Below are 72,089 nucleotides of genomic sequence, written 5' to 3'. Positions count from 1 at the left end.
GAGAGAGAGAGAGAGAGACAGACAGACAGACAAACAGACAGACAGACAGACTGAGACAGAGAAAGACCGATAGAAATAAATAACTATCTGTTATGTAGTGACACGGTAAGACTAGGTCAGACCGCTATTCCTTCCTACAGGGATCAAATCCCTAGCTTTGTCTGCAAACGAAGTCCGTGTTTTCACGTCAATTTAGTGATATGTCTCCTGTTTGATTGTCACTCAATGTAGAGAGTTTCTATCCATGAAATGTGTCCAAAATCACAGAAACACTGAAAATACCACGCCCCACAATTTGTTTAACAAAAATATTTGTTCAAATGCAGGTGTTCATAAATTGTTTTCATGTTGTTAACTTATAGTGTATAACTTGTAAGCCAGGAAACATTGCTTAAAAGGAGAAGAATTTAGACATATTAGATACTGGATCTACTACACATTGTTCAATTGATGTCATCTTGGATATATATTAACATATAAACAGTAAGTAACACATTTGCACGATAAATAGTAACATTCATCATTAATGCTCTTTATTTTAATAACCTTGTTTTCACATAAACATGTTGCACTACCCGGTAACCCGATCTGACTAGTCTGTCGTACAGACCTTGTCTAGATGTATTCAGTTAAAGCCCCACCCTGACTTGAAATAGCCCGCAAGGTGGCGGTGTTTCAGTTTCGAACAATGACTGACAACGTAAACACAACCGAGTGTCGGGAGAAGCTTTTTGAAAAATATAAGGGAATAAGATCACAATTGACCTTCAAACTTCGAATCAACTTGAATGACAAACCATGGATACAACAAATCGCTCCATATCTAGATATAAGTCAATAACTTTTCTGTAGTTTTATCATAAAAAATCGAATCGATCGTGTTTGGCGTCTGCATTAATCACAGTGGGCGGAGCTTATTTACGGTTTAGCTATAAATAGCAAAGCATATGGTCATGTGTACATGTGACACATTCAATGTATTTGTGGTCAAAGTGCATTGTGCTTGTATATTGTTACCCCAGAATAGCAGCAGAACATCGGTTTCGGTTAATGTAACAGTAACGATACTTAAATACGAAATTGACGACACGATTCTTTCAGTTCAATCCGAAAATTACAGAAACTTTTTAGTTTTGGTCATTTGCATTCAACAGTTAGATCTAGATCTGTGCCACACAATAATCAGATTATATTTATAAAACTTAAATTATTGCACAGATTTTTCAACTAGTGTTTAGGAAGGGGCCTAATTTGAAGCGCCAGAAGTTACGCCAATATATCTCAGCTTGACTACAATAGATGAATATGTCACGTGTATCAACATAACAACGCACATAAGCAGCCGGTAATTAAGTAACGAAATAAACTTGATGTTTACACAAGGCGTATCCAGATAATATTGTACTTACGATAAACGAAAACTTCAATACACATATTCCAAGACAACTTTAATTATGAATTTTCTTTTCCTTCACATAATTTTCACACACAAAATTGAATTTGATCATTAGATCCACACATGTCACATGTATTTTTTGTTCGGGGTATTTGGATACACTTCGTGCACAAGTTTTAAAATACAATCTGGGATCCCTTTCCCGTTTTGTCCACACTAATCCTTCATCTGCTGCAACGTTTAATATCCGTTTCTTCAAGTCCAAGTATCTGCGATCTCTCCAAACACTTCGTTTATTTAGCTCAGCCCAGAAACAATGTGTTCGAATCGACGAATTTCTGCAACATGGTGGCCGCACCATTCCCTAACTCCGGTTGCCTGTGCCGTGTCACTCATGGTTGACAAAAGAAGTGTGAACATACATATTCGGCTTCATCTGGTTCCACAATGAAATCTCGCTGTGACACTGATTCACTACGCCCAAGAATCGGCACTGAATTTGTCAAAGTTGCTGTTGTCAATCGGAATGATGTCATCTTGAATTGGAACTTTCTCCACGATAAAGTCCCCAATGTTATTATGAAATGACCAAAGGCTTTGGTATTGAAACCAAAGACCTGCACGTTTGTTCAAAAGTCTTGGAATCGTTTGATAGATGTGTATTACCATTAAAACTTACGTTCTTGTTGTCAAACGGTCCACGTGGGTGGGTGTTTACATGACGTCACCCGTTTACGCATTAACCAATGAAATGTGTGTTATCATGACGTCATATTGACCTGTCAAATCACTCGTATAAGCTCCGCCCACTAGAGTGCGGTAGTTGCTATCGCAGATGCCCCTTTAAGTCATACAAACTCCTTGCTTCTATCATATTTCTTGTATTATTTTCATTTCAGAGACTACGTCCTGACGTTTGAGCTACTGTACCTTGAAAACCAGGAACATGTGGCTCACCTATAGGACGCCACCATCGGCGAGCGTAACATGAAACGATGACCGTTCCCTCCACTTTGCTAGTACCTGACAATCTGAACAACGTTAAACCCGGAAAGAGTTCATACGTTCGATTGTTTCTGTCTCGAAAGTATAAATAATATGAATGGCAAGAGACGGTGCTTTGCAGCCAGGATCGACAATTTTTTTGTGCTGTGTTTTTGATACTATGCCAGTAAATAATTATATAATGTTCAAGTCGATTTAATGACATTACATATAACTACTCATGAAACGAGATTTATATCTTAAATAAAAAACAAGAGAGCAAAGCAAAATGATACCGCGTTTTTGGGCAAACGAGTTAAGTCGAGTGAACCTATAGACAATTGCGGAAACGACGTTCGCGTACATACGGTTATATATTTTCAGAACGGTTCGCCAGAACGGAGACAGAAAAATAACGTTCACGAGTTCTGAAGATACATGATCACATCCTGTCTAGTCATTAACCTGACTGTGGTGTTTAGTACAACATATTGATATATGTCCCGAGTTCTGTCAGAAGCTGTTGCTAAGACTTGTTGCACATGTGCTCTATTTTAAATAGTGAGTTAGTGAGTGAGTTTGGTTTAACGAAGCTTTTAACAGTATTACAGTTACATCGCGGCGTGTCGGCTCAATGTGGGAGGAATGTATTTTAAATAGTGAGGAAAACGCTTCTCGACAGCCTCAATTTATTTTTGGGACATGTTAAACTTCAACCTGCGAGTTGTAACTGATTTTAACGAGTGAGTGAGTGAGTGAGTGAGTGAGTGAGTCAAAGGCCACTGTCTGGCTCGAAGACATTGAAATAAATACGTCAAACCCTTTCCATAATCATAAGAACTCTCTGAGAGTCGACTGTACAATTCCGCCTATATCATGAGCGTGTGTTAATGAATCACTAGCAGATAGTGATGATTTTCGAGCTGAAACCCGGATGCGTATAGGGTGCGTGACCAGAAAAGGAGACGATTCATTGACTGTTCATCGTAATAACAAACACTGCAACTAACGAAATATTTCATATTAAAACTAGAACTTCAGCATCAACAGACATTGAAACCTTCTCTAGCTGCACGTATAACAGATATTTAAGGATATTTGGATGAATATACAAATACCTTTTCTATATATACTGATCGTAGATGCTTGTGAACGAGGAATGTGTGCGAGTCATCTGGTTCATACCACGTTCTAGCTGCACGTATAACATATATTTAAGGACATTTGGATGAATATACAAATACCTTTTCTATATATACTGATCGTAGATGCTTGTGAACGAGGAATGTGAGCGAGTCATCTGGTTCATGCCACGTTCTAGCTGCACGTATAGCAGATAAATAAGGACATTTGGATGAATATACAAATACCTTTTCTATATATACTGATCGTAGATGCTTGTGAAGGTGTGCGAGTCATCTGGTTCATACAACGTTCTAGCTGCACGTATAACAGATATATAAGGACATTTGGATGAATATACAAATACCTTTTCTATATATACTGATCGCAGATGCTTGTGAAGGTGTGCGAGTCATCTGGTTCATACCAGTTCAGAAACATCCAGCCATATTACGATATTCGTTTTGACAAAACGGACCATGAAATCATGACTTGAATTTGGATCTGCCTCTCTGTTGTGATATGACCAGTTCCTTATATACCAAAGCCTTCCGTGGAAAAAGAGTCAGAAGCACGAATATAGATCAGGAGGAGACCCTCAACATTTGACCAACCTGTGTTTTCAGCTTTAACATGGACATATGAGTAGAAATGGTCGAATAATGAACCATATATAGTTATATTTGTTACAATAAAAACATCCCAACCTCTAGTTACGAAATGTGCTATTAAATGTGTTGTAAGGTTTGGTTGTTGTTTAACGCTACACTCATCAATATTCCAGCTATATGACGACTGTCTGTAAATAATCGAGTATAGACTAGACAAACCAGTGATTAATATCATGAACACCAATCCACGCAATGCATCAACCAAGTCAGCGAGCCTGATCACCCCATCCCGTTAGTCGCCTCTTGCCACAAACATAGTCGCCTTCTAAGGCAGGCATGGGTTGCTCAAGACCTATTCTACCCCGGATCTTCACGGGTCAGATATTAAAGGATCTCAGCTGACGGATACACATAACCTGTCCAACAGTGTTGAAAAATAAATTCGAGCAGATGTTGATATGTCTGTAGATGCTGACAAACATAGATTCTCTGAATTGAAATTATTCCTATAAAACGTTTAGTTGGCTTTTGATATTTGATCATAGAGAATAATATTTTGTGTGACGACATCTAGACTTGCTAAACAATTATAACTTGCATGGTCTGTTTTGGATGGCTTTGCTTCACAGCTAGTCTAATGCATTAAAACTATATTATTTTGATGGAAACAAGCAATTACATTTAAGTTGAATAGGAGCTCCAGTGAGATGGACATTTTAACCTGGACCTTTGGAAAATCTAGGCTTGCTTCATTTAGGTCTATAGTTTTACAGTAAGGGCCAGGGAGGAGTGGAAACTAATATGGTTCGGGGACTGGGAGACGGTCTGTGTGATAGACTAGCAGGCCGATGGATGCTTGTCGTCGTGAGGTTAGGTATAAGCGATCGAGCCATCTGAGACAACGACTCAACACCTGTTCGTACCCTGCAGATACCCTTGCCTGCTGTCATACTGGAGATTCTCCCTTCTATAGTCAGTTCCCTATGCGATACAGCCACCAGAACTACCCTGAATAAAGCTATTCATAGCTCGAATAAGAATATCTAATTGTCGGTCTGATATCTCAATACATCGATGGCAAAGATAGAATACCATAGATGTCGCCGATGCCGCGATACGCTAGCCCCTATTCATTATATTCCAAATGACTTGTATGTACACTAGTATAATGAACATGTAAATGATCATGCACTTTGTATCATCGCCGCTTTTAGCAAAATTCCAGGAATACCACGGAGGGGAACATCAGAAACGGGCTTCGCATAATGTACCCATGTCGGGAATCGACCCCGGGTTTTCGGCGTAGCTATGCTACGACCGCCCTACTGAATCATGCAGACTGAATGTATACATGTACATTTAAAAAAGTATCATTTTACTACTATCCAAAGAGAAGATGCATATTTGCTATCATTTACTTGCTGGCTTTATTCCGCTGTTTGTTGTGATTCTCGGAGAAACATTCAGGACGAACAGCACAAGAAAACGAAAACCGCGAGTCAGTGCATCACAGCTCATATAACACAATTCCCGACAAGGGTACAATGTGTGAAGCCCATTTCTGGTGTCCCCCGCCGTGATATTGCTGGAATATTGCTAAGAGTGGCGTAAAACCATACTCACTCACTCACTCACTATAACACAACGATAATAACAGGTCCAGTATGGCCGTTCGGCCAGAGCTACTGCTCGTTATCGCAGCTGACTGTTGGTAATATCATCTTACATGGCCAAAGGATCTCTTAACATAACAAGATCCTAATTAGTAAGGGTTGCTTTATCCCCCTTATTCGACTGCTTGTAGAAAAGTGATAACTCATATATGATGGTTCATATATGTTTTATGCTGAATATTCGAATGTAAGAGTGAGAGATTTGTATTCAAAACATATGCATATGGTCCCTGATTGAAATGGCTCCATGGTTCCAGTTTGAACAAGTGACTACCTTCAGGGAAAGGAATCCAATACGTGGAGACGGACATAAAATGCAACTTGTGTACTTGTAAAAAAGACAAAACTCGTATTCGTTGTCTGTTTGTTTCAGGTTTAACACACACAGCACACAGCAATATTCCAATTATATGACGGCGGCCTGTAAATACTCACGTCAAGACCAGACCTCATGAACATCGATTTTGGATTATACATGTAACACGTATTCTATATCAGTATGGTTTCATGCGCTAATTAATGTCACAGGTACCATACGCCAGGTAAAGTTACATGATGTACATTGCTTACTCTAGTAATGTGTCTGGTGAACACTACACTGCAGATACATGTTACATGATAATTGTATGTTTAACAGGTAGGGAAGCTTCACTCAAACCATTGACTACGCCGTTAACGCATAAACAATGTAATACAATGGATCAGTCGTTAAGCTTCATCGAACTGTCAACAAACCTTGCAGCTGTTGGCAATCTGAAATCTATGAAAACGTTGATGTATTTCATGTATAACGGTACAGCAATATACCATGATGTTGATCTGAGCCAGCATGTGTCACGTGGTCACTGCTGACATGGAACACCTGTGTGCCGGTTTTGTCCGATTTGAGTGAGTGATTTATTTTAATTTAGCAATGTCCCAGCAATATCACGGCGAGAGACACAAAAAATGGGCTTCATACATTGTACCCATGTCGGGACTCGAACCCGGGTCTTCGGCGTGACGAGCGAACGCTTTAACCACTAGGCTACCCGACCGCCCCTGTCCGATTTGAGGGGCTGTATTGCATACATGTGAAGTTTAAAGTGCGTCCTGCTTAAACAAACTTGTCATTACAAAAGTCCACACATAAAACTTTACGTACGTTTGCGTTTTAGTGCAACCACTAATTGATAGGAGAACGTCTCGCGAGAAAATCATCAGCGTTATAATCAAGGGATATAGTGGCCTTGGCAGAAACGTACACGTGGCGGGTAAAGGCAAATATACCTACATGAGACTAATATATCTACATGAGACTAATATACCTGCGTAGTAGACTCATATAACTGCAGAAACTGGCAGAAACGTACACCTGTCAGTTAAAGGCAAATATACCTACATGAGACTAATATACCTGCATGAGACTAATATACCTACTTGAGACTAATATGCCTGCGTAGTAGACTCATATAACTGCAGAAACTGGCAGAAACGTACACATGGCGGGTAAAGGCAAATATACCTACATGAGACTAATATACCTACATGAGACTAATATACCTACATGAGACTAATATACCTGCGTGAGACTAATATACCTACGTGAGACTAATATACCTACATGAGACTAATAAACCTGTGTGAGACTAATATACCTACATAAGACTAATATACCTACATGAGACTAATATACCTGCGTAGTAGACTCATATAACTGCAGAAACTTGCAGAAACGTACACCTGTCAGTTAAAGGCAAATATACCTACATAAGACTAATATACCTACATAAGACTAATATACCTGCGTAGTAGACTCATATAACTGCAGAAACTTGCAGAAACGTACACCTGTCAGTTAAAGGCAAATATACCTACATAAGACTAATATACCTGCGTAGTAGACTCATATAACTGCAGAAACTTGCAGAAACGTACACCTGTCAGTTAAAGGCAAATATACCTACATGAGACTAATATACCTGCGTAGTAGACTCATATATCTGCAGAAACGTACACATGGCAGTTAAAGGCAAATATACCTACATGTACATGAGACTAATATACCTGCGTAGTAGGCTCAGATAACTGCATGGGACTAGCGCCTCCACGCAAAATGTGTGTGTGTTGTTCAACGCCGCACTTATCAGTAATGCAGCTATGTGACGGCAGTCTATTAATTATTGAGTCCAGATCAAACTATTCAATGACTGATACTACGATCAACGTTCCACACCGTCATGGTACGTTGACACTCCATATCAATTCGACCCATTCAATTGCCTCGCACGACAAGCATAGCTTGCTAGGGACCAATACTTACCCGGATTCCACAGGGGTTCCCAAAGTAGTCACCTCTTAAAATGTACTGGGTTGGAAAATGAATTGGTCTGTGTTGTCAACACCTTGGTGGTTTGTTAAGCGTTCATGATTTAGCTCTGCAGTCGTGATTACTGTACACTGAATGCATCAAATATGATATGGAATTTAAATGCATGTAACTTATGTTGTAATCTGGTGTTTGTAGTATTGCATGTGATGTACTGTAGTATCGTAGGTTTCATTTTTTTATAATGATTAACTTCACATGAAAAGCGTCCGACAATTAACGCATCACAGTACAACCTTGAACGTCACTAAATCCAGAAATATGCCGCAATACATTATTGACAAACCGATAATGGACAATATCCCAATAATTTTTAAATATTTTTAATTGATAATTTGTTTATCAATATATTGAAAATGTCCATACTGACCAGTCATTATATTTCTGTATTCATTGTATCAAGCTGCAGTCACTCCACACTTGAACTGTGCATACTTTTCAATATACATGAACGCGAAAATGTCTCTTCAGTGTATTCGTTTGTTTTTGACACGGATTTATGCGGGCATGTCCACACAATGCTAACGTTCACGTAGAAATCTACACACCTAAACGTAGAATGGATAAACGTCGACGTGCACAGAGAACAGTGGAGTCAGGACAAGACGCGTTGGGTTATCCAGACAATACGGATTGTGAATAAATATAATTTTTTGATCGGCTAGGCGTCGACGAATAACTGATACAAAGTAACGAAATGAATACAGGACTAAATAGAAAATTGGTTTATCTGGTTATTTTGTGGAGAACACAGACCTGTTGCACACTGTTGCGATTATTTAATTACATGATGATATACTCAATCATCATGCAGTTCACGTCCACTCGACTATGACATATTGGCTAACTCTTGTTGGGGAACAATATATTGCAGTGCAGAGTTTTCAAAACTCCCAGCATGCATAACGTGATGATTGCGCCAATGTTTAAGGGGAAATAAGTTTAACATAGAGTGTAAATATTCTTGAAAAATAGGACTATCTGTCATCAATATCAATTATCAGTTCAGTTTATTTCTCAGAAAGACCCACCAATAAGGTATATGGTGAAACATTATAATATAAATATAAATATATATAAATATCATAATATAATAACAATATCAGTATCAAGATGACAGGAGAATTGTGTAAATACATATAGTGATCAAAGGTTACAATGAAATATGATAGAAATAAAGTAACAAGAATCTCATACACGTTTTCTAACAGCTTCAACATTTCAGAAGATGGTATTGATGCATAGGGACACGTTTTTCATGTATTTCACCTTAATGCTGGATAAACATTTTTTTTCAAACCATACATATTACGCCATTCAGAGAGATCTTTAGGTATGTACATTGACCGCCACTGGAGAAAAGCTTCACATCTAAACAGGTAATGAGACTCGTCACCAATCGCGGGAGAACTACATAGATTACACAAACGTCCCACTCTTGGGATGTCAGACCAGCGTTCAGGTTCAATTGGTAAGTTATGGTTTGTGGTTCTAAATTGTAATATCGGGTGATACACTTTTATAGGGGGATAAAGATATGTTTCAAAGGTGATATGTTCTGTAAAACATTTTATGGTACACACATGTTTCATGGAGACGTAGTTCGATTGGGGTGGGTGTTTTTGTACATCTATCAGTTTCAAGTTTTAGTTTGTGATTATTTACAACATATTTTGAGAAATGTGACCTATTAGCTTTGTTATCACAATATGTAAAATAATTCTGAATATGTATGGTTGACTTGACCAACCTGTATGTTCCTAACGTGAAGTTGGATAAATGGGAATCCCTTAATGAATGAGTGAACATATGTTTACATTTTGACTGAAGTTTATTTACAATGGATTCATTACATTTCTTTTTGTGTTTACTATTTCAAAAGTTTGGTTCATTTAACCCAGTCAACATTTTGACCTGAAAGATTGATAGCTGTTGCGTAAGCCTTTTTTAAGAATGACATTTGTTGTGATATCTATATAGGACTTGTAATCAATTATTTCATCTATTGTAGATATTAATAGTAGGTACATACCAAGTTCTGCCCGACAGGCCCAGTTATCAGTTTTCTAACCTTGCTTTTCCTTGTGCTGACACTCTTTCTTTTATTGTGCTTTCCAAAGACATCTACATCAATAACAACCAATTTGTACTTTGTACTTTGTAATTTGTATTTGTACATCAATCCTCACCCCCCATTGCTTACACTTACTTTGGATAACACTGTATGGCGGGGAACAATTGATGCTCCGCAGCAATCTCTACGTGTATATCCTAAACCCGACTTATTAGCAAATCTCGTTGCACAGCGTGGGACAGATCCGCGAGCAAGGCATGCCACTGCAGTCAGAAGTACGAAACATATGGCTTCCTAATAAAAGCCTAGGGCATATGGAACAACACATTTTTTTCGTGTTTGTAGGAATAATAACAGATAATATCCGAAAGCTCGAAAGCTTTGTGACAGTTATTAACAGCTAAATGCATCAATAGTATTGCAATATTTAAGTTTCTATTAGAAACAATCACACTTTCGCGTGAAAGGAGCCGTTCTGCAATAGACAAGCTATGTTATTTAATAAGAGAAAGTCGGCAATATCACCTCCTCTTGCTTATGAACGTCGATTCATGTAATCTGAGATAATCAATAATGTTGACTAGACATAGACATGTGCCGTGACTTTAGAGTCAGAGGCTCGATACAAGGAAACCGTCTTGACAACGCCTCAATGAGGGGAAATATTACCCTTTGTTAACATCTCGAAAAGTGTAGTTTATCACAATGTGAATAACAGTTTATACACAAAGCACAAGTCGCCATCTCATACGAATACTTTACGACTTAATGTTAGTGAGAGGAATTCTGCCGGTTAATGTTCGTGTATCTTTGATAGAGGTTATGGTTTTATAGTTCGCCTAGTGATCACCTAACATTAAGAGTCTAAATAACATATCGATATCAGTATTTGAAAATATACGAAGATTACTGTGCCGACTCATGAACCTCAAATCAACGAGCAATGAAAGTAATACCGTATGTTGTACCGAAAATTTGGCACAGACATGACTAGATAGTTGGACTTCTGTGACGCCACAGAGTGCAATAGTTGCTTGAAAGTGTCTGGACAGTGGCACTCTCGTGGCTGGATTATGGCGCGAAAGTGACGCGATATTGTAACAAAAATTCTCGAAAGTGTTGCAATAATATCGCGTTGTTGCCGCAGTAGTGGTGGGGAAATATAAGGAAACCAGGAGACGTCACCTATGAAATGTAGTGTATGCTTGATGACTTAATATGTTTTTCATAAACCTTATAATGATATACTCAACCGCAAAAGAAATGTCACCATGGATATATATATGAGAAACCTTATTTTTTCCAATCACTGTAAACATACTATATTATAAAGAGGCACTTGAGCCCACACTCTGAGAAAAGTCTGACGCAGTTCAGCTGTCATTCAGCCGTCTTTGAATCTCGTCCGACAGGTGCTCAATGGGATTTAAATCGGGACTGGGGGCAGGCCACTGCATGGTTTCGATGCCATTCTGCTGGAGGAAGTCTCTTGTTGCTCTCGCAGTGTGGGCACGGGCGTTATCATACTTTAACTCGTAGTTTATGGGGGTATGAGGTATGCCGTGTGGTCTCAAGACTTGATCAATGTACCGAGCTGCTGTGACACCATTGCCTCTCCCTGGACCGATGTTCTGGAAGACCACAGGGCTGACCCTTTGTTCAAGACCAATTCCACCCCAATCCATGGTTCTCGGACAACCCCACGAGTCTCTCCAAACAAAACACAAGCATCCGAATAACGTTCCCCACGGCGTCGCAAGACTCTCTCTCTCTGCCATCTCCTGTTGCGATACAGTAACGGCCATCGTCTGAGAAGAGGACTCTTCTCCACTGTTGGTGGCGCCAATGCTTGTGCTGTGTTGCTCACTGAAGACGGTCCCGGCGATGATATGGTGTCAGAATGAGTCCTCGGTGTGGCCTGTGAGAGTGGAGGTGTCTATCGTCAATCGTCGACGCACGGTGTCCGCACTAATGTGTCGCTGGTGTGTCCCCATGGTCTGTCGAGCAGTTTCCGCAGCAGTAACAAAGCGATCTTGAAGATGCTGTCACAAAATCTGACGATCCTGACGTCGGGTGGTGATCCTTGGTCTTCCACCACGTGGTCGGTCATCTGTAGTGTTGGTGGTCTGATACCGTTTCTGGAACCTGTATATGGTCCTTACGTGGACTTGAAATACATTGGCTACTTGCCGGGCGGTTTGTCCAGCTTCCAATCGTCAAGGGGCTTGGTGTCGCTGATGTTTTTGCTTTGGCAATCTTAGCATCTCAATAACGAATGAACGTTATCCATTCTGGGTGGATTTTTATAGGGCAAGAAATGGGGGGACGCATGTGCATTCCAGTTTGCACTGAACTCACGTGCATCGGGTTACCATGGCCGTTGCCGATATGCGTTTTGGCGATCTGCTTTATTGTCATCTAATTTGGTTTTTTTTATCATCAAATTTCATTTTTCCGGACAAGGTAATGTTAAATTTTAGAAACTTTGACAAAAATTACCCCGATATTTAAATGACAACTTTTCATGCAATATAACTTGGGGCGACGTTTCTTTTGCGGTTCAGTATAGTAGCCATATTCAACATGTGTTCAAACATGACGGTCAACTTATATGCACTGAAAGACGTCTTTTAAAAAATACTTGACTGGTATGCCCTGTATCAAACCCTACGTATTAAGGCCACATCAATACACCATCACTTGAATATGAAGCTATATTATCTTTGCTTACATGTAACATAACAAATACGTTGCGCTATATTCGCTGTGTTCAAACAATGTCCACACAGGGATAGGAAATACGGTTTTCAAGAATGAGGGAACATATAGGGATTTTGACAAGAAATACTAAATTATTGTGATCAATATAGTGCATGTGTGTTTGCGTACGTTCGTGCGTTCGTGATGTTTAAAATACAAATTGTAAAAAAATATGTTACCTAAGCAATAAATCTTTCTCTGTAAACCTATGCGTGGTGGGAAAATAGTTTTGGAGTTAAAGGAATGAGATCTGCAGAGAAAAGAAAAACAAAACATATCAACGATAAAACACACTATTGGGTTTACGGGAAGTCGAATGTTATTGCGTGAAGGGCGGACGAACAGACGACAGACAATGAGACAAGATGTAAGCCTGCTTGGACAAAAGAAGATATTGTTGATAAAATATGCTTATCAAAACACTGACTCGTGTGATGCTTGACATGAATGTTTCTGCTCCTTTAACTACAGGGGCGGTCGGGTAGCCTAGTGGTTAAAGCGTTCGCCCGTCACGCCGAAGACCCGGGTTCGATTCCCGACATGGGTACAATGTGTGAAGCCCATTTCTGTTGTCCCCCGCCGTGATATTGCTGACATATTGCTAAAAGGGGCGTAAAACCATACTCACCCACCCACCCTTTAACTACAGGCGGAATCATAAGAGAAAAGAAACCATTTGTCTAACACAAATCAGGCTCGGAACAATAAAAGTTTCAATAATCAACAAGACACAAATCGTACTCGGTAATTAATTGACAAAAGTGATTGTTTGTCGAACTTTTAGACATTAGAGGTAAATTGTCATACAACACATAAGATGTTACCTGTGTTGATGAAGTTCAGTTCAGAACAGCGGCGCTTCAGAAGCGAGATATGCGGCACACCAAGGTCTCCGTGCATCTGTGATACAATCGACAGTCCACCGCGCCTTGTCATACAAGCTGTCAATCGTCCAGACCTTGTTCAGCATGGCATGTTGTCTTATTGGCCGTAGCTCCTCCCATAAGAAAACGCCGTCTACGCCATAAGTTGGATTTTTAACGCTAAACGACCCAATAATGCTATTCTCTCTGTACACAACACAAATTTACATATAAAACCCATGTCTGTAACACTTGATTATAAACAGTTTGTGTTGACATCCACGCGGCTTATCTCTCACAATATATCTCACAAGATCAGACTTTATATACTCTTCAAAAAAGAAACGTGACATAGATGTAAAACCACTTTTTCCCAAATATCTAAAATAATTACATTAAATTAGAACCAAATAAGTCAAACAGAAAGATGATGTGTCTATAATTCGCGAAAACACATGCAAAGCACATAAACGTAGCGTTTGGGGATCAATTTTACAGCTTCATCCAAAGGCAACCGCCTGGAAAGAACGTGCAGCACAGGATCCTGCATTTAGGCATGCAGGCCCCCCTGCTGAATGGGTATAAAAATCCACATCAACGGTTGTTCATACAGTCCTTATAACGGCAGTAGAGGCGGTGACAGAATGCCAAGACTGAATGCAGCTCAACGGAACAACGCCATTTGGAGTTTACAAGCTGGAGCAACTCAGCAAGAAGTTGCCAGGCACTTTGGCGTATCCAGACAGACAATCCCCGCACTGTGGACTCGATACAACAACACCAACAGAGTTAACGACAGACCAGGGTCAGGAAGACCTAGGGTGACAACCCAAGCACAAGATCGATACATCCGTCTGCGACACCTCCGAGACCGCACTACCACAGCCACGTCTACAACCACACGGATCCCTGGGGTACGCAGAATATCAGATCAAACGGTACGCATCAGACTGAGGGAGGCTGGACTTTTTGCACGAAGACCTGTTCGACGTCATGTATTGACCCCACGTCATCTGGCGGACCTTCTGCTTTGGTGTCAACAGAGGGTTAGATGGGCACGTGCAAGGTGGAGAAATGTACTGTTTACTGACGAGTCCTGTTTCCTACTAACATGTGCTGATGGGCGCGCACGTGTCTACAGACGTCAGGGTGAACGTTATGCCCCCAACTGTGTGCAGCAGGTTGTCCCATTTGGCGGCAGGAGTGTCATGGTATGGGCCGGAATTCATCACGGTGGTAGGACGCCTCTCGTGCATGTGGCAGGTGCATTGACAGGTGTGCGTTACAGATACTTGATCCTACAGCCTTACGTTCTTCCTCACGTCAACGTTCATGGCGGACAGTTCCAACAGGACAACGTTCGATCGCATATTGCACGTGTTTGTTAGGCATCTTGCAGCACAACAAAATCCAGACATTACCTTGGCAAGCCCGGTCACCAGATTTGTCCCTGATTGAGCATCTGTGGGACGAGTTGGATCGACGCGTTCGCAGAAGGAATCCACCGCCCCAAACACTTCCGGCGCTTCTTGATGCACTTCAGCATGAATGGCAGCAAAACCAACAGCGTGTTATTGACAACTTGATTGCATCTATGGGTCGTCGGTGTCAAGCGGTGATTGATGCACGTGGTAGACACAACCGATACTGACATTTTCTGTACCCCTGTGACATTAACTGTATCGTTTACGTGTGTCTGTCTAGGTGACACGATTAATGTTTTGAACATTGTGTACATTGTGTACATTGATCTTCAAACAGTGTTTCAAATATGGTTTCTGTGTCCTATTTTGAAAGAATCGTATTATATTACATTTTGAAAGTCACTGTCAAGTTTCTTTTTTTGAAGAGTATACTTAAAAAATGATATTTTATTTTGTGTGTGTGTCTGCTTGTACTAGTCCGGACTAATGCCGAATTTATAGTGCTAGCCCACTGTTTTAGCCCCTTAATGCCGAGCGCCATGGTAAAAACAAGCGCCATATTTAAACGTTTTTAGGTATGACGCCGCCGGGGATAGAAACCACGAACTTCCTCTCTGTGGACAGACGTTTTACCACAATACAGACCCGTGAAGATGCGAGGTAGAATACATGTAGGTCTTCAGCAACCCATGCTTGCCGTAAAAGATGTCTATTCTTGTCGGAAGAGGCGACTAATGGGATTGGATGGTCAGATTCGCTGACTTGGTTGATCCATGTCAATTCAAATAAATAGTTTGTATCAATCAGGCTTTCTTCTGAAAAATGTGCTTTAATGAAATCCGTAATATAACATAATAAAGTTAACTAATATGATATGCACATCAGTTAGGAAAAGCATGAAAAGTACAGCTACTCTAACAATGCTGACTGAATTTTACAGCGATAGCTTGTGGATAATGGACGTTGAAACATAGACAATGATCAAGAACGATTAACTGCAAATAATATTATTGGTAAAACATTGTGTGTGCGATGTTTTTAACACGATGTTAATTTCCATTGTCTGGCCGATGTATCATGAAAGGAGCAATGCCTGATACTCGTGTAGCCTCGTTGCACAACAGTGTCGGATAGGGCGGGATGTTGGTGACGTCTCCACATTGTTTCAAGGCGCTTGTGACTTGGCTTTATGCTTGGGCTTAAACAAGACTAAATCAATGTACACACTTTCAGTTGCCTCTTCCTGAACATCCCGATAGTCCCTGGGCACGTGCTTGCTGGTATAGTTTGATATAGTTTTAGAATAAGACTTCAGGCCCAGTTTTACTGAAAACAGCTATTTGCCTTTTTCTTTCATAAAATGGGCATTGTATTGTCAAGAGTCCAATGTCTGTGTAAAGTGATCTAAGCTCAAACCAAAATCCCAAACCCCCGACCCCCCACCCCATTGACATCAAATGGTTGCTCCCTAAGGTTGAACTATAGAACATGGTTACTTCCCCAGTCGCATCACGCATCTCGTTTAACGATCTCTGCGATTCCCATTGTCACCACTATTTATAGCCATTATTTCCAGATTTCCAGCAAATATGTTCAGTTGTCTTCAATCACTTGGTTTCGCCCCGCAGGCTCCTCAGGCCGGAACCCCGGCTACCCAGCCGCAGGCATCCCAGACAACCATCCAGGCTACCACCCAGGCTACCCAGCAGCAGGCACCCCAGACAACCACCCAGGCTACCCAGCAGCAGGCACCTCAGGCAACCACCTAAGCACCCCAACCGTAGACACCCCAGACAACCGCCCAGGCTACCCAGCAGCAGACACCTCTGACAACCACACAGGCTACCCAGCAGCAGGCACCTCAGGCAACCATCCAGGCACCCCAGGCGACCACCCAGGCTACCCAGCAGCAGGCACCCCAGGCAACCACCCAGGCTACCACCGAGGCCACCCAGCAGCAGGCACCCCAGACAACCATCCAGGCTCCTCAAGCAACCACACAGACTACCCAGCCGTAGGCACCCCAGACAACCACCCAGACAACCACACAAGCTACCAAGCAGCAGACACCTCTGACAACCACACAGGCTACCCAGCAGCAGACACCTCAGACAACAACCCATGCTACCCAACAGCAGGCACACCAGATAACCACCCACGGTACCACCCAGGCAACCTAGCAGCAGGCACCCCAGACAACCATCCAGACACCTCAGGCAACCACAGAGGCTCCCCAACAGCAGGCACCCCAGGCAACCACCCAGGCTACCCAGCAGCAGACACCTCAGAATCCCACCCAGGCCTCCCAGCAGCAGGCACCTCAGGCAACCACCCAGGCTACCCAGCCGTAAGCACCCCAGGCAAACACCCAGACAACCACACAAGCTACCAAGCAACAGACACCTCTGACAACCACACAGGCTACCCAGCTGTAGGCACCCAAGGCAAGCACCCAGACAACCACACAGGCTACCCAGCAGCAGGCACCTCAGGCAACCATCCAGGCACCCCAGGCGACCACCCAGGCTACCACCCAGGCTACCAAGCAGCAGGCACCCCAGACAACCACACAGGCTACCCAGCAGCAGGCACACCAGACAACCACACAGGCTACCCAGCAGCAGGCACCCCAGACACCCACCCAGGCTACCCAGCCGTAGGCACCCCAGGCAAGCACCCAGACAACCACACAAGCTACCCAACAGCAGACACCTCTGACAACCACACAGGCTCCCCAGTAGCAGGCACCTCAGGCAACCATCCAGGCACCCCAGGCGACCACCCAGGCCACGAAGCAGCAGGCACCCCAGACAACTACACAGGCTACCCAGCAGCAGACAACCCCTACAACCACCCAGGCAACACCTCAGGCAACCATCCAGGCACCCCAGGAGTAGGCACCCCAGACAACAACCCAGGCTACCCAGCAGCACACACCCCCTACACCCAGACACCGTCCACTTCAAGGTCTTCCATCTCCTCGACGCCCTTTGCCACCCTGATGACGACCACACCGGTAGCAACGAGGCGGACAGCAGTGCCACGTCATCAGGAGTTTAATTAACTGCTTCAACCCATTCAACATGTTCTACTGGATCTATACACGCCTAATAGTTCTACGCATGCCTACTAGATCTATACACGCCTACTAGATCCATACACGCCTAATAGTTCTATACATCCCTACTAGTTCTATACACGCCTAATAGTTCTGTGTACATGCCGACTAGATCTATACACGCCTACTAGTTCTGTGTACATCCCTACTAGACCTATACACGCCTTCTAGTTCTGTGTACATCCCCATGAGATCTATACACGCCTACTAGTTGTGTGTACATCCCTACTAGATCTATACACGCCTACTAGTTGTGTGTACATGCCTACTTGATCTATACACGCCTAATAGTTGTGTGTACATGCCTACTAGATATATACACGCCTACTTGAGATGTGTGTACATCCCTACTAGATCTATATACGCCTACTAGTTATGTGTACATCCCCATAAGATCTATACACGCCTACTAGTTGCGTGTACATGCATACTAGTTCTGTGCCAATGCCTACTCCGTCTATAGATCCCTACTAGACCTATACACGCCTACTAGTTATGTGTACATCCCCATGAGATCTATACACGCCTTCTAGTTGTGTGTACATGCCTACTAGATCTATACAAGCGTACTATTTGTGTGTACATCCCTTCTAGATCTATACACGCCTAATAGTTGTGTGTACATGCCTACTAGATATATACACGCCTACTTGAGATGTGTGTACATCCCTACTAGATCTATATACGCCTACTAGTTATGTGTACATCCCCATGAGATCTATACACGCCTTCTAGTTGTGTGTACATGCCTACTAGATCTATACACGCCTACTAGTTCTGTGTACATCCCCATGAGATCTACACACGCTTACTATTTATGTCTACATGCTTACTAGATCTATACACGCCTACTAGTTGTGTGTTCATCCCTACTAGACCTATACACGCCTACTACTTCTGTGTACATCCCCTTGATATCTTTACACGCCTACTAGTTCTGTGTACATGCCTACTAGATCTATACATGCCTACTAGTTGTGTGTACATGCCTACTAGATATATACACGCCTACTAGTTGTTTGTACATGCCTACTAGATCTATACACGCCTACTAGTTGTGACTACATGCCTACTAGATCTATACATGCCTACTAGTTGTGGGTACATGTCTACTAGATCTATACACGCCTACTTGTTGTGTGTACATCCCTACTAGACCTATACACGCCTAATAGTTGTGTGTACATGCCTACTAGATATATACACGCCTACTAGTTGTTTGTACATGCCTACTAGATCTATACACGCCTACTAGTTGTGACTACATGCCTACTAGATATATACATGCCTACTAGTTGTGGGTACATGTCTACTAGATCTATACACGCCTACTTGTTGTGTGTACATCCCTACTAGACCTATACACGCCTAATAGTTGTGTGTACATGCCTACTAGATATATACACGCCTACTAGTTGTGTGTACATCCCTACTAGACATATACACGCCTACTAGGTATGTGGTTATCCCCATGATATCTTTACACGCGTACTTGTGTATACATCCCTACTAGATCTATACACGCCTACTAGTTGTGTGTACATCCCTACTAGATCTATACACGCCTACTAGTTCTGTGTACATGCCTACTAGATCTATACACGCCTACTAGATGTGTGTACATGCCTACTTGATCTATAAATGCCTACTAGTTGTGTGTACATCCCCATGAGATCTATACACGCCTTCTAGTTGTGTGTACATGCCTACTAGATCTATACACGCCTACTAGTTCTGTGTACATCCCCATGAGATCTACACACGCTTACTATTTATGTCTACATGCTTACTAGATCTATACACGCCTACTAGTTGTGTGTTCATCCCTACTAGACCTATACACGCCTACTACTTCTGTATACATCCCCTTGATATCTTTACACGCCTACTAGTTCTGTGTACATGCCTACTAGATCTATACATGCCTACAAGTTGTGTGTGCATCCCTACTAGATCTATACACGCCTACTAGTTGTGTGTACATGCCTACTAGATATATACACGCCTACTAGTTGTTTGTACATGCCTACTAGATCTATACACGCCTACTAGTTGTGACTACATGCCTACTAGATCTATACATGCCTACTAGTTGTGGGTACATGTCTACTAGATCTATACACGCCTACTTGTTGTGTGTACATCCCTACTAGACCTATACACGCCTAATAGTTGTGTGTACATGCCTACTAGATATATACATGCCTACTAGTTGTGTGTACATCCCTACTAGACATATACACGCCTACTAGGTATGTGGTTATCCCCATGAGATCTTTACACGCGTACTTGTGTATACATCCCTACTAGATCTATACACGCCTACTAGTTGTGTGTACATCCCTACTAGATCTATACACGCCTACTAGTTCTGTGTACATGCCTACTAGATCTATACACGCCTACTAGATGTGTGTACATGCCTACTTGATCTATAAATGCCTACTAGTTGTGTGTACATGCCTACTGGATCTATACACGCCTACTAGTTGTGTGTACATGCCTACTAGATCTATACACACCTACTAGTTGTATATACATCCCTACTAGGTCTTTACACGCCTACTAGTACATGCCTACTAGATCTATACACGCGTTCAAGTTGTGTGTACATGCCTACTAGATCTATTCATGCCTACTAGTTCTATACACGCCTCCTAGTTCTAGATCTGATCACGCCTACTTGAGATGTGTACATGCCTACTCCGTCTTATTTCTATGTGTCGTGTGTTGTGTATATTTCAATATTGTGTGGGTGAGAAGGGCAAAATATATGAATGTGTAGAGTCGAACATCAATCAGCGTATCAGGCGAAAACCCTGCTGCCTATCAGAGGTTTTGATTCAGTAAGCTTGTAGATGTACACACACCTCGACTGTGTGAGTGAAGCATTATAACTGCAGTAGGCTGACATCTTACATTTGTTTTTGGCAGCTTGTCGAGGCTGAGCTCCTCCAGCTCTGCGAGGAGACCAGACGACTGAGGGGGGAGAATCGGCAGGTGAAGGAAGAGATCCGGCAGGTGAAGAAAGAGATTCGGCAGGTAAAGGAGGAAAACAGGCGGCTGAAGGCAAATGCAAGTCAGATACAGAATTAATTTTTGTTTTACACCAATTTTGGTGTTAGTGTTAGTGTTGGTCATACATCTTCCGTCTGCACAATGACATAATCGAGTATCTGAACCGCGAGATATTCTCTTCGACTATTTATATAACTACAAGATACTGGTGTACAGGTACTTAGGAAAAGAGCTAAGGCAAAATGAAAGGTTTGACATTCAGTTCATAATTCACATGGATGACTATACCCCCATCACACCAAACTAGTTCTCAATACGTTCGTAAACAAATTGTCGAACGGGCGCCAACTGTGTATGAACGTAATGGACGTTGTAGCAACTGTTGACAGTCTTTTTACGAACTTCATGGACGGGCTCGGACGGGGAGGGTGCTCTAGAACTTTGAGTCTGCTCAAAATTTTATCCCGGCCATCCCGTTCTGCAATTAGTCGGATTGACAACGTACTCAAAACGAGAAAGACGTATTATGAACGGAATGGCCGTACTTCGAACCTACTAGGGACGTGTTACGACGTAGTGCAGTCGGACATAAATTTCAGTACGTGTGCACAATGACTGGGTCGACTACAACGCGCTCGGTATCCATAGGAGTCGGGTCAGGACGCGATTACACACGCACTTGGGACGAGATTAGGACGTAATGCGAACGAGTTGGTCGGTTTAAGAATTAGTTAGAACTGGCTTGGACGTATTGTGAACGGGGTAGATAAATCAGTCCTTTGGTAGGATGTTGGCAGTATCAGTCTACAACGAAGATTGATGTTTGTTGAACAGAACTAAGTGACAAGATAAGTTTCAAACTGCGCTTATTTGATGGTTGAAAAATGCAACTTACTTTATAGCCAGTATGTTCCAAACAACTGTCTTAAGACATTCATAACTCCCAGACTTATAGAACACTGCGTTCATGAGTTTAGTACTAAATTCTATGGACAGGCTCTTCCTGAGAACTTTCTTAAGAAGTACAAAACTTCCTACTTATCTTTTCCTTGACTCGACACGCCTTTGGTCTATTCCGTTCTAAGTTTGTGTTCCTGTGTAGGAGTATTGAGGACATCTGAGCACAATCTGTACTTTTAGCTGCACACTACACCGCCTACCACACCCGCCTACCACACCTCAGCTCTGTCTATGGTGAGTATATTAACGCTAGGTCCCTGGAAACGTCAAGAGACGACACTCGTTTGCACCTGCAGTCTAAAACACCAGTGGGCAAATAAAAATATCCACATGGTAAAAATAGACGTTATCACGGGAGTGTATTTTTGGAAAATAAATATCTCTATTGGGAACAGACATTGCATTTAGCGAGCACTGGCCTCACCCACTTACCCACATTTAAAAGGGTTATTCTGTGTGCAGAATAGGTAACCCAGTACCTTATGGTTGTTGAACACAATTAGGGCCAGTTACAATTGTGATGGCCCGTGAAGATCCGGGGTAGATTATGTCTCCAGCAACCCATGCTTGCCGTAAAAGGCGACTATGCTTGTCGTAAGAGGGGATAACGGGATCGTGTGGTCGGACTCGCTGACTAGGTTGATGCATGCCATGATCCCAATTGTGTGGATCGATGCTCATGATGTCAACCACTGGATTGTCTGGTCCATACTCGATTGTTTACAGACCACCGTCATTTAGCTGGACTATTGCTGAGTAGCGCTTAAAACCAAAAAAAAACAAATGAACACATGCATGATCATTCTACTATCCCATCGACCACTATTCGCTTACAATTGAGGATGGTCACTCTTGTCAAATAGTGTGGTAAGGGAATTCTTTGACTAGCTTGTTTGTCTTACATATGCTGCAATAACAAACGAATCAAACAGTCCTTATAAATATTTCTTTGAATTAAAAACAAGATTTTCAAACATTATTTTATTTCTAAAGGTAATGTCCAGCCTCAGTCGACACCAGCCTCAGTTGCTTCCTTCCACCAGCCTCAGTTGCCACTTACCTCAGTTGCCACCAGCCTCAGTTGCCTCCTGCCTAATCTGCCACTTGCCTCAGTTGTCACCAGCCTCATTCGACAACAGCCTCAGTTGCTTCCTTCCACTAGCCTCAGTTGCCACGTACCTCAGTTGCCACCAGCCTCAATTGCCTCCTGCCTAAGCTGACACTTGCCTCAGTTGTCACCAGCCTCAGTTGTTACCTGCCAAAAGCCTCAGTCGCCCCTAGCCTCGGTTGCGACCTGCCACAGTTGCCTCCTGCCCCCAGCCTCAGTTGCCACTTACCTCAGTTGCCGCCGGCTTTAGTTGCCGCCAGCCTCAGTTGCGACATGCCTCGGTTGTCACCTATCACCTGCCTCGATTGCCACCAGCCTCAGTTGCCACCAGCCTCAGTTGCCGCCTGCCTCAGTTGTTATCTGCCACCTGCCTCGATTGCCACCTGCCACCAGCCACAGTTGCGACCTGCCACGGTTGACAGCTGCCACCAGCCTCAGTTGCCTACTGCTACCAGCCTCAGTCGCCACCTGCCTCGGTTGCCACCTGCCACCAGCCTCAGTCACCACGAGCCTCGGTTACGTCCTGCCACTGTTGCCACCAGCCTCGGTTGCGACCTGCCACAGTTGCCAAGTGCCTCAGTTGTCGCCAGCCCTGTGTATGAATTATACATTTTGACAATATTTTGATTTCTTGAAAAGCATATGGTATGCATATTCTTAAAGGAATGTCTATTATATACCTTTGCCTAGAGTCCCATGCCAGAAGGCGGTGGCTCATGGGCCAAACTGGTACTATCGGCCTCTGAATTCTGTATGTTTCTAATTTCTTGTCGTGGGCTGAACCAGCCTGACATTTTATTTGGTAAACAAATACAGCTATTCATGTTGGTTTTACTGGAGTATACCAACTCTGTATCCCTGATGTTTGCATGTTCAAGATCCGGTGTAATAAAACCCCGCTCTTTGTGGCGGGTGGGGAGGAGGGGTGCTGGAAAATAGTTCAAATGAAAATGTACCTACAAAATCACAAAATATAGATTCCTGGTCTTGATTCCTGGTGATTGAGTCTTCCGATCATGAACCAATCAAACTAAATCCATTTGCTGTTTCAAAAGCTGTAAGGAATTTGTGGGGAAGTCAAAAACGTTACTCGTCATTGGACTGGCTCCCTTCTTGTGGAGTGGGACCAGAGGCAACAGTCTTTAAATCTTTTGTCTGTGACTAACTTTGCCAATATTGAGGTTGTTGTGTCCGCCCATAGGACATTAAACTCATGTCGGGGCATTGTTCGCGACAGAGCCCGTTGTCAGTTAATTTTACTTCTGACAATGGCGAAGACTATAATGAAGTTTTTTCACTACATAAACTACACACAGCTTTAGCACAAGCTCACAATAAACAACATGCTGTATCCATCTTTTTCAATCTTGGAAGCATGGTATTTTAAAAGATTTACAAATGACTTTGGTTTAAGAAGCCGCTTGCCTCAATTTGCATCACAGTTTTTAACAGACAGACAATATCAAGTTTGTATTGGTTCAACCCTGTCTGATCATTATAATCAGGATCAGGGGGTTCCACAAGGCAGTATTTTGTCTGTCACATTGTTTAGTATAGAGATAAATAGTTTATCTAAAGTATTAAATGACTCAATTGATGGGTCATTGTTTGTGGATGATTTTAATATTTCATGTCATGGTAAAAAATATGCATACTATTGAACGCCAATTACAGTTGTGTCTTAATAAAATTCATAAATGGTGTCTTGAGAATGTCTTTAAGTTTTCACAGACTGTATTGTACAATAAACCCCATACAGACCCAGAGCTCTTTTTAGATAACACTCCAATTAAGGTTGAAAAAGAAGAAAAAATGTTGGGATTGATTTGCGACCACCATTTGACGTTTTTGCCACATATTAAATATTTAAAGACTAAATGTCTGAAGGCCCTAGATTTATTGAAAGTCGTCTCAAATTCAAAGTGGGGAGGGGATCAGAAAACCCTCCTTCACTTATATAGATCATCAATCCGTTTAAATCGGACTATGGCTCCATAGTGTATGCTGGAGCTTGCAAGAGTAATTTAAACCAACTAGATTCAATCAACCATCAAGGACTTAGACTATGCCTTGATACTTTTAGAACTTCTGTTGACAGCCTCTATGTCGAAGCTGATGAATCTTCTTTGAATTAATGCCGTATTAAATTGTCTCTTCAATATATCACTAAATTACACTATAAAACTTCTAATCCTGCTTATGACTCCGTTTTTCATCCCCTATATGACGAACTGTTTAAAAAAAGCTGGTTCCACCACTTGAAATTCGGATCAAATCACATATTATTGCTGCAAATATAGATCTAGATATAATCTCACCATATCGTCTGTTGTCCACTCCTCCCTGGCAGCTGGTGAGGTCTGAAGTAGACGTTTCCCTAACACGTTTTATTAAATCTGACACAAATTAACCTATATATCAACATGAATATGTACAGTTAAGAAATAAATACGACTCTCACCGTTCAATCTTTACTGATGGATCCAAAGACGGTGGCAAAGTAGCATGTGTTACCGTCATTGGATCAAAACATTTATCCTCTATACTAAAAGGCAAAAGAAACGTCACTTTTGAAAATACTGATAAAACTTAACAGACACTGTCAGTTACATGTTCTGTGGTCAATAAACTCATTTAACGCTCTACTGCTTCCTTTTGTTGCCTTAAAGTCCATTTACCAATCGAGTTTTAAATAGAGTGCTTTGCCCAAACGCAGCCTACAAAAGTGCAATGGGACTCGGTTGCGGAAAAGTCTTTTCACAAACATGATGCACGTGCATATCGTGGATGGTATGGGTATAAAAGACACCTAAAACTGTTAAGCTGGCTTTCGTTATTTCGAATCATCAGCCATGCCAAAATTATAAGGAAATGAGAGACAACAAGCAATCGGAAGACTGCAAAAAGGCCGTTGCAAATGCATTCAATGTCAACGTCAGAACGATATATCGTTTGCAACATCACCACAACACCACCAACACCACCGACGACCGACCGCGTAGTGGTCGTCCTAGAGTCACTACTCCCAGACAATATCGCTTCATGATACGCCAACATCTGCAGAACCGATTCCGAATGGCCACTGAAACAGCTCGGCAAACTATTGGCAACCTCCAGCGTGCCATCAGTGATCGTACAGTCCGACGTCGCCTATCTGCCAACAACATATCGTGCCACCGTCCTGCTCGTGTACCCATCCTAAGAGATCGTCACCGACAGGCCCGACTGCAATGGGCCAGGCAGCATCAAAATCGGCGTCACCAGCAATGGAGAAGAATCATCTTCACTGATGGAAGTCGCTACTGTGTTTCAACGGTGGATGGCGGAGTCAGGGTCTGGCGAAGGAGGGGCGAATGTTATGCTGATGTTTGTATTATGGAACGAGACCCCTGGGGCGGCCCAAGCATCATGGTTTGGGGTAGAATCGGACTGAACCAGATAGTGGGAACTGTTGTCTTTCAGAATATTGGTCCAGTCAGGGGTAATGGCATCACACCTCTCCGCTACATTGACAAAGTCCTCAGACCCCATATCTTGCCTTTCTTTGCCCGTCATCAAAACCACACCTTTCAGCAAGACAACGCCTGTCCCAACACTGCCAGAGTCACCAGGGACTTCCTCCAGCAACACAACATCCAAATCATGCCTTGCTTGCCCTCAGTCCGGATTTGAATCCTATTGAACACTTTGGGGATGAGGTCCAACGCCGACTCAACCGTGTACGCCCAAGGCCGACAACTGCAGATGAACTGCATGTAGCGTTCCTGAGGATATGGGCACATATCCCAATGGCCTTCATCAACAGGCTAGTCCACTCCATGTACAGGAGATGTGGGGCTGTAGTCAACGCCCGTGGTGGCCACACCAGGTACTGATTTTGATGTCTTCTGGTGCCTCCCCAAATTCACAATTCGCAAAAACATTCCCCAGACTGTTAATTTCATGTGGGTCAAACACTGACTTTCTCTAACGTCTTTACTTACATATATAAGCATTTGAAAATATATATTTATATGATACATCCACATGACGTTTCTTTTGCCCTTCAGTGTAGAATACCAGACAATAGCTCTATTTCTACAGCTGAGGCCAATGCCATCCTCACATCTTTAGTACACATTAAAAAACAGTCTGCATATAAACAATTTATAATCTTTTCTGATTTTTTATATTGTCTTCAGGCACTGAAAAAAGTCTCTTCTAATCATCCAATTAGTATAAATATTTTAGAACTTTATAATGATCTTTTAACTGGCCAATATGACATCGTATTTTGCTGGTTGCCCAGTCTGTGGGCATAACAGACAATACAATGGCTGATGCTGCAGCTTAAGCAGCACTCATCAAATCTGTGACACCACAGTTTAATAATCACTGTAAGGAATTAGAAGTGATCAGATGTTACATCCGAGATCTTATGAAAAAGAAGAGGGACACCCAAGTTGGTATCAATAAATTACATCAAATTAAGCCAGCTATCGGTTACACCTACTTGGGTTGACAGTGCAGATGTGAAGAGGTCATTTTACGACGATGTCGTATTGGCCATTCGAGATATACACACGAATATCTATTAAAGGGTGAGAATCCTCCATTCTGTATCCCTTGTGATAGGAGAATCACCGTGAAGCATGTCCTGCTTGATTGTGTTGATTTTTCCATCACAAGGGATAAATATTTCAAGGTTTCATCTATAAGGGATCTTTTTACTACGAGAAGTTCTTATTTAATCATTCACTTTTTAAAAGAAATATATTTTTTTCATTAGTTTTATTAAAATGTTTTTTTTATTATTGGTAGAATTAATTTATATCAGAGATTGTTAGTGGCAGTATCCTCGAAGGGGGTTAAAGTACTGTAAAATTATTGTCCCCCTGAGAGGATATCGTAAGTCCCTGTCATTCAAAGAATATTTACTTCTACTGCGTTTTTAAACGTAGAATGTTTGTCATTGTAATTATGGCTAAAACTTACGTACAATCACTGTAGGGATGGTGTAAATCCTGCTGGGGTCCATGCAGGTAGCAAAGGCACTGTAAGTCCCCATGGACCCTAGTATGGTGATCTACCTTCAGTGGCTGGCGATCTATAGCTCTTCTTTATATTGTATTGTTACGTATGGTTTTATATGTTTATGGCCAACTACTAGTTTTAAAGTAAATCTGTGATAAATCTAATTATTTTACTGTCCTTCGACGACAGTTTTTTTTCGAACTCTCTATGTATATCTAATTTGAATATAGTACTTTTCTCGTGACGATATGGCTGCAATAATGCCGATGTGACGGTAAAGTTTAACTCACTCACTCATAATCAAGTCTGGGCCAGACAATCCAGTGGTTGACATCATGGCATCAATCCACGCAATTGGGATACGATAACATGTATCAACCAAACAGTCAATATTAATGCCATATTCCTTTCTTCTGAACTGGTATCAGCAGAACATTATACACGGAACAAGAATAAAAAAACAACGGGCTTTTATACGATGAACGACAATACGTTACATGTTGTTACACATGTGTTACATGATGTGTGACAGTTAACGCTAATGCTGTCTGACTTATTCGTCACCAACTCTTGCCGTTCCGACACAAGCCAAATGGAAATTGGTGACCCTCGAAGAGATGGAGTGGCATGAACACCTGATGCTGCTTCAAACAAAAACGATAACTCCTATTCTACGACCCTCTCGTAATTTTGAGGGACTATTGTATAAACATATGTACAAAAACATGTATATTGTTAAAGAGCACATTTATCAATCAACTCATTTATTCTTATGTTGTGCTTGAAAATTGAGATTGTAAAATTAGATGTGGATAAAAATGACAATAAGAAGGTGGTTTTTTTTGTTAATAAATAATTTCCACAATATAATATTATAACCCCTTTGAGATTCAGAATTTTACTCGAGCTCCTGTAACCTTTGCTGGTTGTGAGAGGTGACGATGAATCGGTTGGTCAGGCACGGTGACTTGGTTGATTGCGTGTCAGGCACGGTGACTTGGTTGATTGCGTGTCAGGCACGGTGACTTGGTTGATTGCGTGTCAGGCACGGTGACTTGGTTGATTGCGTGTCAGGCACGGTGACTTGGTTGGTTGCGTGTCAGGCACGGTGACTTGGTTGATTGCGTGTCAGGCACGGTGACTTGGTTGATTGCCTGTCATTGTACCACCCCAGAATGTGGTGTGGCGACGTTGTCTGATTATATCATGCACTAAACAACTTCATTTCATTTCTCTTACTTTAGTCCAAACATTTCTCAACTTGAAACATGAGTTTTCAAAGTGTGTCATTCCAAGATCGACACTTAAAGTGTAATATATGTTGGTTGAAGATTTTTCTTTCACAAATTTCAACATCTTCCCATGTAGGTGCGTACATGATTTGTGGTATGCGATCCACCATAAATAACTGTGTTTTCGGAGGAATCTGAGTTAACAAACAACATGTAACAAAAATATTTTGTTCTCTTATTAATGCTGACGCAGATGCTAGTGCCACCATCATTGGATCCAGGACTATATCATCTAAAATACCAGATAACTGTCAAAGTACCAGATAACTGCAATCAAAGCATACACACCCATACACTGATTACAAACCTGTGATTGGATCATATATCCGAGATCTGATGCAAAAGAAGTGGGACACCAAGTAGGTAAAATGAATTACATGACATAAAATCAAATATCGGTTATACATACTTGGTTTGTCAGTCCAGATTTAAAGTGTTCATTTTAAGACGATGTCGTATTGGCCATTCTCGTTACACAAATGAGTATTTGTTGAAAGGGGAGGATCCACCATTCTGCATCCCTTGTGATGAAAGAATCACGGTCACGCATGTCCTGGTTAAAGTGGTCCATATCACTCAAAGTATGTTTATTCCTACTACAGTTTTAATCGGAGAATATGTGTTTTATGTAAGTCCCAATGCATTTATATGTTTAACCCTAGTTTGTCACGATATGACTGAGATATTCCCGATGTGACTTAAAATTTTAACTCACTCACTCTTATCAATGCAGTAGTCCCCCTAAGAGGGTATGTAAGTCCCACATCATTCAAAGTATTGTTATGCATGCCAGAATTTTAAAACTTAGGATTTTTGTCATTTTAGTTTAAGGCTTAACTGGTAAACTATCGCCAGTGACTGAAGGGTTGATATAAATCCTGCCAGGGTCCATGCAGGAAGCAAAGGTACTGTAAGTCCCCTTGGTCCCTGGTATGGTGATCTCCCTTTAGTTACTGACGATCTGTAGCCCATTTTTATATTGTGTTGTTCCATAATACTTAATGCTTTTAAATGTTCCACAACTAGTTTTAAATCTTATCTGTGGTATTCTAGTTATCATACTGTCCTTCTATGACAGATTTTTATAAAGTTTAAATATATGTATATTTCATGCATTACTTCTCGTCATGATATGGCTGGGATATTGCCGATGTGACGTAAAGCATTAACTCACTCACTATCAATGCAGCAAAGGTATATGATACGGATCAGGCAACAGAGGGTACATTCCTCACCACTCGCCCCTTTCCGTAACCTGCAACCTCCTTTTTATGATTATTACGTGCAAAAAATACGACAAACCAACCCGAATACGCGTATGACTTCAAGTACTTCGGTCAAAGAATAACTGAGAAATAATTTCATTTTACATATGTATTGCAAAAATATACCAAAGGTACAGCTACATCTCTTCCGTCATACTGTATAAGACTAAGTCCCGATGTGATTTTCAACTGCATTTTGAATATATGTGACATACCGGGAAAATATTCTTGAATCATTACGCATTGATTTGACAATTCTTTTACCTATGCCCGTTTGCGCTTAGACGGAAACATGTTGCAAACATGGCCACGGGAGGGGCACGTGTCGCTATTCAGTTGGTCACGGAATAAATGGTCACGAACGCAGAGAGAAGTCTGTAAGGGTTATTTTGAGAACTAGATAATCCGCGTAGTACTGATTAAATCCGTTGTAGATAGGCACTCGTGAAAAGCAACTGGGTGCTGGGTACCGCTGATAGCACTTCCCCCGTGTGGACCCGGGGTAGAATATGTCCACAGCACCCCATTGCTTGTCGTAAAAGGCGACCAAATTGGGCAACCCGTTTGCCGTGGGTTGCGTCCCTGTGTCGGCGGAGGACAGGATTCTGGTAGTTGAGGGCACTGGTTCCAACACGCTACTTCGGCCCTTACTTCGCCTAGACGGGTGGTAGGATTGGCCCGGTCTTATCAATCGGCTGCGCACCTGCGTTATATTTTAATGTGTATTTTGGTCTTGGTCATGCATTACTTGTATGAATTCTGATGCTGCAGCTAAAGCAGCTCTTGAAAAATCCGTCTCTTGCTTTTCGCTTCCCTACAGTGATTTTAAACCTTACAGTTTAAACCTTACATCAAGGAATATGTGAGAGTTTGATGCAGAAACGATGGGACACCCAAGTAGGTATAAACAAACTTCATGAATTTAAGCCCAAATTAGGCTACACCTGCTTGGGTTGCCAATCCAGACATGACGAGGTTGTTCTGCGAAGATGTCGCATTGGCCATAGTCGCTACACACATGAGTATATCTTGAAAGGTGAGGATCCTCCGTTTTTTGTCCCTTGTGATAAGAGAATTACAGTCAAGCACATTACCTATTATCATTCAACTTCTTTTAAGGATCTTTTTAACAATGTTAATGCTCGTTTGATTCTTGATTTTTTAAAATAAATAAAACTATTTGATAAATTTTGAATTTTGAATGTTTTAAAATAGTGTGATGTTATTTACAACTTAAACTATTGAAGGCTGTGCCACTCAGGGGGTTAACATAGTTTAAAATTATTGTCCCCCTGACAGTGGCACGTGAGTCCATTTATGTTGAAATGATTAATATCAACTAGTGTTTTAATATATTGATTGTACTATTTTTAAAATTTGTTATAATGACACACAACCACTGGTGACCAAAGTGATGGCATAAACCCTTCTGGGAGTCATGTAGGAAGCAAAAGCACTGTAAGTCCTCATGATTCCCAGTTAGGTGGTCTAACTTTGGTTGCTAGTGGTCTATAGCCTGGTTTTAATTTATATGAACTAATCAACTGAATTGTTTTTTTTTTATTATTGCTTAGGTTTGTTTTATATCTAAACTGTGATATTTAACTTACTGTTTTACTGTCCTTAGTCGATAGGTCTTTAATTATAGTAACTATCTTGTTCTCATCGCGATATGGCTGCAATACTGCCGATGCGATGTAAAATTTAAACTCACTCACTCACCATTGTAGATATTTATGTACTTGGTGTGCAGAGTTTGCATACGACCAAACACGAATGTCATACGACGCCCATACGACTTAACACGACCGCCATATGATCAAACCCGAATCATGACGATGTCAATACGATTACAAAAATAAACACCATCTCCATACGACTGAGCAAGACCTTCATACGACATATGTTTGTTTATTTTGGTCACGTGGGTCATTCATACGACCTTCATACGACCTTCAGCTTATGCAGCTTATATACTACATGACCCACGTGACCAAAATATTTAAAAAACTATGTTGTCGTATGAAGTTCTTGCTCAGTCGTATGGCGGTCGTGTTGATTCGTGTTAAGTCGTATTGGCGTCGTATGACAGTCGTGTTTGGTCGTATGACAGTCGTATTTGGGTCGTGTTCAATGAGGTTAAATCGTGTTGTATCGTATAAATATCTTATGACGGTCGTATGTGTGTCGCGTTCAGTCGTATGAAGGTCGAATGAGGGTCGTATGAGAGTCGTTTTTGGTCGTACGAGGGTCGTGTTTGGTTAAGAAATTTCCATAAACCACAAGGTCGAGCACGAATCAACACGATTTTTCAACTTTTCAAAAATCGTGTTTGCAATTTCTTAAATCGTGTATGTGAGATAGGGGCTTAAGGCACGCCTTACGACAACAATTATCACATCGTACTTTAGTCACCATAAGTCACTTGCTAAACTGAATACTCTCCACAAGGCCTTGTCTGTCTCTTTGTAATGCTATGCAGAACAGGAAACTACTGTAACACATATATAGGTATGCACGTTGAAGGTGCTGGTCTCCTAAATATCAAAAGAGGACTATCTGGTGCATGCTAGTATTCGATTTCAACTGATGGGGCAGTCAAGTGAACTTAATGGAACCTGGTGAAAGAGTTTATGTCCTTGTTGATATCTTTAGAATCAGGATGTAAATAATTTGGAACTTATACTTCTTCCTCTATCACTTTTCTCTTCCTTTTCCCATGTCCTTTATGGTTGGAAACTACTTGGAGAGAACAACTTGTGAACAAAATCAGAAAAGCAACCATATCTGCACTCCTGTTTTCCACTTATCCGAGTGATTCAACTGCTTTTATTACGTACTACACTTCTGATGTCACATTCACACATGATTCGGGGCAACTTGTGAATCGGGCTGTCAACGACACCCCGATTCTCTTTACAGAGTTGCGTCCCTTGCCGTGCCAGAACTATGATAGTGGGTTCAAATACTAGTTCACTTATTTGTCAGCACCACACCAGCGCTCGTGTGTTTCACCAAAGTGAACGCCTAAGACATGCATAAATTCTTGCTCTCCACCAGGTTTCAACTGAAATACTGTTCCTACCAGCCTTAAACCAAACCTACTCACTGACTCTCTAGGGGGCACGGGTGGCCCAGTCGTCTGAGGCTCCGCGATTCTCCGTGCAGAGTTGCGTCCTTTGGTCACGGAAGAAACCTATGACTGTTGGTTCGAAACCAGGTTCGCCACGATTATGTTTCTAGGTTTGTCAGCACCACGCCCGTGCTTCGGGCTTTCCTCCAACATTAAGCTTACACGCCGTGATATAACTGGATTACTGTTTAAAGTGACATTAAACCCACTCACTCACTCACTCTTATAAACAGTTCTCGTTATACCTTGTCATATACTCAAAAATAAAGTACGCAGTCAGGAAATTACAAAAGTAAATGTTTTCCCCGTTTGTTTGAAAGTCCGTTATCTAAGTAACGTGATTTTTAAATTAGTTTGTATTCTTTTTAGCGCTTTATGTTGCAAACTGTAAAACCATGTGTACACATCAAACTGTTTATTATCTACGTACAATGTACCTCCTGGTTTATTATCTACGTGCAATGTACCCCCCCCCCCCTGTTTATTATCAACGTGCAATCTACCTCCTAGTTTATTATCAACGTGCAATCTATCTCCTAGTTTATTATCAACGTGCAATCTACCTCCTAGTTTATTATCAACGTGCAATCTACCTCCTTGTTTATTATCAACGTGCAATCTACCTCCTTGTTTATTATCAACGTGCAATCTACCTCCTGGTTTATTATCAACGTGCAATCTACCTCCTTGTTTATTATCAACGTGCAGTCTACCTCCTAGTTTATTATCAACGTGAAATCTGCCTCCTGGTTTATTATCTACGTGGAATCAATCTCCTGGTTTATCATCAACGTGCAATCTACCTCCTGGTTTATTATCAACGTGCAGTCTACTTCCTGGCGTATTATATACGTGAAATCTACCTCCTGGTTTATTATCAACGTGCAGTCTACCTCCTGGTTTATTATCAACGTGAAATCTACCTCCTGGTTTATTATCAACGTGCAATCTGCCTTCTGGTTTATTATCAACTTGCAATCTCCCTCCTGGTTTATTATCTAAGTGCAATCTGCCTCCTGGTTTATTATATAAGTGCAATCTACCTCCTTGTTTATTATCAACCTGCAATCTGCCTCCTGGTTTATTATCAACTTGCAATCTGCCTCCTGGTTCATTACCAACTTGCAATGTGCCTCCTGGTTCATTATCTAAGTGCAATCTGCCTCCTGGTTTATTATATAAGTGCAATCTACCTCCTGGTTTATTATCAACGTGCAATCTGCCTCCGGGTTTATTATCAACTTGCAATCTGCCTCCTGGTTCATAACCAACTTGCAATGTGCCTCCTGGTTCATTATCTAAGTGCAATATACCTTATGATTTCTTTTTCTACAAGCAATCTACCTCCTGGTTTATTATCAATGTGCAACCTACAACCTGGTTTATTTCTACTTAAAGAGTGAGAGAGTAGGTGAGTTAGTGAGTGAGTGGGTGAGTGAGTGAGTTACATAGTTTATTATGACCGTCTGCTTAAAGAGTGAGTGAGCGAGCGAATGCGAGAGCGTCTGAGATGGAGTGAATGAGTTTTTAAATGACATCTGCTAAAAGAGTGGTTGATTTATGGTCAGTATCTACTTCATTTATAATTCTGTTATGTTTGACGTAAACATTTTAAAATCCCCACATGAAATTGGATGAATTATGTTTTTCGGAAATAACATCTCTTTAGCCACATCCTGTCCTATCATCTGATTCCTTTTGGAAAGGAAATGTGTATTTTGGGTGTCAAGTAAATACATCTCTTCTACCTGGCGAAACATTTCAAGTCAGGAAAATGTGTAACATCACAGTCATTCTGACCCTTATAGAACATAATCAAAGTCAACGCGTGTGATCAATTTGAACACTATTCCAGTTACATCCCGGGGTGTTATCTTTATGTGGTAGAAAAGACCTCAGACGTTTTGACAAACAGACACTGGGGGTTTCAGTGAGTGATTGGGTTTGGTGTAATCCTTTGAGCAGTAAGTCAAGGCGTTATACAAAGGCTTAGTGTGGCAGAAAAGTGAACTGAGGTGAAATTGGGTTTAACATCGCGTCCAAAATTATTGCACTCATTATTGATTATTGCACTCATAACAAACGTGTGTGTGTGTGTGTGTGTGTGTGTGTGTGTGTGTGTGTGTGTGTGTGTGTGTGTGTGTGTGTTTGTGTGTGTGTGTGTGTGTGTGTTTGTGTGTGAGAAAAGGAAAGGAACGGAAAGGAACTAGTGGAGGAAGTGACAAAGGAACTAGTGGAGGAAGTGACATAGGAACCAGTGGAGGAAGTGTCAGAGCAACCAGTAGTGAAGTGACAAAGGAACTAGTGGATGAAGCGACAGAGCAGCCAGTAGTGAAGCGACAAAGGAACTAGTGGAGGAAGTGACAAAGGAACTAGTGGAGGAAGTGACAGAGGAACTAGTGGAGGAAGTGACAGAGGAACTAGTGGAGGAAGTGACAGAGGAACCAGTGGAGGAAGTGACAGAGGAACCAGTGGAGGAAGTGACAGAGGAACTAGTGGAGGAAGTGACAGAGGAACTAGTGGAGGAAGTGACAGAGGAACCAGTGGAGGAAGTGACAGAGGAACTGGTGGAGGAAGTGACAGAGGAACCAGTGGAGGAAGTGACAGAGGAACTGGTGGAGGAAGTGACAGAGGAACTAGTGGAGGAAGTGACAGAGGAACCAGTGGAGGAAGTGACAGAGGAACTAGTGGAGGAAGTGACAGAGGAACCAGTGGAGGAAGTGACAGAGGAACTAGTGGAGGAAGTGACAGAGGAACTAGTGGAGGAAGTGACAGAGGAACTAGTGGAGGAAGTGACAGAGGAACCAGTGGAGGAAGTGACAGAGGAACTGGTGGAGGAAGTGACAGAGGAACCAGTGGAGGAAGTGACAGAGGAACTAGTGGAGGAAGTGACAGAGGAACTAGTGGAGGAAGTGACAGAGGAACTAGTGGAGGAAGTGACAGAGGAACTAGTGGAGGAAGTGACAGAGGAACCAGTGGAGGAAGTGACAGAGGAACTGGTGGAGGAAGGGACAGAGGAACTAGTGGAGGAAGTGACAGAGGAACTAGTGGAGGAAGTGACAAAGGAACTAGTGGATGAAGTGACAGAGGAACTAGTGGAGGAAGTGACAAAGGAACTGGTGGAGGAAGGGACAGAGGAACTAGTGGAGGAAGTGACAGAGGAACTAGTGGAGGAAGTGACAAAGGAACTGGTGGAGGAAGGGACAGAGGAACTAGTGGAGGAAGTGACAGAGGAACTAGTGGAGGAAGTGACAGAGGAACTAGTGGAGGAAGTGACAGAGGAACTAGTGGAGGAAGTGACAAAGGAACTAGTGGATGAAGTGACAAAGCAGCCAGTAGTGAAGTGACTACCACCTAGTTTATTATCGACGTGCAATCTACCTCCTGGTTCGTTACCAACGTGCAATCTACCTCCTGGTTTATTATCAACATTCTATTTGCAGCTGTATGTGTGGGGAGAGGGATGTGACATTTATCACATGAACTCTTATAAAACACCAAATAACACATCTAAAAGAAAACAGCCAGATGGGTGTACCTACCCACTTGATTGTGGCATATGTCCACCAAGATAGTCACAACTGTCAAGACGACACGTGTGTACAGCATGGCCATGTCGACAGTGTGTGAAACTAGGTCGTGTGCCGGTGGACTACAGTGTATTTATACTTCCGGCTTGCATGAAACGGCTAAAGTAGAGGTGATATATAGTATTTAGATTTTATTCATTGGAGTACTTCCTGGTTTATATTCATGCCGAGTACATTGATATTTGATATGCGCGACTCTTGTACACAACAAGCGTGGTATTAAATATTACGTTTGTGACACTTGATTGTCTGGTTAGTTCACCGGTCGCCATCGCAAGTCAGGAGTATTGCTGTGCGGCGTCAGGCAACATACAAACACTTCAGGACAGGACATACATCCGCACCCTGGTTATTACTGATCTTCAGTGATCCATTCATATCATTTTCTGATATTTTGCATTTTACACTTAATAGAATCTGTTACTGCAGATACTAGTAATCGAGACTGGTTATGCTATGGCGTTGACGTTTAATATTATTAATCTCCATACAGACGTGTAAGTGTTCAGAATGAAAAGAGTTATGATTACGATTCATCACAGAATGGAAATGTATGTATAAACGCATGATTTTGTACTTGGTATATACAAAACTTGAAGGCCTTCTACACTAAGTACTGTCTTTGTATTCTTACTCTGTTATTGGACAAGTAACATATGTAGTCTCAGTGTCAAGCCAGCAGCATCGTTTTGTAACGACACTGAATATAATTAAGTCACCAATTTTTCATGGTTACCGGAATTATGCGAGTATATGGAGTTACCCAACACAATCTGAACACATGTTAACCATGCCTACCAATTAAAGTTTTTGAAGAAATATATGTAACCTATTTTGTAATAAGTCACAAATCGGAATGATTTATCTATGTAGCCTGGCATACATGTAAAGCGTGTGCGTAAGAATTATCGCCTGAACTTGTGGTAATTATTGTAAAGTTATCTTTGGAATATTGTTGAAATGCAAGTTTAATTCAATTTAGTTTTTCAGTATTCATAATCTAGGAACGTCACGAAGACAGTATAAGGTTGTATCATAATTAATTTATTATTTCTTAAGACAATGAATTTGCAAAATACGTATTCTTTTTCAGGTTTCAGACAACAATATTTGAAAACACGTCTATCACAAGCACAAAACTGTAGCCTTGTTATCTGGTAATGAATCAACCCTAAGTCTTCTATCATATCGTGATACATATGTGACACGATGAATGGCCCTATTGTGCGTGTGACTGTTGCGTTTGAATGTGCCATTCGTCTGACTTGGGACAAATCTGTCCAAATGTCATATCCAACCTACAGATTATAACATCCCAACATTGAAGAAGAAATCAATGTTTCCAACGATACACTGTATTGTCAGTAACGTGAACTGCAACCATACTGACTGGTAAAGAGGCATTTTAACGTTATATAAATGTGACTTTATATCAATATCACAGTGTGAGTTGTGGTTGGTTGGGTGACATGCACGTGTGATTTCTTCTGTCAAGACGACTGCCTCAATGATCTAGTAGTGAGGGCGTCTGCCAAAAAACTGGGAGGTCTGTGGTTAGATTCCCGCTAGCGTCATACGAAAACAAACCGTTAAAAGATGGTATTTGTTGTAAACCGTTTTGGCATTCGGCATTAAAAAGGAAAACAGTGGTCAAATCAGAGTCAGAATTCTGTTTCTGAGTTGGGAATCCATGTTAAAACGAGGTAGTGTATCTCAGTGGGGTGATGTATTATAATATTGCAGTCCTGGCATCTGGTTACGTGATGACAAAACTTGACTTTATACGAATGTATCTTTGTTTACTTTAAACTGACTGATCAGATTTCGTCATTTGGGTTCAACAACGAATGATGCTTCTCACCAAATAATGGAAATAGTCCATGATATCTGACACTGATAACACTATTTCAAGCGCAATGTCTCCATTATGTTTATTTTGATCATCAAAGCGTTCTCTTTATATATTGTGAAAATATGTGTATTTGTTATTTGAAATATCAAGTGACAAAGGCGATACATCATTAGACATAAGCATAACCAACCCAAAGTGACTGAGCTCCTCTAACTTACTGGCCATGGTCAACGTTTGGTTTCTGTAAGTGACTGACTACGCGTGTATCAACTCACCTTATCTAGCAACATAAAACAATATAATACATACTTGGTGGTTTGACTCAAAGGAAATGAATAATATATGCTGCACATGTTCCGTGGTCTATTACTGGAATCGATATCATGATGTCTACCGTTTTCATTATTAATTTCCATGGCCAGGACCTGAAAAGTAAAGAACTGGAGGTAATTAATCATAGAATATGACAGATTTTATATCAACTCACAACAGCATGGAATGAATACGTATCACTTTAGAACAGAAAGCTAAGACCATGCTTAATGATGTATCATATGTTGAGTAAGTAATAAAGAGATTTTGTTCCACAAATGAATGCGATGCCCTGAAAGTGTTCCTTGTTACTGAGCGATGTCCTGATATATACATGTACCCACTTCTTTGCTCATGTCCATGGCCAGGACATTAATAGTACAGAAATAGAGGTAATTAAACCTAGAACATGACAGATTCATTACAACGCAAAATATTATGAGACGAATATATGAAACACTTGTAGTACATTAAAACAGAAAAGAGTGCATGTGCTTCTGTTTAATGTTGTTAAATCGTACAAGCCGAGGTTGATCCATGGCAATGACATATTATTTTAATCAGCAAGAGCGTTTCATGTTTTTTGTCACCTTGAGAATGTGCCCCAGTATTCTGGTATGGTGATGCTCTGATGGACTCATCGGTCACAGGGGGAGTCTCTGTCATGTCTTCATAGGTACTTGTATCTGCTGCAGCATCCGCTGAAAATAATTGTTTACATATCTCATCAGCCATCCAGAACATTACTCCCTTCTTACCAGCAACATTATCTGAACTTGAATACTAGAAAAAAAAACAGTATTCAGATGGAATTCTGCATATACCTTTTGTATTCTCGTAAATCTTCAACTGTGTGTACTGTTGTTTTTCTGATCCATCCTCCACATGTGAATGCTGTACTGGAATATTGATCAGATCTGAAACAAATATATGTGAAAACATTGTAAGGATTTCACTGTCCAACAGATGCAGACATAAGTGTATGATCAATATACTGGGTTATACCCAACTACCAGTACATACCTAATGATGAATATCCTCTGTTGTCCAGTTCTACGGTGCCAGGGTTCGTGGTGCTATAAAATTAACAAGGACGGTTTCTGAAAATCCATAATGGAATGGAACCATAAAACTGAGTAAAATATGTTTTTTGAGTCATCCTGATATTTATCTTTATCATATCCCATACATATGAATTACACTGTTATGTTTACTGGAGATTTTTTGAGTACCTTTTTCGTGATTCATTTCCTGGAAAAAAGAATAACACATACAGCATATAGTATATAATACACATGACACATCACAATAATAAATGAAATTCCACTGACAAAATGAAAAGTAAACTGCAAATGACTGCAGATATATATAATTTCAACTTTAAAAAAAACATGTGCAACTGCATTCTTTTCTGTCAATATGTATTGTTATTTTCTTTAGACATAAGAAATCCTGACCATGTTTCTTTCAAACACATTTCTATACATCATGGACCACAATGTTTGAAATTATATCAATAGACACTAATTTTTCAATATGTACCTTTTTGAATATTTCTGATCCTGTAGCCCTTTCTGTACAGTACCATCAGAACAATTCCCCCAATGAGCAAAGTAAGAAGCATGCCTCCTACTGTTGTTCCTGCTATTACCCCTGTGGTACATTCGTGGTTTTGCTGGCCTGGTGGATCTACAATATAAACCGAAAATTATAACATACGGGTACTAATCATTGTGTTCAGGAGAACATATATTCGTGTCACTTTCTTCCTTCGAACACAATATTTGGTGATGGATAGACTTGTTATTCTTACAAAGTGCATAGTTCAATTCACGGTGTTTAAAGGTGATAGATCTGTATTTTTACTTGTCAACCATACTCTGTCGATCACTTGCTTGATAACAGCGTTAGAACCAACACCGAAAAGTCGCTTAGTAATTGTAAAAAAAAAATGTTCATCCGTATATCTTATCCTTACTTAGACTGTCGTTGTTAAAACGTATATTAATTAAAACACTGCGTATCCCGATTCATTCACTCAAACTCAGCCACACATGTTAACCTAGATTCCCTGAAAACCTTTTTTGATATAAATAAAAGCGACATAACTACTTCTAAATTTCCCGACTTTTTCATGACCATGTGTTTATGGATCACTATCAAAAGGTGATGGCGCCAGTTGTTCGAGACAAGGTGAGCCTATCCTGTCCCACTGGTTGCATCCATCACAAAGAAAATTATTCATTCCAATATTCATTAATGCTGCACAGAGATAATTAACACGTGATAAGTGATGGTGTACTAATATTTGCACACTTTATACAGGATAACATCCATTTTAAATAATAATAATTCTCTACATGTGATCCATTACATTAGAGATACATTACAATGCATTTTCAACCCAAATATGTAGAAATTGGAAATCAATGCGTCAAAAATAAAAGGATTATTTTGGTCTGAATGTGTAACCAAACCGTAAAAGGCGAAAAACCTGCCCATGTGAGAAACCGTATGTTGCTGAACCTGATGAGATTTCAATTATATTTAACTGAATCTTAGACAATTTGTGACTCTACTTGAGTGATACATACCTCTCTCAATCATGGTATCAACAAATACATATTTGTTAGAATCCTCAAAAGGAATGTAGGCTGAATATGTATCAAGCAGTGTTTCAACCTGTGAACTCCTGTGACAACCTGTGACGACGTTGTTGCATTATCCAGATTTCTAAACTGTGTTGGTATATGTAATTGTCCTAACAACAGATTAATGGGAAGACTTACCTGTAAACATTATGCTGACTGTGTAAGCCATTGACCCACCTTCATCATTGTTCACTGTAAGACTGTAGTCTCCGAAGTCCTGCTATTGGAGGTTTGTAAGGTGTAGTCTGGCAATGACTGAGATGTCTGAGACAGGGCTGGAGTAACCAGTGAGGTCCTGGCAGGTGTTGGTGGTTCTACTCCAGGTGAATGTAGGAAGGGGGTAGGCCAGGACTGACACAATCACCATCACATTACCACCCAGTCTAGAGACGTACTTCAGTTGCTGTGACTCATCCAGTCGAGGAGAACCTGGTTTAATGTGGGAATCAACATACGTAATGAATCTGGAGGAAATACTAACCTGGGAAGAGTAGGACGGAGACCAAATTGACAATTGGTAATGTGACTAATTAAATTGATTGTGTGCCAGTTTCAGCTGTGTACCACGAAACGATTACAGTAGTATTGACTAATCAACAGAAGTTCCGTTTTTCAGTTTCGTTTTGAACTTTTGCAGGATAGCTTACGATACTTCTAAATGACAGGAACAAAATATTACAAATATACAAGCTAACACATGCGTTTCCTTTATTAACGTAGACAAAGTTAAAACATAAAATATAAATTGCAATTAACATAAAACAACGATACTCTTGGAACATCCAAACAAAGATTACATTTGACCAGCATCTCCACCCTCTGGCTGACAGGTGCCCCAATGCTGTTAGTGGCAGTACAGGAGTAGTTCCCTCTGTGTCTACAGTCTGCTGAGTCGAGTCTATATTCTGATGTCAGTGAGTTATCTGCCCTTGTCAACTCCTCAGTTCCATTCAGTAACCCGATGACTGATCCTGGATTGCTATCAATCTGGCATCTCAAGATCAATGGATCAGATTCGTTAACCGTCACTGAGCCATTGTTAGAGTTGGCAGTAAACTTCCTTATATTCGCTTGGTCTGCAAAAAATGCCCAAGTGTGACTTTGACATTGGCTGTAGATTGGATAGGGACTAGGTAGAACAGGAACAACACATATGTACCGCCTACCATTCAATGCCTCATCAAAGACATCATTTTACTAATCTGCTTTACAATTGAGAAAGACATCCTTGCTTTAATGTTGCCTGTGTACTATTTAGATGTGTACTGAAACTGCGATTAGTGATGCACTTTTAGAGTCAGTTGATTGGATCAGTCCACAAAGGTTGTTTCGCTAATACTATAAGTGACATGTGTTTTATGTCTTGTTAATAAATTAATAGTACAGACTGTTATTTGTTTACATCCTGGGTAACTGCTGTGTGGTGTCAGGCTACAAACACATTTTGTTGTGAAAATTGTGTGAGTGGCGATAGTTACCGTGTATTATACACAGGAAAATTTTGACCGTGTAATGTTAGGGTTTTGTACTGGTAACTTGCCAAAAGTTGTTTACAAGGAAGTTGTGTAGAACTTAATGCATTAAAAACACTCAGTCATTGAATTTTGACTTTCTTGTAAGCTTTACCGTGGGCATGTGAACACCTGAAATGATATGTGAACAAATCACTCTTGTGAGACCCATAATTACAGTGTGTTTTTTCTTCCTGAATGGTGAGCAGTGTAAGACAAGATGGGATGACAAAATTTCATTAGCTCAAGCCTTTGATGTCTACATTTCCCAACTTTTAAGGGCTCTCAAACATGATCTGTCACGAGGATTAAACCAAAAAACTATCAAGACTCCAGCTCCATAGGTGTTTGACCGAGGCTACGACATTCAAGGCCTCAGTAAAGCATTCAATTTGTTTTATGATCGACATGTATAGGCAATTTCCAAATGAAATGTGACAAAAATGATGCCCCATATAATTCCCGATTTTTTACAAGCAGCATATCCCTCCCGTGGTTTTCCAGGTAAACAATTCATATGCATGTGTTTGTAACGGATGCCACCGATGGGCCTTGGTACGCTCAATATTTCACGAACATCAACTATCAACTCTATTTGATAATAATTCATAAACACATGCTTATGTCAGCATTGTTTAAGCAGACATTTCTCATGAATATGGATAGAATTGGCGATGTACCAGGGGGAAAACTATACAGATCCTGGGTAGGATATACAGTTTAAAATCATGTACTCTCCAGTGACATCGTTTTGAGCTTTCAGTACCACGAACAATATCATCTTTCGAATAGCATGCTGTTTTCGTCTGACCTACCCCACAAATCAGTTACAATATTTGATAATACATTGATTGAACATGAATCAGTCCAAAGGTGATGCTTTTAATTATTTCAGACACAGTTACTCGGCTGTTGTAACGTATTCATAAAACATGTAGTGACTAGGTCTAGGAGGCAGATTCAAAGACCAATGTAGAAAGTCATTAACTTCCGCTAGCTAAGGTTGCAATCGTTAGAGATGTGTTTACTTATCTATAGTTCGCTGTGATATGCCCAAGCAAATATATACTTTGTCACTGATATGCAGTCAAAACAATAGATGTATGCAAAACACCTGGCTTCTGTATAAATGTGTCAGTTAACCATGACTGCGATTTTCTTCGGTTTCTGAGGAGTTTATTGGAAAATCGGTTTCGTACGTCGGTGTTTTCATCATATGGAATATACAATCGTGTGAAAAACGTATGGACATCTTGTGTGTTGCCAGTTGAAACTTCATCAATCAACTCTTGGTTAAAATATTGGAGCCTTTTGAAATGAAACCAAAATTGGAGGTTTAACCTTCTGACCTGCATATGCATCAATATAAAAGCAACAAACCAATTTCCATATTCATGACAAAAGCATAATTCTCTGTACAATCATACCATATCATTCATATGAAAACATCACTATTTTCTCGTTCACGGCCAGTGGAATTTGTTTCAGAAGATAATCGAGAATGATCATTCTCTGGCGTTGACAAATTTTATTTCTGAATCATTATTAAAAGCAATTCAACCTCACATAGACATTGCATTGAAGTTGAGTGCAGTTAATGTATTATTTGAGTTTTGTCAAAGAAAAATAAATAGCTGTGCTTGTGGTAGCAAGACCAAAACAACTGGTTATTCTAGGCCGATTCAGCTAATAGTGCCATAGCGATTCCACCTCATGGTAAATATAATATATCTGCATAGTAAATACGAATTAAATATATGTATAATACATACTACCTGTCAACTAGCAAACTATGGAACTGCTCAGACCAGTTGCCCACACTATACCCAGCACTTGTAATTTAGCACGGCAAACTGCTGGGTATGATAGATAATGCTTTTGGTAGCCATGATAACCTAGATACTGTAATTTGCATATTGTAACACTACTGCTTAAATACTGTTTCCTCAGCTTCTGATTTAAACAGAGACACTGTCAAACCAGGCCATACACGGGTCATAATCCATTGAAACGAAATAGGAAATAAGGCTTTCGTACCCTATGACTCACATTGAACGTTCACATTGACCTGGAATGCTGCTGATCCCTGTTGTTGAGATCCCACACTTGGTGTCAGCATGTTGTTGGCAGTGCAGGTGTAGTTTCCTCCCTGACTCCTGCTGATACTGCTTCTATCAAGTACAGCCCCAGTACTGACAGTGGAACCATCATAGGTCCAGGTGTAGCTTGTTGTTGGAGGGTTGCCTGGTGTGGTGTAGGTACTACAGTCTATCCTTAGATTAGAGAACTCTGTGACATTCTGCGCTGTTGATAGTCCAGACATAGAAGGAGCATCTGAAAGATGGAAATTAGAAATCCATAAGCGAAATTGAATTGACTGCTGTTAAACAATACACATGTACATTTACTGGTTATTATCCAGTAAAACATGCATGACTCCTAACACTCTGCTATGTAAACTGTTATGGCATGATTTGTTCTGTATACAATTTATATAATAATACCAATAATAATGGTATTTATACAATTTATACAATAAGAACAACACACATTTTTACTTTTGGGAGAAGATGATGCAACTACTCACACTGTACATCCACACTGACTGAGGCTGAGTCTGATCCCTGAGTGTTGCTGGCAGTACAGGTGTAGTTTCCTCCCTGACTTCTACTGATGCTGCTTCTATCCAGTACAGCCCCAGCACTGACAGTAGAACCATCATAGGTCCAGGTGTAGCTTGTTGTTGGAGGGTTGCCTGGTGTGGTGTATGTACTACAGCCAATCCTGAGGTTAGTGAACTCTGCGACAGTCTGAACTGGTGGTAGTCCAGATATAGAAGGAAGGTCTGAAAACGATGAAGGTGTAATAGGTACTACAGTCTATCCTGAGATTAGAGAACTCAGTGACAGTCTGAACTGGTGGTAGTCCAGATATAGAAGGAAGGTCTGAAAACGATGAAGGTGTGATAGGTACTACAGTCTATCCTGAGGGGATGACTCGATCACTCGGTAGATGGACGGCAGGCCAGATATTGATGGGGACTGCTCGTTCAGTTCCCACAACAATTTAACAGTTCTCGCACTTAATGTTATACAATAAAAACTGACATGATACTTAAAGACCTTGTGTTTTGCGATAAATGTCTGCAGGAAATATCCCCAATAATGTTTCTGAAACATTACCAATGACGCTGATCACATTTGATATGAAGTAAATTCTCAATATACATTTTGGAATAAATGAACGAATCAATAAATTACATGTGAGAATGATGTTTTTGTAAAACCATATCAACTATTTAGACCGATATTTACATACTGATATATGTAATTGGACGGAATCAACATGTGTATTATATGTGTTATATAATCTATCAAGCTATGCTATAACTGGAATGATGCTGAACCCAGCTCTCTCACTCGAGAAGAATTCGTTTTTATGATGTACATAGTGTATTTGGTATTAAATCATCCCCAATATATTGTTTTGAATGATGCATTAAACACGACCCACACAGTGCGGATTTTATCATTATACTTTAATATCAGAGAAAATTGTAAGATAAACTACACTAGAAATAAACAATAAAAGCAAAAAAAGATGGAGATACAGAGTTTTGATATAGTGAAAAGCAAAGGAATAAGAGGAGCACACGAACATAATTATACTTGGGAACATACAAAATAACAACCACACATAAGATGAAGTACACATAAAACACATTATAAGTGAACCATATTTCCTGTATGAGGGAATACGCCATTTTGATCAGTACTTCATTTCTTTCTCAGTGAAACTTACAATCGAATGCCGCCTCCGATTCGATACCTAAAGCAGCAGGTCGCATTAATTATTTTTTTATAGTGTACTTAGGGAATTAAAACATGTATTTACCTGTTTACGGGTTAAACTGTACAGCTTCAAAAAAGTATCGTTACGCTATCTTGAGTAAATCATATTTGAACCCTAAGTTACGACTAGTAAACTTAAGTACCTATTTGTTTGCAGTTTTTTTTTCAAGTATTATATTGGTAAATATATGACTATTCGGATTCAATGAGACAGTCACACAATATGGTATGATATGTGTAACTGTTTTCATAATCATCCATTGCTTTTATTCCATGAGGTAAAAACTTATACTAACTGAAGCGGCCATACTTCGTCTTGGAAAGAGGCGGTGGGGTAGCTTAGTGGTTAAAGCGTTCGCTCGTCACGTGGGAGACCCGGGTTCCATTCCCAACATGGGTACAATGTTTAAAGCCCATTTATGAAGACATCCGCCGTGATATTGCTGGAATATTGCTAAAACCGGCATAAGACCATATTCACTTACACGTCTTGGAAATATTCATGTATTCATCATTCAAACACTTTAGCTACAAAACAAACATGGTGAACATTTGACATTCGGAAGGCAGGACTTTTTGAAACAGTTGAGATTTAAATTTGTCTAATTGGAAAAGTAGACGCCAATATTTGTCCATTCATTCAGACATTTCATTAGAGAAAAGAAGCAGCTAACTGGATCGGGTGATCAGGCTCGCAGACTTGACATCGTATCCCAACTGCGTAGATCGATGTTCATGATGTCAGTCACTGTATTGTCCGTTCCAGACTCGATCACCGTCATGTAGCTTGAATATTGCTGAATGCGGCGTTTAACACACACAAACACACACACACACACACACACGCACGCACGCACGCACGCACATATGCACGCGCGCACCCATACACGCACACGTACATGCATTTTAACATACATACATACACCACAACAAAGGCAGTGACATCCAGGTGTCGGGTATCTCACAGTCCAGGCACTATACAAATATTAATCCTGACTTAGTTGGAGGTCACCCTTGATCCTTTTATCCATAATAATGTCCATCATATACTTACCAAACACAGAGGCAGTGACACTCACTTGTCCAGTATCTGACAGTCCACTCACTTCACACCCGTATGTCCCGGCATAGCTGGATGTCACGTGACTGGCAGGCAGCTGGATGTCCAGGGAGGAGGTGTAGTCACCAACAAACACGCCCTTGTTCTGCCAGGAGTCCCGGAATCCTGCTTTCTGGGGAGTCACTGAACCTGAGACTATGTTCACTGCAGAGTTGCCCTCCAGCCTCCTCCATGCGAATGAAGTAACAACATCCCCTGATGTCACAGTGTAGCTGCATCTCAGTGTCAGAGCCTGCTGGTTGGGTATCCCGGTACCTCCTGACCCGGATACTGTCACTGCCCCTTCAACACCTGGAAATAAACACGCAAACACGGAACATTCTAACATAGGACTTTTCTCGACGTTACTCTCTATAGAATACAAGTTGCTTTAAGCAGTGTTTCAGTTATTTCAAGGCTTCCGAGATCGATGTGTGACAAGTCTCTGACAAGCACGAGTATGGTGCTGACAAATCAAGAATCATAGTAAGAGGTAATCCAGTTTATCTACAGTTTTCAATCTTGTCCTTATAACAGCTGAAAAACATTTCCACGACTTCCATATAACTTTTTTGATAGGCATTTATTCTGTGATAATAGGACATAAGAGCTGCAAACTTTCCTCGATAATAGTATGTTACACCATACAAAGTGTACGTGACATCAGATGTAAGATAATAACTATATACAGAAAAAAATAATTGCTAATACTTGTGCAGCTGGCCTATCAATCCTAAGCCTGACATACCTTCCATGAGGCTAACTGCAAGCAAAATCGTTGCTGCTCTTGGAAGGGACGCCATTGTGTCCTGAAAGAGAATTACATTTTTGCGAGAAAACAATACACATTCCCATCCCATCTTACATATGTACTTATGATCTGATACGTTCTAACCTCTGCCTTGCAATACTTGAGATGTTGCGTATTAATGAGTTATCTTATAAGTGGCAGATATCTTCATGTTGTGAAGGGGCGGTCGGGTAGCCTAGTGGTTAACGCGTTTTACCCGGGTCCGATTCCCGACATGCATACAATGTGTGAAGCCCATTTCCTGTGTTCCCCGTCGTGATATTGCTGGAATATTGCTAAAAGAGGCGTTAAACCATATTCACTCACTCACTCACTTACTCATGTTGTGGAAGTGTAAAGTGTGCGGCTCTGCATCCCTTAATGATGGGTTCGAATCCAAAATTCATTCTACTTATGATTTTCGTTTTCTCAGAACCAGACACATGTGCCTGTGCTCGTGGTATATAAGTGGTTATTGTTTGATATCTACATCACGTCAAGTCGTGTAAGCTGACATGCCTTGGATCAAGAGTCTGGGTAGCTGATCATGAAGTCATGTTGGCTCAGACGGGTATATACGTGAGGGAAATCCTTTCGATGTATTTGTCATTGTGGAAACCATAGGTTTCTTTAAGACTGCATTTATCCAATACACCAAAATTGTTTCAATATTTATTTCCAAAGTGCAGCGACATTCTACCCCGTTTGTCCATTCAATGTATACAGCCTGCAGAATTACTGATAAGCAGCGTATTTGTGTAAAATACACAAACAAACACGGCTAGTCATGGCGTTGGCTAACGGACGCTGCATCCCCACCAACAACGTCAACGATAATACAAATCGCCGTTCGACTTGTAGTAAGGACAGAGTGGGTCTCCGCACCTAGAGCATTGTTCACTCGGGCCCGTGTGATTTCTGTCACGTGGTTACTATAACTTTGTACCATTTCGACATATTTCAAACTACAACAAAAGCATTGACTGCTGTCGTCTTAAACTTTACACCTGGGTCTTGTGTTACATCGTCCTTACTGATCTACCAAGGGAGTAATTGACTCAAATGACAGATCAATATTAGTTATTTATAGTACCTCCATATCTGTGCTGTGTGGCGTGTTGAATATCTATGTAAGCAGTTGCCAATGGGAAGCTATGCAAATGTGCACAAGTAAATGAGGCCAGGTTTTGTTAAACGTTGGTTAAACTATCGGAAATTATGTCTGTTTGGAGCATGACCAAATACATTGTCTCACCTTTGTGTCAGGGCTGCTTTGTGTCAGGGCTGTCCCTCGTCGAATAAGTTGACATGGGTTGTCAGGTCAGACGTCATAATGTGTAGTTTCCGTCCTGGTTTATAAATACACCCGAGTAAACATTGAGGCCACAATCGCGTTGCAGCTTGAGTGATAGTATCATTTGTCGACACAGTGACTGCAGATGAGGATCCAGTCTGTTATTGATGACGGGTTTATTCCTGTTGTGTATGTATCAGTCAATCAATCAGTTTATTGTTTTTCAAGGCCATAGGACCCATATAACATACATATATATCATACAGTTATATCACATTGCACATACATCTTGGTATTGGATAACATTAAATTTCCCTTCTAATTTTAAATACAATATACATATATTTTGACAGAAGAAATATATTCTCAAGTATTTTAGAATTAATTAATAGCATCCTACAGTGGGCTCGGTTGTTTGTTAAGACTTTACAATGAGTACCTGCATCGGTGTACAGAGGACACACAAGACAAACGTGCTGTTCATCTTCCAGACATTTACAGTGCGAGCAGAGAGAGTCTTCATCACCTACATTACCTTTACGTACGTTTAGAACACCAGAAGAATCATATCCACTTTTAATTCTAACCAGGCCTTTCTGTCATTCAGTACAATATTTTGGACGTATCATTCATCCTGAAGTTCTGATTTTATGTTTGAATAAAATATAAGTGATCGTTTATCTGAGAGAAGTGAATGCCAGTTTTGTTTAGCACAGTCAAGGATACGTTGTTTCAGGACAAAGATAAATGCTTCTTCATCACCAACTGCTTGGGTTTCTCATATGAGATGCCCAATCAAAGTATTTCCTGCCATAGGTATCATGTAGCTTGCGTAAACACCAGTCCGGATGTCTGTGTGTGGGCATAGATAAAACGCATGACCAGTAATTGACACATATGACATAATATTGTGTACAGAGCGGATATCTGCCACACTCACCATATGCAACAGCGTTTGGCAAAGAATAGCTTATATTTAAAACATATTTACAAAATTCTCTATGTACATTTTTGATATATTTTCTCTTCTATTGTATCCCCTAAGCTCTCTACAATACATTATGTTATCGGTGTTATTTTTGTGTAATATATTTGAAAGGCATTATTAACAGATATAATGTAGTTAAGCACAAATGATTTGATGGTATATGGTGCTTTACGTGCCTGTTCGGTAAAGGTATTACAAGCTGCGGTCCTAATTAGCTGAAGAGTTATCATGAGACCCAGCTATTTATAGGAGCTAACAGTCTTAAGTGGTACATTATCATATGTCCATCTTTCGTATCTAGATGATCTGCCACCATTTCTGAATACAATAATGTTAGTTTTGTGTGCGTATATTTCCATTCCCCATCTTTTACACTATTCTTGCAAGGGATACAATCGTCTTTGTAACTTCTTAGTAGAATCTGCTTCCAGTAATAAATCATCTGCAAATAATAACAGAATTATGGTTTATATTTTCTCTGATATCAAAACGCCTTCGTCTAGCCTAGAACCAATAAATTCCACTTATTACTCAATAAAAACTGAAAAAAAGTAAACGACTGAGAGTGTATCCTTGTCTTACACTGACATGAGCACGTAAAAAACTATAGACATATACATACTCTGAATAACCCTAATGAATTTACTGTTAATATCATTGTTTAATAGTAAAAACATCATCTTATTTCTATTCACCATATCAAAAATTGTCCTAAAGTCTTCGAAAGCACAGTACAATTTACGTTATTTACAGGTAATGTGTTTCTGTACTAACGACTGTAAAATGAATATGTTGTCTGCAGTGGGATGTTTTTTTTCGGAACCCAACTTGGTATTCTCCAATGATATCTTTATCTTCAAGGAAAGTATCCAATCCTTTTTTTTAGAATACAGGCAAAATTCTTACACATGGTGTTAAGTTATGAGATTCCTTTATGGTCAGTATGGTCTTCTGCGTTGCCTTTCTTATGTGTGTGTTATATAATGGTTGTAGCCCAAGCACAAGGAAAGTTACATGTCATCAATATTGAGTGAGATGTGGAATTACTATATCTTTGGCAGTTTTAAAGAAATCTGAGAGAATACAATCATCTCCTGGAGATTTAGGAACTTTAAGATTATCTATCGCATGGGATATTCACAAATTGTAATATCTGATGACAGATCATCAGGATGCAGACAGTTTTCACAATCAGTAAATGTATGTATTGATAAGAAAGTCTCCACCTTGGGGCTAGACTCTGCATCCATCTCCACGTTCATCTGTTGGTTTAGTAGATTATTGAAGCGTAGCTGCAAAAAAAAAACAAGGATATTGTTACATGTGAAGGACGATTTTGTATAATTTTGTACAAATTTCCAAACGTTGTTACAATTGTGTGCTTTAGATAAAGTATCTTTAACTTTCAATATATAACTTTTTATGACAATTATTTTTTAACTTTATTCTGACTTTGTTTTACATAAATTCAACAGGGCGGGAAATGTCCTCATCAATTGGTAGCTGGTCAAATGAGTAAACCTCAAGTTATTCAAGTTACCCATTGTAGCATTCATGTCTCCACATAGTGTTAGAACGCTTTCCGGATGCTCTTCTTTAAACATAGCTATTCGTTGCTCCAGACCCCCCATATCATCGCGGAACATCTGGTGGAACATAAACAAAGAGCAGTATCCGGCGTTTATGGCAATGTAGAATGAGTTATGAAAAAAATAGTGTCGGACACTCTAAACACCGTGAAAATAACTTACATACTTCACATTTAATATATACTGCGAGACATCCACTATAGCGGCCATATTTCTAAGTCTTTTCGACTTGAAACATGAATATTCGCGAAATATATGTGGAAACTGATTTACGCTTTTAGCCCATGTTTCCAACAGGCGGAATACATGTATGCTAGAAAGGAAACTGGCGAAGCCAAGTATGCTAAGCTTGTAAAAAGTTTACATTCCAGCTAAGGATGGAACACGCATTGTTAGGCGGGGTTGCATCACAAGTCTAGGTGTGCCTTGGGTCTCAGCTGAATCTCTATGCAAATACTGCATCTTTGTCATCTCTGGGAACGAACTTTCCAAAAATTGGGGCAGAAGAATGTCGTGAACGTAGCCTGTGTGTTGTATCAACATTTCAACTTGTTCAGTCATATCTAGGTGGTCACGTGAATAACTCTCACTCTTGTCTAATGGATCGTCTAGTTCCAAAATCTTCAACGACTGATTGTCAAGTTTATGACTGAACACTGCATTTCTCGTTTCATGCTAGCTAAGTGCTTATTTAAGTTTAATGACTGAGCATCAACCTTTTAGACAATAGTTTAGATGAGTTTGTACCTTGGTAATATTCATGCTAAGTCCTACTATTTGTTCCGATATCACCAGTACTTGTGACGGTACTCTGTGAGGTCATGGATTACTGTCCATGTCACCGGCTAGTGCTACTGTGTTTGTGAAAAATGAAAGCAAACGCCATCTGAAGTTCCCTGAGAAAACAATGTGTGAAATGAAGGACTTCCTCATTGGTAACACCTACGTACATTTTGGTGGTAAGACATTTCGGCAAAGACTAGGCATTCCCATTGGCAGCAATTGTTCTCCCCTTCTTGCTGATCTGTTTCTTAATGCATGAATCAGAATTTCTGTTCGGACTGGCAAAGTCAAACAAGGAAATTTGGCCAAGAAGTTTATCTTAAGCTTCAGGTATATCGATGATCTGATATCGTTCAAAAACAACCAAACAGCCAATTCCCTTCCACTGATTTACGCACCTGACCAGTGAGACCGCCTCATCTGTTTCATATTTAGATCTTTGCATAAAGATTCAGAGTGACAAAACACTCTCCGCAAGATTGTATGATAAGAGGGATGACATCAACTTTCCAATAGTCAACTTTCCCTTCATGTCGAACAATATTCCAGCCTTTTGTGTTTACATTTCACAACTTTTGAGATACAATCGAGCATGCTCTTTCTACCGCGAGTTGGAAAGACGTCATACGACCCTTGTTCAGAAGTTGTTTGATCAAATTAACAACATTTCCAAAAGTTTTATAGTAGGTATGTGGAGGACATTTCCAAATTTGACGCATCAGTGACAAATATGATGTCTGGGGCAGTTCCCTATTGTGACTATTTTTTTCATGTGAACAGTTGATTTGCTTTGCATGTGTTTGTGACGAGTGCCACCGGTGGTGCAGGAAACGCACACCTTTTAGCGAGCACATGGTACCATACTATTTGGTAGTGATTCATAAACACATGCCCATGATATAGTCGGAAATGTACAATCGACTCTGCTTTATGCAGAGATTTGTATTGGATATGGAAAGGGTTGCCAGAAACCTACGGTCGTTGGTCATGACACCAGGTAACACCCGCCACTCACACAATGTTCTTGAAAAAGTAAGTGTTTGCTTGTTGCAATACAACTGCAAGAGATGGCAATATTCAGCCACCATACTTTACACAGGAGGTGGTAGCCCAACGAATGCCATGCAAACTGTCAGATTTCACAACCCTGTGTTATTTTGCCCCAACCTTCCCCAAACTCCCAACCTTGACTTGTCTGTGCATATACAAAGACCAATGCAAAACGCGATTGATCTGGTTCCGTGTCACCGACCTTAGCTTACAATGTGGCCATACAGGCGACACGTTCGTGTTCTACGAACTACACAAGCAACAATGACTTCACTTTCACAGTCAACGTGACATTCAAAAGACTGAATAGATACGGGGCCAATTATTACTTGAAATATTCTGTCTCCTCCGATAGCCATTCCTTTAACATTATTCACAACATGTATACATGAACCGATGGCTTGAAACTAGTTCACTGTGACTAGAACTTTGTTATGCGAGGTAGGCAGTTCAATTATGATACAACATGACAAAACCATGAGATCCATAAACGTGGTTGGTGGCCAGACATTATTTTAAGCGTTTTCTTGATGAACCGGGGTTAAATATCATTCTTGGAAACCCTAATGCCCACAAGTATGGGATGATCAGATGGACATTTTGGACCCTTTTGGGTTCGTGCGGCAATTAACAGTAGTTTATTTGAGGTTGTGAACGAATTAAATAGTCAACATGGTGTTCCTAGATTGATTCATATAGTAATGGATGTCCACTGGAGTGTATAACGCGCACAGAGTGACGACATATTTTAAATAAATATATCATCACAGTGAAGCGGTGCAGCAGAAGTTGATATATTTAACATGAAATAAGGTATACATACATGAACTTAAAAGTAAATCAATTCCTTTCACTGACACCGGCGTGGAAGGACACACCTATATATTGTCGAGCACCTGGTATTATTACTTTTTGATGGTGATTTATTTCCATATCCTCATGAGATACTCGTATTCGTACAATGGCCTTTTATGAAAAGTAAGTTATCACTTCAATTCACTACAAAAGTGAATTTCAAACACTAACTAAACACTATTTATTTAATGTGAATCACTGTTTATTTCATATAAGTATTGCATCCAAAACAAACAAGACAATGAAGGTGCCTCTTCATAACCTGTAGTAAGTATAATTTGTAATACAATGCGATAATCAATCATCTATAACGTTTAGCCAGCTTAATGTGTGCTTAAAAGTAAGGCAAAATGAAAACTGGATACAGCATGCGTACAATGTAAACAGACAGCCGAACCACTTCCGACGTGCATGCCAGAACGCTGAACTAACATATAGACCACTACATTATTTGAATAATCAAAGGTAATGGCAAACTTTGTCATTTCATAGTTAACAGTTAACATTTTAAGATATTTACATATCTGAAATCGACGATACAACACATTTGATTGAACTATGTGAACTTACAGTCGCGAAGAACACACTTGGCTGCTATTGCCGTAATGATCAGTCAGGTGTGTGGGTTTATTTCGCACACAGGGTGTGAAATAGCATAACCAGTGCTCACAGACATGTTTGTATAACAAGCAATCTAACCAATAAGTCATGATCGTGGACGGTTATCGCCGGTATCAGTCTTAATAACTTTAGGAAGTTCATCCCTGTAGATCAGCCAGTGGCCACGCTGGACAAGCACAAATGGAAGGGTGTAGTCATATGTAAGAATGAGATTGAAATGTTAATTTTGGTAGGCAAGCTCATCTGGCAGGATCTCATTACAGACTATAAGTGAACTCTTACAATGTTTTTAGCACTAAATAGGAGCGCTATAAACAGTCAAATATATTGCTTTTGGAAATCAGTCATAGTCAATCTCCTCGCATGTGCTCATCTGCTAAACAGGTAAGGTATCAACGTTTGTAAACAAAGTTATGAAATGGTGACTGAGACATTTAGTACTATAAAGTTTGCGTCAGTCACTTAAAGCCCGTGCAAGTGTTGGGGATATAAGAGTATGTTGTGCTATTTAAGAAATAAACGACCATAGGGAGTGCAGTACAGGGAGAATAAACCATGATGGGTGCAGTGTATTATTTTATGATAAACAACGACCACGAATTATTAGCGTTTATTTATTATATTTGATATTAATATTATGTACAGCCCCTTGAAGAGTGATTATAAAATGTGCAAGTTTAAAATATGTTTACCGGATTTTAACAATAATGACTCCCTCAATAAGTAGAATCCGACCACGGCAATGTCGCTCGTGTCCAAATTATGCACAGGTGGGTAATTCTCGTATGTTCTTGCAATCGTAACTTCGATTATCTGTACCTTTTTTCCAAATCACGATTGCCACGCTTTTGGGTGCCATCGTTCGGTGATCGGGTTTATCTGCGTTGCCGATCATCATCCATGGGGCACAACTCACTAGACACTCCCCTCTCCAAAATAACGTCGTCCAACATACGAAGTCATCAAGTGGCGAGCGTATGTTCGAATCTCCAGAAAGGACGTCATAATAGTAGAACGTTTGGTAGTGAAATAAACCATGCTTGGTTCGTCATTGTTGTTTGAGATTTTATCACGTAGCTATCTCATATATGTTAATAGAATGCAAAGCAGATAATATATTAAATATAAGACAACAGTTATGTGTTGAGGAAAGAAATACACACTATGAAAGGTAAACATAATTGACAGTTCCCGCACTGTGTATTCCCGTCCAGTGATATCATCACATCTACTTCTTGTTTACTTGTTCCCATAGTCAGGATCTGAAACTGCATCACATGGAATGAAGATCCGGAAACTAATTTCAAGTTTTCAAACGCTGACAGGGTAAACGCGTTGTACACCAGGACACAAGAGGAAACGTAAGTTTTTGAAACTTAAATTGCTTCTTGTGTACAATATATTATGCAAGCTTTCATTCTTTTCAAGGTATAAACATTCCAAATAATGGTTACCTCAAGATTGAGCGCCGCTGTTCTGATATGGAGATGCGTTGATGGACTCGTACGATACTGGAGGAGCTCCTGTCATGTCTTCGTATGTACTTGTCTCTGTTTTGGGCTCATCTGAAAATGTGTTTCGAAACAAATTTACAAAGAACAAATTGAAATGTTACACATCAGTGTAAACGTAACACAACATTTAATAGCACACCAATGATTTGCAGTACCACCACTGAGTTTATCGACTGAGAACTGCTACGGTATAGAGAATGTCAAAGTATCCATCTACCATTTGTATTCTCATAAATCTTCAACTGTGTGTAATGTTGTTTTTCCGACGCCTCTTTATCCATGCTTGGGTACTGAGCTGGACTGTTGATTTGATCTGTAACAAATCAGTAATAACATATCAAAACAGTTTCAGCGCAGAGTAGAAACTGTTATATTTGTGACCAAAACAATCTATCTGACGAACATTGCTGACTTCAACCTACCCAAGGATGAATATCCTATGTTTTCCATTTCTTCAATTTCGGGATTCCTGGTGCTACAAAAGAAAAGTGAGGTCCGTTTAAGGCAATCAGTAATGCAAAGGAACATCTTCAATATATAATTTTGTTTCTGATTTTTAAGGACATCTTCCTGATTACAAAATAAATTATTTCAAAACGTTTTATTCATCTACCTTTTTTGTGAAGCAGTTCCTGCAAAAAAGAGAATTCATTATTCCGTACCCTGTAATACACACATTACAAATGACGACTTGGGCATGTGGAACATGTTGCAAAGGGAGAATACGAAACGTGAAACGTAAATGGCTTAATACAGGAAACATACACAACAGTTTGTGTTATTATTAACTCCATATACATTCCAAAATTATATGTGTCAGTGATGATTTAGACTTTTACTTTCAGGCATATCATCCATGTATATCTATAGACGGCACACTGATTGAATTCACCTTTTCACTCTACTTGCAATACAGTTGTAAGGTAAACATGAGATTTTACAACATACCTTTCAAGATGTTTCCAAACCTGAACCCCTTCCTATAGAGGACAGTCAGAACTAGTCCTTCAATCAGCAAGGTGAGGAGGAGGGTTCCTATTGTGCTTCCTGCTATTACACCTGTCATATTATATTCGGCATTGACCGGTTGCTGTTTTTTGGGACCTGCAGTATAAAATGAGTGTTATATGACATAAGTATTGACTTCTTCTTTACTGAAAATATACTTTTGTATTTTGACCACGGGACGAGCTCGATAAAGGTGTCATTTACATCAAGTAGGCTTTCTACTCCAATCTTCACTGAATGAGGGGGAGTTACCATTTGTACCTGTCACCCCTCCAGAAACAAATAAACGTACTCACAGCTGACATTGAAGGTCCTGACATCAGAGAGGTTGTATCCTCCATACTGCCACGCCCCCAGACACTGACACTGCTGACTGTTCTGACTCCTGCTGACAGTGAAGGAGAGAGTATATGTTCTGGTCTGACCACTGTCACTGACTGATGCTGATCCAGTGCCCGGACAGGACCATGTGATAGTAGCTAGAGGATTTCCTCCTGTCACCGAGCAGCTGATTGTCTCTTGGTCTCCTTCAAACATCAGAGTCTGAAATTTTGTGAAGGAAGGTTGGACCGGTGGTGGATCTGAAACAAGAACAGTGTTATAAAATGTAAATACGAATGAATAAAGCATGATATAAGGGTGGAGAATATAACAATATCTGGAACATTTTACAAACTTGCTTAGTTGGTGTTATCCACAGCAAAAAGAAGTCATTTCATCAAACAGTTTTCACTATACATGAAAGAGTGGGTAATGGTATTATCTTTATATATCACTCTGCTCCTATATCTACAATGATCTAGAACCTGTACATGTACTTCAAATGTTAATCTGAACTGCTATGAGTAAATTAAGAACACTTATAAACACGCACACTTGACATCCAGTGATGCAGAACCAGTCTGTGTTGCTGATGTTTTGGTGTTTCTGACCTGACACCTCACTGTGGTCTTGTCTTTATTTGGGCTGAAGGTGAGAGTCTGTGACCACCAGGTAGAAGATCCTGTCACAGGCCCTGTGCTGCCACCTACAGGTGTTCCATCAATGTAGTCCCAGGTGAAGGTCAGGTTGGGATAAGCGGTGACCGTACAGGTCAAGGTCAGGTTTCTGTTCTCTAAAGCTACAGTGTTGTCTGGCTTTGTCACATCCACCTGCTCTGGCCCGACTGTAATACAGAACTGTTACCTTTGACATCAATGTTATCTTAACCTCTCACTGCATTTGTAGTACTGCTTTGACAACATGTCATATCCGATATAGTATGATTTGAACCTACATGAACATCTCCATCTATTGCTATTCATCGTAATGCAGTCTCATGAAGGAGTTGATCTCCTCAATATAATATTGACTTGCTGTCGAGCTGACAAATACACTCCCTTTTTCACCTATGCTATTTTGTCTTGAGTGCCATATTACTGGATTGACTAAATGACTCCCTGACTGCAAACAACTGTATCCTCCCAGTGCGACAATTAGGCAATAGCATGTATAGAACAGTAGTTATTGACTGACTGACTGCCTGATATCACATGAATGATAAGCGAATATGTGACATCAGAGAGTTACTCACACCACACTCCCACCCGGGCATTGTCAGACTGTACTGGGGAGGGTGTGTGGATGTTGGTGGCTCTACAGTAGACTGTGTGGCCGAGGTCACTTCTGACAGGGATGATGGTCACGGTACTTGTTGTCTGGACAACACCTGATTGGGATGTGTGATCACTGGATATCCCCCTTGCCAACCGAACACTGTTCTTGAACCACGTGACGGTAGCAGCAGGGTAACTGGAAGAGGTCACACAGGTAAAGGTTAAGGGTTGACCCTCAGCAGCTCCCACTTCCTGGTTGGCGGATGTGATTGTCGTGAGAGACACACTGCTGACAGCAACTGGACAGAAATTGAATTAATCATAACTAATGCATATATCTGTCAAGACAATACCAATAAAACGAACGCAAAAAAGTAACTCTATAGTATTTATGACGTGGAGGGAGCATAATTATTTTATTACTTACTGTCAGGATAGGAATATGTTGAGTTGACGGTATCCTGTGTGTTGGATGCCTGGCAGTAGTACAGGGAGTTCCTACTGTTGCCTGTCAGCTGGTAGTTGATGGTGGCTGTCCAGCCAGTGTCTCCCTCCACTGCTGCTGGGCTGGTGGCCACACTGGTCGCGTCTCTGTACAGCGTCATAGACGGTGGTGGGTTGGAGACAGCAACACAGGAGATAGACGTTGTAGTTCTTGTGATGGTAACATTGCTCAGAGGAACTAAAATAATAACATAGCTTTATAAAGTGTGAGTATCTATTTTGGACTACAGTGGATTGGAGTCTAGTGCATGTGACACTGATTTCGGGAACTGAAATACCAACATAGTTTTATGAAGTATGGTGACGGGATGGAGAAACAGGTGATATATGAAGTAGTTTTAGCTAGGGTAACAATGTTCCGGTACCTGCAATAATAACATATCTATGATGTGTCCATGTAGGATGGTGGTGGGTGGTGGAAACAAACACCAGTTAAACCCAACACTAACCTCACATACTTACCTAGTACATTCATCTGTATCTGGTTACTCCCTGCATACTGAAAGTCATACTGTAGTTTGAGCAAACATCCACAGAACATACTTACCTGATACATCCATTTGTATCAGTTTACTCTATAAATACTGAAAGTCATACTCTGGTTTAAGCAAACATCCACAGAACATACTTACCTGATACATCCATTTGTATCAGGTTACTCTATACATACGAAAGTCATACTGTAGTTTGAGCAAACATCCACGGAACATACTTACCTGATACATCCATTTGTATGGGGTTACTCTATACATACGAAAGTCATACTGTAGTTTAAGCAAACATCCATAGAATATACTTACCTAGGACACTTATGTTTAGTAGGTTGCTAGGTCTGCCTCCAAACTGAAAGTCACACCTCCAGCTGAGTGTGTCTCTGCCGTACACAGCGTTGTTGATGGTGAGGGTGTAGTTGGTGGAGCTGGGGCAGGAGGTGGTGTAGTCAGCCGGGAGATAAGGAGAGCTGCATCTACTCTGACTTACTCTGTATAATGTAGTGACATTCTGCCACTGTATAGTTGTATGTGAAGCTTCTCCCGTGTAACACATCAGAGTACAGCTTCCCCCTTCCTCCACAGAACCTCCACATGATGACGTCAGCTGATAGTCCTGGGCAGTAACTGAAACAGTTGTTTATATGTTGTGAGGCATTGCATCGAGTTCGCAGATAAATATTTGCACTCCGGGTTTCCACTTATATGACTGATTCAACTGCTTTTCTCTCTTACTACACGTCTGATGTCTCATTCATACAGTATTCGGACAACAGCTGTTTACGACACCCCAATTGCGTCCAGAGTTGCGTCCCTTTGCCGTGTCAGAAACATGATCGTGGGCTCGAATACCAATTCACCGTCATTATGTTTCATGGTTTGTCAGCACCGAACATGCGCTCGTGGGTTTCACCAAAGTGAATGCGTAAGACATACATTCTGGCTTTCCTTCTTCATCAAGCTGACACACAGCTGTAAGTGAAATACAGTTCCAATCAGCGTAAAGCCAAATCCACTAGCTCATTCTCCCTAATTATAAACAATTCTCGTTATCCCGTTTCATGTGCTGATATATAAAGCACGCAGTTAGGACCTGACAAAACTAACTATTTCTACATACCGAGATTTTCATGGTTTTATTCATCTGCATGCTTAATGTTCATAACTGGTCAACCACATGTATATACCACACTCTTTATTATCAACATGCGGAGGTAGATGTACATAACTACAGGTGTGTCCTACCCACTGACATATACGTGCAGTCTACTTCCTGGTTCTATTTTCAGTGACTATATGTGTGGGAACTGGGTGTGAGATTCATTACGTTACCCCTGATGCAATAACATTAACACACATAAACCACAAGCAGTCAGATACGTGTACTTACCCACGTGTTTGTGACATATGTCCACCAAGAGAGTTCCAACTGTGAGGATGAGACGGGTGTACAGCATGGCCATGTCGGCAGTGTGTGAAACTAGGTCGTGTGTAGGAAATAGATACTGGCGTTGAACTACAGTCTTTATATACACCCGGCTTGCATGAACAGGATAATGTATACATAATATAGTTCTTAGTTCGGCAGAGTGTGAAACTAGGTCGGGTGTCGCACGTAATGTATATTGGCGCTGAACTACAGTGTATATTTACTTCCATGGTTGCATAAACTGAATAAAGTAGACGTGGTATAGTTTTTAGTTTTATACATGAAGGCAGTGTGTGAAACTAGGTCGGGTGTAGGTAATAAATATTGACGATGTACTATAGCCTTTATATACACCCGGCTTGCATGAACAGGCTAATGCAGACATAAGATAGTTCTTTGTGTGTAATAGTTCAGAATATCTATATATTCACGGTATGATTTATGTCACTCAGACGTGTACCCATTACACTAGGTCGTGTGTTACACATAGCAGATATTGACCCTTGGTTATACTAACGTACTGATTGTATGGGTGTGTTCTCAGTTCTCAGTTTGTATTCATTCCGAATTTATGGACATTCTTGGCAAACGACTTGGACGACCACGCAACAAACTCTTAGGTATTGGTGCTTGGGCACAGCGTATACGTATTGATTGTAGGTGTCTGTGTAGACGTGTTACAGACGAGTACCCATTTATGTTATAATCAAGAAGGTTGATAAGTCATACTGCTGTGCGGCGTCAGGCAATAAACAAACAATAACTTTGTTTCTTTGTGTGAGTGTCGCGTGCTACCGGTAGGTCAGGACATGCTTATCCTTTTGACGCACACTTAGTGCCATCACTGATTTTAGTAATCCATTCAAATAATTTTCCACTGCTATTTTGCCTTTACGCCTTTTGCGGAATCTGTGTCTGCAGATAATCGAGACTGCTTATGCTAATATGCTAATAAATAAATAAATAAATAAATAAATAAATAAATAGATAGATAGATAGATAGATAGATAGATAGATAGATAGATAGATAGATAGATAGATAGATAGATAGATAGATAGATAGATAGATAGATAGATAGATAGATAGATAGATAGATAGATAGATAGATAGATAGATAGATAGATAGATAGATAGATAGATAGATAGATAGATAGATAGATAGATAGATAGATAGATAGATAGATAGATAAATAAATAAATAAATTTGGTAATCTCCAATAATACATTTACTACACTAAATATTAATTTATTGTGGTTCGGAGTAAAGTGTTTACTTATTGTCTCGAATGTTGAATTGGATTTAACAGTGATGCATTAATAACGCCAGAGAATGAACATTCTCGATTATCTGCCGGAGCAGTTTCTACTGGGCGTAAAAGGCAAAATAGAGATTTTTGTTTCGTATGAATGATATGGCATGATTGTACAGAGAATTATGCTTTCGTATGGAAATTGGATTATTGCTTTTACATGACTCAAATGCAGGTCAGAGGGTCAGACATTAAATTTTGCGTTCCTTTCAAAATGCTGTTTTACCGGAGTTTACATGATATATAACATTAGGACCATACATTTTGATATCAACTACAAAAGATGTTCCTGTATTGCAATTTGAGCATATATATGCTCAGGTAAACTCTCCTTTTGAGGAACTATTTTATTCCACGTTATAGTTGGTTGGTATATGGCTGTCAGTGTAAACATGAAGTCACACGTACTAAATATGATTGTGTAACACATCCCTCGAGGTATAAAATTGTCATATACAAATATAAACTGGTGCTAGAACTGTGGTTAAAAAAGTCCGTTGGGAAAGTTAGTTTCACAACCTGGAGATATATAGATCAACCATAGAAATATGTAGTGTCATTAATAAAATCCGAAAAGGGTTATCTGTAGACATACTATATTTAGTTTTTTGGCGGCACTTCTAGGGTACACTATTGCAAGGACAATCATTTCCATATGCACTCTCTCGACACCGAAATGTGGAAGTGCATGTGATGAATCCATCCATCCATCCATCCATCCATACATACATACATACATACATACATACATACATACATACATGCATACATGCATCCATCTATCCATCCATCCATACATCCATACATATATCCATCCATCCATCCATCCATCCATCCATCCATCCATACATACATACATACATACATACATACACACACACACACACACACACACACACACACACACACACACACACATACATACATACATACATACATACATACATACATACATACATACATACATACATACATACATACATACATACATACATACATACATACATACATACATATATCAATACATATATCCATCCATCCATACATACATACATACATACATACATACATACATACATACATACATACATACATACATACATACATACATACATACATACATACATACACACATACATACATACATATATACATCCATCCATCCATCCATCCATCCATACATACATTAAACACTTAATAAACCAATAAATTAATAAATCAATGAAAAAATGACATCGGGCAACTGACATTATTTTCAGAATGTAACGGGATATAAGTTATGAAACAACATAACAAAGAGGTTACAAGGGTATATAGAGTTACCCCATACGTGGACAAACGTAACTGAACACAGTCTGATAATGTCTTGAAGAAAGATATGTAACATAGTTTGTAATAAATGATTGATTTCTATAAATTGCCATGCTGCTTGTGCGTAAGAATTATCGCCTGGGTTTGTGGCAAATAGTGTAAATCTATAGAAGCAATATTGTTCACATGTGAGCTTAATTCAAATTATTTATTCAGTATTCCTAACCTCGGAAAAGCATGAAAACAGCAATTGGTTGTTACGTAATCAATATCATTCTTAAGTCAATAAAGTTATATTCATTTTTTTCCCTTTTCGGACGTTTCAGCTAAAGATAATTGGAAAACAAATCTGTCATCACAAACACAAAACTACAGCCACGATTATTTGGCAGTGGACCAACTTATATTAAGACTCCTTCAGAATCCTCCAAATCATCGTCCTCTTAGGAGTCATTCCCATCTGAATCTTCTATCATTTCTAGATCTATATGTGGCAAGATATCTCTCACCACTGGTTCCGTCCATATATTCACAAAGTGAATGGCCCTACTGTGCATATAACTGTTGTTGAATGCGACATTCGTCTGACATGGGATCTATATTATATCCCACCTACAGATTGTTACATCCAAAGATTGAAGAAAAAATCAATGTTTCCAACACACACCACAGTTTTAGTAACGTGCCCTGTACCATATTGACAGGAAGAGAGGCACTTTAACGCTATATCGATTTGAACATCGTAGTGAGAGTTGTCACTCGTGATGTGCGTGTGTATTTGTGTTTAGTTACGTGAGTGTGTGAGTGAGTATGGTTTTACGCCGCTTTTAGCAATATTCAGGCAATACCAGTGTAGACTATATACTTACACTGAACATCAACACTGACTGTAACACTGTCGCCAGTGTAGACTATATACTTACACTGAACATCAACACTGACTGTAACACTGTCATTACTCCCGTGTGTATTGGAAGGCTGACATCTGTAGGAGCCTGTCTTAGATCTGTCAGCTTGTCCTTGGAGTATGGCTCCACTGTTGACAGGTGTTCCATCGTGTAACCACCTGTAGCTACATCCGGGTCTACAGAGGGCGGAGCACGTGATTGATGGAAGAGCCTGGTGTTCTGTCACAGTGTAGGAGGAGGTGGAGGGGGTCAGGGAGATCTGGAATACATGGCACCCTGACACTGATACCGTGATACAATATATAATTATACCTCTTATAACACACACGAGGAAAACAATAATGAGTTGATGATATTCAGAAAAAGCACTTTGAAAACTGTATGACAACACATTATGTATTTAATAGCAGTATGTACATAAAAGAGCGATTGTTTCAACGTTCCACAGTTTGGTGTGGCTATCGAAATATAATTGTTCAGCAAGATATGTACATACTCTGTTCATCATTTGTTTATGGTTATGACGTTTTGTGAGACAGGCTGTGAGACAAAAAGAAACAGTAAGGGGACACTTGACAGCGGTCTGCTTCTGTATATATTTACAAAAAATCTAATTATCCTATGAAACACACGTGGTGCTGGCAAATGGTCAGTCTCCCGTGGAGTCTGTGATTCAACTGAAATTCGGAAAGCATGAATTTGTGAAAACTAACATAATTTGCTTTGATAGATTTTTGCTTTCTGCTGTAAACTCCACAAATCCAAGGGCGGTCGTGTAGCCTAGTAGTCAAAGGGTTCGCTCGTCACGCCAAAGACCCGGGTTCGATTCCCGACATGGGTACAATGTGTGAAGCCCATTTCTGGTGTCCCCCGCCGTCATATTGTCTGAATATTGCTAAAAGCGGTGTAAAACCATACTAACTCACTCACTCCACCAATCCAAAGTTGATATATCAAGAATACAATACCATCGACATAGAAAATACCTGAGGTTTGTTTTGTGTTTTTGATCACGAGAAAGGTGCAGGTTAGACGTTCCACGCCATATGGCATATTAATTAAAAAAATAATATGTATACAGTAAACTACGGTTATAATGAACTCAAAGGGACCACTAATTTTAGTTCGTTATAACCGTAGTTCGTTATAAGCATATATACAACATAACTACAGCAAATGTTAGGGACAAAAAAAATAAGTTCGTTATATCCGTCAGTTCGTTATAAGCGTGTTCGTTATAACCGTACTTTACTGTATATAGATTAGTATCAAGTGTATCCCGATAGATGCTATTTTCTTTACTAGTGTATTTCAAAACGAATCCATCGCACAGCATCGAGTTTGAAAGTGGTATCTAACGGGGAAGAGTTTGTAACTGAAACTTTGTAAATTTTAAGTTGAAAGGAAAACGACCCTGGTATAAGGGTGCCGTGTGAATATATATACAACTTTCGTAACTGATGATTCGATAATGGGCTCTTCTCTCAAATTGCAACCTGGTAATTTATAGTGCAAAGCTTTCTCCGAGATCGATTGTAAGAAATAAGATGCAGATTCTGTTATAACGTTAATAATAGCATAAACACTAACATCACCAAGCGAGAGACATCGGCAGGAGACATCGGCAGGAAATGTAGCAGCATGGTATATGTGTTTGTGAGGGGAGCCGGATACACGATCGACACATCAGTCAGTCACGTTTGTCATGTTGCCCATGCGATTTTACACGAGTCAGCAGGTAGTTTAGAAGTTATGAGGTGAGGTGAAATGTGGTTTACGTCGTTTTCAGGACTATTACAGTTATAAAACGACGTGCATGCACGTGTGTCTGTGTGTGTCTGGCTGATTGTATTTGTCCGGACAAATGCCGAGTGTGTTGTGCTGGTCAACTGAGATGCAGCAGTTTAACATGAATACTCCACTCAGACACAGTATACTGGCCCTGATCCGACCAGTCCTTGTTTCAGCCCCTAAATGCCGAGCGCCTGGCAGGGTACTGTCTTTAAATGTATTTTTGTGTGACGCGACCGGTAATCGAACCCACTGTCTTCCGATTTTCGGCGGACGTTATGTCCACTGGACCACAGAAGCGATCTCTTTGTAGAAATGAAATTTATTGTAATTATTGTTTGGCATCACAAATAACGGTGCACTAAAACAGGGGATTGCATCGGTTGACATTTCTAGCTGTCCATTTTGTCCTTAGGGCCTACTCTTATTTGCAAAATGAAGTTCAAAGAAGTAAGTGTGATGAATGTTGTGTTGATGGTTCGATATAACGTTTTGTTTATGATTGATGCTCTGAAGCGTTATGCAACAACAATGCTTGTAATACTGCAATAAAAAAGTTTATACAATAGATCACAGGCGACTGAAAAATTCAACCGACAAATTCAAATATATATGTAAACAATGCAGCGAATTTTGTGATGAATTCACTGTATGCCTTGTTTCATGATTGTAAATAGTTCTTTCTCGAGTAGGTTATCGTCTGAAAGTAGAGTACACATTGTGTACGCCATTCCAAGGATCAGCTGATGACTACAAATAGTCCGGACATGGTGTTTCAATACAAATAAACTATTTGTTTAATTAAACGGTAATATCTCCGTAGGGTATATAATTAATATACATTACTTTATATTGACCAAAATGTTACTTTATAAACATCTTCATAATAGCCTAACCTAAGGTTCGACACATGAGGGGAAACATCTAGCCTGTGTAGGTGAGTCATTTCTTATTGGCTATAACATTTCATAAAAGTGAGTCTGTATACTCTTTCGATGTATATAATATATATATTCATATAGTTATTTTTTGGGAGCCCTTAGATACAAACAAAACTAGTGATATAACTCATCGCATTCAATTAGGTATTTTAACAATGCATCGAGCTTTGAGAGGAATGGGTTCAGTGTGGATGATTGTCTGATGTTTCGCGAACATCGGGTCTATCGGGGTATATTATCAGTAGATCGGAGTAAGAGTAGAATTAGTTTTAAGTTGCACACGGTTACCGAGGCCCCCATTCGAATAACCCGCTAATGACCATAAATAGAGCGTAATGTTTTTTGTAACAGTGGGTGAGTATCAAATTAATTTAGTAGATCCCTGAACTACCAATGGCATGCGAGCAGCCAGACAATACATCAATAGCTAATGTCAAGGACAATCCCTCTCAGTTCCTCTGAAACAAGTAGTTGTAAATGTGATTTTTGTGTTTTATTATTGTATGTTTGGTTACCGTTCATATTGACACTTGATGATTGAACTTTACAGGAATCAGTGACGTGATTACAGTACTCAAACTGTGGCTCCATAGTGTACCCCTAGCTGAACTCTGACTCCGGACCCTGACTTTCTCTGGCTCTGCATCTGTAGCTGTGACTGTCCCGGGGACTCACTGTGAAGGTGTAGGGGGAACCAGGCGAGGTAACTGTGATGTCAGTGTTGTTACGCCGCCAGGTGTAGGTCAAGGTCAGACCATGGTCAGCTGGCACAGTGGTAGAGATGGAGCTGCAGGTCAAGGTCACTATCTGGTTGTAGACAGGAGTTGTTGACACAGGACGGCCAGGAGTTGTGGGCTTGCCTTTACGAAGATATCATGTGTAAATTAGAAGCTGGTACATGTATACATCTTAATATGTAACATAGAGATATATAGATATAAATAGCGTGGTTTTATGGGTGAATGCTTAAGTGTGGTTTGTGCCATTTTAACAACATTCCACTAATAACACGAAGATGGCAATAGAATGGGTTTCTCTTATTTTACCCGCTTCGACAATCGAACTGGGGTATTCCATGTAGCGATACATATCGTTATCTTGTCATGGTATTAACACCAGCTTTAGGATGTATATCCATCTACATGCTGACAAAATATAATGAATCGTACGAAGTCTTATTATCCAGTCTTTGAGATAAGCATTCGTGAGAAGGTTGTGTCTTTTTCACTTATAACCATGTCATGAATCTAACATATAAGTTGTTCTGTCTCATATTTAGAGGCCTGGGTGTCTTCTGTAATTCAATTCGCTGTGCAGAGTTACATCCTTTTTGCGTGCCAGTACCCGTAGTCGTGAATGAGAATCCCTGAATCGCCCTGATTATGTTTCAATGTGTGTTAATCCCACGCCATGCTCGTGGATTTCACCGATCAGGGTAACTTCGGGATTTCACCCACATGAAGATGGACCGCCGTGATAGAACTTAAACACTGTTCAAAGTTGCATATGTCTAAAATCACACGCTCACTCTATGCCCATTTCATTACAAGTTTGGCTATTGTATGGTCACTAACTACTCCTGCCAGGAACTCTTTCTTACGTATTTAATTTATATGATTAGACATGAATGTGGATTTATTTTCACATTATTTGACTAGATTACATTTCCTAAACTTCATGATGTTGAGTTGGATCAAACCAACAGATAAGATACACTAACGATCTCAAATATCTTGACGTGAAGTCATTCAATATTCAACATGTCTGCGAATTTTATCATGTTCTACAAATTTTTTGTTGAACGGAATTACTGATGTACACTCGGTAAATCGAGGGACACTCAAAATTCCGTTCATTAATTAACACTTAGTATTACCCTTATTGTTTCTCGGTTGTAAGTTAGCAGTTAGTAATTAGTTAGTTGTTGTAAGCGTCACGAGGGTAGCATTTGCGATACTCATCAAGAATTGAGACATGTTTACATGACCGAAACCCAACAGTAGTTTGAATGACGCCTTCGTAATATTAATATTCTTGCTCAACTGGAAATATATCAGATAACTTTTATACAGTTTCACTACATCAATTTGAACTTTTGTTAAACATGTGTCTAATATGTACGTGCGAAAAACACCAATAAATCTGCATTTAAGAAAGTTTAACAACATTAGGACAAGAGAATGCTGGCGTTAGGCTCAGTACGCTTGAATGTTGTTTGTTTGTGTGTTTGTTTGCCTGTAATCCATTCAGTCATCAATATATCAACTA

General features: G+C 40.2%; 2 protein-coding genes and 2 pseudogenes across 2 annotated transcripts; 2 read left to right on the top strand and 2 right to left on the bottom strand.

The window, feature by feature from the left end:
• The first annotated feature begins 13,805 nt into the window (after positions 1 to 13,805).
• On the top strand, positions 13,806 to 24,106 carry LOC139457128 (nascent polypeptide-associated complex subunit alpha, muscle-specific form-like). The gene is made up of 5 exons (XM_071238559.1): positions 13,806 to 13,959; positions 16,904 to 18,291; positions 21,328 to 21,462; positions 22,552 to 22,605; positions 23,534 to 24,106. The coding sequence occupies exons 1-5, from the start codon at positions 13,806 to 13,808 to the stop codon at positions 24,104 to 24,106; spliced, it is 2,304 nt and encodes a 767-aa protein (XP_071094660.1).
• Positions 24,107 to 27,267: 3,161 nt separating this feature from the next.
• Positions 27,268 to 37,529, top strand: LOC139457127 (fap1 adhesin-like). Its single transcript, XM_071238558.1, has 2 exons — positions 27,268 to 27,347; positions 36,503 to 37,529. The coding sequence occupies exons 1-2, from the start codon at positions 27,268 to 27,270 to the stop codon at positions 37,527 to 37,529; spliced, it is 1,107 nt and encodes a 368-aa protein (XP_071094659.1).
• Positions 37,530 to 39,744: 2,215 nt separating this feature from the next.
• On the bottom strand, positions 39,745 to 49,853 carry LOC139458215 (hemicentin-1-like; annotated as a pseudogene).
• An 8,404-nt stretch (positions 49,854 to 58,257) lies between these two features.
• LOC139457602 (V-set and immunoglobulin domain-containing protein 10-like) lies at positions 58,258 to 63,636 on the bottom strand (annotated as a pseudogene).
• Between the last annotated feature and the right edge of the window lie 8,453 nt (positions 63,637 to 72,089).

This window comes from Haliotis cracherodii, unplaced genomic scaffold (assembly GCF_022045235.1).
Source record: "Haliotis cracherodii isolate W230 unplaced genomic scaffold, xgHalCrac1.p SCAF_12, whole genome shotgun sequence".
Classification (NCBI taxonomy): Eukaryota; Metazoa; Mollusca; class Gastropoda; order Lepetellida; family Haliotidae; genus Haliotis; species Haliotis cracherodii.
This window is presented reverse-complemented; position numbering and strand designations above follow the sequence as displayed.

Bases quoted from the DNA above. Each gene is read 5' to 3' on its own strand.
- LOC139457128 (XM_071238559.1), top strand. From the start codon at position 13,806: ATGTTACCTGTGTTGATGAAGTTCAGTTCAGAACAGCGGCGCTTCAGA. The intron at 18,292-21,327 runs GTAGCAACGAGG...TGTTTTTGGCAG, and splicing joins CCCTGATGACGACCACACCG to CTTGTCGAGGCTGAGCTCCT. The intron at 22,606-23,533 runs GTGAGTATATTA...TCCTTCCACTAG, and splicing joins ACACCTCAGCTCTGTCTATG to CCTCAGTTGCCACGTACCTC.
- LOC139457127 (XM_071238558.1), top strand. From the start codon at position 27,268: ATGGCCTTCATCAACAGGCTAGTCCACTCCATGTACAGGAGATGTGGG. The intron at 27,348-36,502 runs GTACTGATTTTG...ATGAAGCGACAG, and splicing joins GCCCGTGGTGGCCACACCAG to AGCAGCCAGTAGTGAAGCGA.